Below are 72,089 nucleotides of genomic sequence, written 5' to 3'. Positions count from 1 at the left end.
ATAGATATATTATAAGACATAGCTACATTGGTGGATCCAAAGGGGGGCCCAGGCCCCCCCAATGTTCCTGAGTGATACAGGAAAACTAGCTCAAAAGCGCGCTGCGGCTAAAACAATGCTTTGGCACAAAGTCCAGGCCGTTATACCCACTGATTTAGGTCACTCCACCAGTTTTTCAAGACCAGGACTGCCTAGAATGGCTAATCGGTAATGCTCCTTCCACCCGCAAAAAGTCTGACGTCCTCCCAAAAACTCATTTCCTGGATCTGCACCCAAGGACATATCGTAACATGGTTCAATGATCATGGACAAAAAAAAATGTTAAGACAATCAATATCCAATCATTTCAGGATACATAAATCAGCATCCATATGAAAGAATTCTACAACTTAAAAGTGATGTTGAGCAGGGCATGTGTTAAGTGACTTGCACAGTCTATTTTGTGAAGTCATAATTAGATTAATAACACAACAATCAACAAACACTAGATGAAGTATTCATACCAAAATCAGTACATGGAGCTGGTGCACTGCAATGGGGAGCACATTCCTGCAGCTCACCAAGAAGGTTGAATGCTGCCATGTACTTCAGGGGGGGTGGCTAAATGTCTTCACCCTTGGCCTCTTTCTTGGCCTCTCCCCCTTCAGCTGCCACATTCTCTTGGATGATATCGGACGTGTTCGGATCTGTTGGGATGTGGTTGTGTTAGATGTGGAATAACATACGACAGTGGAACATGGAAGGAAAGAGTATGTCCACACGGTAAAATACAGAGATGAGGATTGCACTGCATTAGTTGAGTGATTACAAGATGTAAATTGAAATTCTTTGGATACTGAAAGGATGTACGGGGACAACTGGGTGAGAAGGGAGATATATGCAGATTTTTATGTTATATAGCTAGTTACACCAATGAAGACTTAAGGCATTCACATTCAGAAAGACCACAATTTTGGTTACTAGACGGAAAAGCACTAGATGTCAAAGTGCCAGGACATTGAAGGAAGTAATAATAAGAAAAGCAATAATAATTAATGAGTATGAATATACTTCTGATATTTTTGTTTATCTTAATACTAGTTTTGGAATTTTCAAACACTAAGAATATAATAAATAAATATTGATAAAATAATTAAAATAAATACATTAACTGTACTAATACTACCACTAACAATATTAACAGCACTGCATCTAATAGACTGAGCAATAAACTGAGTCTGATATGTAACCATAATTAAACTGTCTCTGTCTGAGTGTTATGTGAAGCTTGCTCCATGCACCATGATAGGAATGGCATAGATGCATGCAGGTTGCTGAGATACTTACAGTCACCAGCCACTTGTAGATATGGCACCAAAATGTGTTGGAAGCATTGGCGGCCAACTTCCATTTATTTAATTATTATTTTCTTTAAACAAAGGAGACAGCTCAAGGGCAACAAAGCGTACTAGAAAAAAGCCCTACTCGCCACTCCCAAACAGACAAAAGTAGAGTCTTGATACACTCTTCTTGAAGGTCAAATTATAGGCAGGAGGAAATGCAGACAATGGAAGGCTGTTCCAGTTTATCAGTGTAAGGGATGAAAGAGTGAAGATGCTGGCTAACTTTTGCATAAGATGTTTGGCAAGATAGAACATGCAGTAATTGACTTAAATTAGAAAAGTATAGATTTAGGAGGGAAATGGGCAGGCATTGGCTTAGTAATAGGGTGGTGGGGGAATGGAATAGACTCAGCAATCACATAGTGAGTGCAGGGACGATAGCTTGTTTTAAGAGTAGACTGGATAGCTACATGGACGAGGCTGACAGGTGGTAATGGGAAGGAATCTGGAGCTGTCGTGTGTAGGCCATTCGGCCTCTTGCCGCGGGAGGAGGGGAGGCATGCAGTTAGCAAATTCAGAACAGCTGTCAGCGTGAAAATGATTAGAATTTCCACATTATCATTATTTATATATATCACTTACCCCGGCTGGCATCCTTCCGTAATAAATGTAGCTTCACACCAGGCTGTGTCCTCTTTATCACCACAAAGGGACATGATTTGAGGCTCCGGCTGGTAAACGTGGCGGCCGCGGCGGTGTTATGATTTTTGAACGAGGCAGCGTTGCAATCAGAGCAGAGAAAGATATTCCTGCGAATAGCGGTATAATAAACAGTATAAGTTAGACCAAGATAATTATATTCACCCACTCTTTCCCCCTATAAACCAATGACTCAATGTATATATATCATCATTACTGATGGAAGTCAGCGTGCGTGCTAAAACAATGAGTTTGGAAGAAAAACATGATCACATAGTTTTAAAGAACGGCAGTAGGGCTACAATTCCTTCGGTTCGGTACGGTAGGGATTTACCCCCTAAAAAGGGGGAACGGGCCTTTGTCCATAGACGGCCCGTCGCAGGGGGTACCCGCCGCTGGCGTGCGGCGGGTGTGGGGAAGCCTCCGCCGCCGCCACAGCCACGGGAAGAAGCCGGCGAGCAGCGACGGAGGCACGGGCCCTCCGAGCAGGCGCTCAGGAGCAGCCCGTAGCTGAGCCGAGCGAGCAACTCAGCAGTCTATAGGTGGCCCAGAGGCCGGGAGAGTTGCTCGCTCGACGAGTGCTGGCGGTCCACTGTTCATTCCAGTATGTATACAGAAAGGTTAAACACATAAGACACATCTAACCACACATGCAGAGAAAGTAATATAATTGCGGTATAATAATATAACAATAATAGCATTACTTATGACATGCAGTCAGGCTATATCTACCTAGTAAATATATACAGTACATATAGTTCCTACTGTTCATTTTAATATTTATCTACCTTTATTTTTTTATTTAAAATGGGAAATAACCAGACTGAAGAAAAAAAGTAGCAACATATGCTGCTTGATCCCATGTAGCAACACTTCTGATTGGTTCTGGGGGTTGGGGATGGGTCTGGAGGGGGGGAGGCGCCTGGATGTAAACAAAGCTGCTCCTGCGCCATCTGTTGCAACCGACATACACCAACACCCGCCCACGGTCTCCCATAGAGGCCCCCTCTCGTGTTCTATAGTCTCTTGGTCTGCAACGAGACGGTGCTGGGCGCACAACCCTGTCCTGCACGACAGGTTCCCCTCTATAATTGTCAACAACTGTAAACCTGGCTGAATTCTTTAGTATGGGCATCACTCTATAACATTTTGGTGCTAATTTGATATTTAAAGATGTCAAATTCTCACTGTTACTCTTATTTAACCCAGTGGCGTGCACAGATAGACACCAGGTGGTGCTAAAGCACCTGCCTTTGCCGTCTGGACCAAGTAAGTTCCCTTTTGAAAGTTTTTTTTTCAAGACAGAATACTTGCACACAATGAGAAGGCCCTCTATGTGCACTGCAAAGCACAGTCTCAATCTGGTCCTAGTGGAAGCGTCAAAGTCCAACAAGCATTTTGTGACATTTTTCAACCTTGTGGAGAAATTGTATGCCTTTTGCACAGGCTCCCCAAAGCGCCATGCTGCCTTGGTGAAATGGCAGGAGTCTCTTTATCCTGGACAACGTGTTATGGAGCTCCAGCAGCTGTCAGATATCCGATGGGCTTGCAGGGAGAAAGCACTGAAGGCCCTTCAGAGAAATCTGAAAGCTATTTTGAATCTCTTTGATGACATCAGTGACAGCGATCCACCTAACCTGGCCCGAGGTGATGCTCAGATGTACAGAAATGCCATCAATTTCATGTTTATTCTCTGCCTGTAAATCACCACCCCAGTGCCTACAAGGTAATTGATAGTGTGCTTCACACATTGCAAACCATGAGGTCTGAGGAGAAGTTTGGGAAAATATTTGGATGTGCATCAGAGAAGGCAGAGAGTCTCAACATTCCAGTACCTACTGTAGTGCCTGGTCAGGAGAGGAAACGGAAAGTGTCCGTGCGTCTCCAACACAGCCCAACAGTGTCTCAAGTAGGTGCTCAGTTTGAGTCTGTGGAGGCATATTTCAGAAGTAGTGTGTATTTCAACTTTCTAGATACTATGATTCAGGAGCTAAACAGAAGATTCAAGGGGTACAACACTGGAAGTCCCACTGCCAGAATCATTCAGTCCTTCCTCCCCTTAACTGTAAATGCCAACTGGATAAGCACGCCAAACGCTGAAGCCAAGGAAGCTGTTAACATTCTCTGTGACTTCTATGGAGAGAAGACGAGGACCAGCTGAAGACAGAACTAAAGGTCTTCCACTCCAGGTTTCCTGCAAAAGACCTCAAAGAAAGCTTTTCCATCTTGAGGGAAAACAGCGGCCACTCATCTTTCCTGCCTTTGTGAAGATAATTCAAATCTATGGGACATTGCCAGTGACAACTGCTTCTGTGGAGAGATCATTTTCAAAGCTGAAAACTATCATTAACAAACTTAGAAGTCTGTGTGGAGAAGAACAGCTCTCTGACCTTCTCCTGCTTGCCATAGAGAAAGACATCCAGATAAATCATAGTGAGGTCATTAGAATCTTTAAAGACATGTCACTGAGGAGGAGGAGGTTTTAGAGAATGGTCATTGAAGCCCAATTGACATATTGAACATATTGACATAAATAAATATGCAATTATATTCAACATGTGTCTGTATTTTTTTTTTTTTTGTTTTTTTTTTTTTTTAATCTCACACTGCTATAATAAGGCAGTTCCACATGTCGCACAAAGTGCCTTTATTTTTCACTGAGCACCTACCCCCCAAATGTCTCTGCACGCCACTAAGTTAACGTGACACTCACTTACATATCGTACTCCATGTTATTAGCCTATCACTGTGCATCAACTTCACAAGTTGTGATGTAGTCACATAAATGATATATAATTATTTCACTAACAGCATATAAACAGGAAAGTCTATAATAAACATAATAAACATTCTGACATGAAAATAGAAGTTTTATTTCATTACTGAATTTTTTTTAACTAAGTAAACTATAAGACAAGAAGAATGGAGATTTTTTTTTTATCTTACTACTTATATGATTTTTTGTTAAATAACAATGGTATACTTACGTTTATGTGCGGCCAGCTACCCATCTTTGCTGTTGCCGAAGCTTATGTGCGGCCAGCTACGCATATTTGCTGTCGCCTACGTTTATGGGCGGCCGGCTACTATTTTTCCTATCGCCTATACGTTTATGTGCGGCCAGGTATACGTATTTTTCCTGTCGCCTATGTTAACGTGCGGCCAGGTACGTATTTTTGCTGTCGTCTGTGCATATTTGCGGTCACCTACGCATTTGTGGCTAGTTATGTATATTTGTTGTCGCCTACGTGTTTTTGCGGCCAGGTACGTATTTTTGCAGCGGCTCACCATTATTTGCGGTTGCTAACATTTTTGTTTTTCAATAGCATAGTCCATTTGCGGCCGTCGTATTTGCGGAGGCCTACATATATTTTGTGGCCAGCTATGTACATTTGCGGCAGCCTACGAAACAGAGAACTCGTTGGGCCAAGTACTTTGATTTACATAGATAATAAGACCACACAGACCATATGGTCAAGACTGGGTGGTCTGTCCTTAAACTTAACAAACGAGTTGAAGGCAGGAGTTGGCGGCTAGTAACAGAGGCCTTCAACCATAATTCTTTCAACTTGCGGACATGTTCCAGTCCTTCCTAAAGTCTTTCGGCCGTCTGGAGACACAACTCCCTGTGTCATCCCTTTACAGCCCGTCTCCAGATCCTTCCAAGGAGTACTTAGAGCGTCCGCCGACGCTGCTCTAGGAGTCCATACCTATCGACGCCCCACTTTAAAGGCGAGGGGAGTGTCGGAGCCCTTTGCCTCTCACGTTCCTCTTTCTGTCACAACTGTCGCACGCTACCCTTTCTGAGGCTCTGGCTGCTACAGAGAAAGGGTTTGGTCTCTCTCTTCTTCTGTCGGCACGCAAGGCTCTGGCCGACTCAGTGGGGGAGCGCCGCAACTAGCGCCGTGAGGCGGTTCGCTACCGCCCCAAACCTTTTCCCCACTCTCAGGACCCTGTGGAAAGATGCCTGGCAGCTGATACACCACCGGTCAAGATACTGGTACCCCAAGCGTCAGCCCCTTTCCGGCAGCGGTCAGCCAAGCCACAATAAGACGTACAAACAAGCCGCCTATCTTAGGGGAGGGGGTCAACAGCCCCCGTTTGCGTCTCTCGCAGGAAGCAGGATTTCATGCAAGAGCACTACCACAGGAGGAAATCCAGAATGGAGGAGACAACTCGGTAACTCTTCGTTCCCAGGCAGGACGCATGGCCAGGGAAAGGATGGACACCCACGGTCGTCAGACAAGGACTGACCTGGCCCTGAACCTTTGATCCCGAGGCGAGTTTCCTCCGAAGTTTACGAAGGTTCCCATGAACGTTTGCCTTACAAATGGGCGTAAAGAGAACGGTTGGGAAAGTTTTTCTCTCCTGTGTTTTCACTGTGCCAAAGAAAGACCTAAGCTAATCGAAGTCATATATCAAAACCTTCAAATTTCGTCTGCTATTGTTTCAACAAGTGAGGTTGCGGCATCGACAACATTACTGGTTGGCAGCACTTGATCCGCAGGATACTTACTGGCACAGTCCCATCCACCCTCGTTCCGTTGGTTCCTCGCTTTCCAGGTTGGAGAGGTAACTTTCACTTTACCAGGTTTCCACTGGGACTCGAGGTTAGCCACGGTAAGGCTATCTGAGGTTATGTGAAAAAACTTGGCCTCAAACTCTTTAGTGCTTCAGTTTCCCTCACCATATCTCGCAGACAATGGGAATCCCTGCTGGGTTTCTTCAATTCCGGGTACCCTAACCTGGAGGACAAGACTATCTGCTTCGACAGCTATAACATGACGGCAGTCCACTGCCGCGCCAGGCATGGCACCTCCTGTCACTGTCGGAACAAATTTTTACCCTGGCGGGATCACGTCGCATTTCACTGTCAACCCAACAGCTCCCAGGGGAAAACAACGAGTGGACAGATGCTCTCATCCGCTTCAAGAGGTCCTCAGTGTTACGGGCCTTAAAAATGGGAGTACTTGGAGAAACTATACATTAGGTGGGGGACACCGCAGACCGATCTCTTTGCCTGCAAGACGTTGTCCAGGGTTCCCAAGTTCCTCGTCAAAGGTGTTCGGAAAACGGAGGGTGGTCCAGATGCTTTCACCGAACAATGGAACAAGTGGGACTTAATTTATTTGTCCCCTCCCCCATGCACCAGCATTAAATGGAAAGTGTTGCATAGCCAAAAATCCTTCAGGGGCGGGGTAGCTGTTATTGATAGAATCGTGGTGGCCAGCACAAGTATGATTCGCGAAACTTAACCAGTGATGTCCTTCCCCTCCCCCTCCAGAAACTCGTGCTCTCGAAGGGAATCGCCTCGGCAGACTTTTCCACGCTGGCACTTCACGCATAGAGTTTCTCAGGCCTGTCTAGCACGCCTCGTTCCCTCAAGGGCCGTATAAGACATGCTTTCCGCTTTTCGTCCTTTCTCCTCGCTTAAACATTACGAATCTCATTGGAAGGGTTTCCGATCCTTCGTGAGGGTATGACATACAGAAAGAATCACAGAGGCCACAATCTTGGAATATCTTTCTTGTTTTTCCCACATTAAAGGAAGACGTCATCTACAATTGCAACTCACCTTGCCGCCCTGGCTGACCCCCTTAAGCATGGCTGGGGACTTGTCCGAGACCCTCACTCGGGTCAGCTTCTTAAGCGTGGTCCTTTCATCAAAATCCTTCTCCTAGAAGAAACAGCACCTTTTGGTCCCTGGAAAAGATTAAAACGTCCCTCTCTTCCTCCAAGTACCACGACGAACCTTCAGTAATGGACCTTTTTAAAGCCCACTCTGTTCCTCATAGCACTCACCTCCGGCTTCAGGTCCTCGCAGCTCAGAGCGCTAATACATTTGCCGGGTACACTGCATCCACGGCAGATGGTTCCGCAGTTTCCTTAGCTAAAAATCAGCGCCTCGTTCACCGTCCCCAAAACATTGGTCTTACCAGCTTGGTACTTACAAAGGGAGGCTTGTCCACTCTACCCTGTGGCGGCCTTGAGGATACGCATGGCATCAGTAGTAACAAATGTACGGAAGTGGGGTAATTGGAAGTGGGGGGGGCACGGAAGTGGGAGGCAGGGGGGTCAGCGGGGGGGTGACGGAAGAGGGGGTAGCTGGACCCCCCCACCCCCCCAATCCTACCAACCCCCCACCCCTCCATCACCACCCCACCCACCCACCCCCCTTCTCGGGCTAGCGTACTGAAGTGGGGGTACTGGACCGGGGGGTGACGGGAGTGGGAGTAGGACGGTCAGCGGGAGGGTGACGGGAGAGGGTGCCCAGCGGAGTGTGAGATAAGATCGCGGGAAAAAGGGCTCGAATGACCCCAAGATTATAATCACGGAAAAGGGTAAAGACATTAACTTCCTTCCCTTCCTTCGTTCCTTCCTATCTTCCTTCCTTCCTTCCTTCCCTTCCTCCCTTTTTTCCTTCCTTATTTTCTTCCTGCCTTCTTCATTTCCCATGTTAGTTTTTGCTAGGTGTATTGTAGCATTATCTTCTTATTTCTCATTTCTTAACTTGTTTCTTCTTATTTGTTTCCTCAACTTATATATATATATATATATATATATATATATATATATATATATATATATATATATATATATATATATATATATATATATATATATATTTGGTGCCATCTGACCCTAAATACTGCAGCACCAAGTCTTTTTTTCTGATTTTGCATTAAGTAATCTCTTATATCTCATTTCTTAACTTCTTTCTTCTTATTTCTTTTCTCAACTTACATTTCTTTATATTTTCTCCTGCTCTTCGGTGCCATATGACCTTAGACGTTGCCGCACCGAGTTTACCTTTTTCCCAAGATCAAGATAGCGCTCAAAACGAAGGTAACCCAGAAATACCTCAGTGAGCCAGTGAAGGGAAGGGAGAGACAGCAGTGTGAGAGGGAAAGTGGTACGGAAGAGACGAGGGAAAAGGCATAAAGTGAAATAGGATCATGCGCGTGTGTGTGTGTGTGTGTGTGTGTGTGTGTGTGTGTGTGTGTGTGTGTGTTCCATTCCCCTCTGATTCTTGAGAAATCTGCGGTGAGCTCTGGAAATAAAAGACAGGACCAAGGAGGTTTTGAGAAAGACGAGGACAGAGAGAGAGAGTGTGTTCTTTTATCTCTTCCTTTCTTTTCTTCTTTTCCTCTTCCTTCTTTCTTTATTTTTCCTTTTCCATCATTCCTTTCCTTCCCTCCCTTCCTTCATACTTACTTTCCTCCCTTCCTTTCTCTCCTTTTATTCTTCCATCTCTTTCTCTCCTCCTCTTTCTCTCTCTTCATACCTTTCCTTTTCCTCCCTCCCTTCTCTCTCTCCCTCCATATCTTCTTTTTCCCTCCTTTCCCTCTACCTTTCATTCCTCCCTTCTCCTCCTCTTCCTCCTCTTCTCTCCCTTCCATCATACCTTTCTCCCTCCCTCTTCTCTCTCCTCCCCCTCCATCCCTCCCTCCCCTTCCCTTTCCTTCCCTCGTGTTATTAAATAAGTCAGATTTATCTCAAATTCACTGTCTGGGCAGACAAATATTCGGAAAAGAGAAGGCAAACCAGTTTGTAGATATATATATGAATATGCTGTATATTCACGTCCTTATGGATATCTTCTTGTTGATTTGGGTATAAATACTCCTGAATCCCTACAGTTTCGCTCAAACATTGTTGGAGAGCCCCCAGGTGAACGCGTATTCCAATGGTGAACTCCAGGAAGAAGGAACTCCTACACGTTCTATACTCCCAACATAACGACCTACGGCACCGAAGAGCAAGAGAAAATATAAAGAAATGTAAGTTGAGAAAAGAAATAAGAAGAAAAGTTAAGAAATGAGATATAAGAGATTACTTAATGCAAAATCAGAAAAAAAGACTTGGTGCTGCAGTATTTAGGGTCAGATGGTACCAAATAACCTGAGTAAAAAAAAAATATATATATATATATATATATATATATATATATATATATATATATATATATATATATATATATATCTATATATATATATATATAAAGTTGAGGAAAGAAATAAGAAGAAACAAGTTAAGAAATGAGAAATAAGAAGATAATGCTACAATACACCTAGCAAAAACTTACATAATTTATCGAGTCTTACGTTCAATGGCGATTTTTTATTTTATTTTCGGTATCATAATAATTCTTCAGTGATTTTGTTTCCTTTGATTTCTCGACATTCTTCTTTTTTCGTGGCTATGGCATAAGTATCCCTTTTCCCTGGTGGTGTGTGTGTGTGTGTGGGTTGGCTGCAGGGCGATTTCCACGAACCTTAGCTGTTTTAGGAACGGCCGAGGAAATGTGTTTGCCGGTGCATTTAAGGGATATACGTACGCAAGTGGTGGTCAGTCGATATTCGGGAGGCATTAAAGGAGATAAGGAGAGAAGGAAGGAAATGAAGAAGGCAGGAAGAAAGGAAGGAAGGAAGGAAGAAAGGAAGGAAGGAAAAAAGGGAGGAAGGGAAGGAAGGAAGGAAGGAAGGAAGGAAGGAACGAAGGAAGGGAGGAAGGGAAGGAAGGAAGTTAATGTCTTTACCCTTTTCCGTGATTATAATCTTGCGGTCATTCGAGCCCTTTTTCCCGCGATCTTATCTCACACTCCGCTGGGCACCCTCTCCCGTCACCCCCCCCACTGACCACCCCGCCTCCCACTTCCGTGCCCCCGCCACTCCCAATTACCCCCACTTCCGTACATTTGTTACTACTGCATCCTCTACGGTTCGCGATCAGCATCGCTTATTGTGTGACCCCGCATCTGACCTACCTTTGTCCACCAGGAGGACTGCAGACCTTCTGTGGATAGTGACTGCGGAATGATATCCGGGCCACGCACCCCGTGCTCACGATGTCCGGGGTGCCGCTGCATCCCTGGCCTTCGTTCGGACCCATTCTCTGTACCGCGTCAAGGAGAGCGGCCAGTAGAGCACGGCTTTCTGTTTTATGGCCAGCTATCTCTCCCTCTCCGCGGACAACACCCCCCTGCGTTGCACTGGGACTTCCTGCGTCGAGGAAGATACATCAGGAAAGCGTGTTGACATTACATCAGCCGGGAAAGCAGGTGAAGGGGGCCAGGGGCATTCCAACCTCTTTCCTCTGTTTAGATTTTTCTTCTCTTGCCCCATAAAAGGAATACCTGTGCTTGAAGTATGCTTCCTTATCGGTCGTGGTCCTTTACTATTGTGATTACATTTTGCCTTAAATGAATTGGCCCAGTGCTCCTTTGGATTTGTTGTGATGGTTTTCCTCCTCTCGTGTAACGGAGAGGATTCTTCAAGATTGTACACTATGCTAAGTTCGGGTGACTCGGGCCATCTCTATGCATACCGAATTGGACGCAGAAGTAGACTCAGGTTTGTGGCACTTCGATGGAGTCGCCTTCTTCCCTGCTCCAAGGGGGAGTTAGCATTTGTGCGCTAGTCATGGAGGGTTCCCAAAATGACGGTTTTAATCTCTGAAAAACCTATTTTTGGGAACCTGGAATGACTAGTGCACATTCCTTATTTCCCCCCCTCCTACCCCACAGAAGGTTCCTCCAGTCTCCGTCGAAGCACCTTGAAAGAATTATGTATGCGGCACCTCTCTCTACCTGTGTCCAGGTGGCGCTGCCAGCACCCTCCTTGATTGCTTCACTCTACTGTTTCACACGTTATTATTTGTTTTTTCTAGTGCACCCTAGACTCATTATAGTCTAGAAGTTGGGATATTTGCCGGTCTTTTGGGGGGGCTTTATCGCGAGAGCGAGTATCCCTCTCACGGTAAAGCTATCGTGCACTAGTCATTCCGGGTTCCCAAAAATAGGTTTTTCAGAAATCAAAACCGTCAATTTAGATTAGTAGTTGTGGAAAGACGTTTGTAGATTATGACAATATTAACAATAATAATAATTATAATAATAATAATAATAATAATAATAATAATAATAATAATAATAATAATAATAATAATAATAATAATAATAGCAATAACAACAGCAAAAACAACAACAGCAAAAACAACAACAGCAACAAGAATAACAACGAAAACGACGACAACAACAGCAGCAACAAGAATAACAACAACAAACAACAACGACAAAAACAATAACGACAACAACAAGAACAACAGCAACAAGAACAACAGCAACAAGAATAACATCAACGACAACGACAGCAACAACAGCCAGCAACAACAACAACAACAGCAACAACAGCCAGCAACAACAACAGCAGCAACAACAACAACAACAACAACAACAACAACAACAACAACAACAACAGCAACTGCAACAGCAACGACAACAGCAACAACAGCAACAACAACAACAACAACAACAACAACAACAACAACAACAACAGGATATTGATCAACAAGCGCTATGGGACCCCAAACAACAGAAATTCTAGTATCGCCAATATAATGCCAGGGAATGCCTCACACTTGCTCATTTTGATATATATTATTGACGTTGGCCAAAATCATCTTTTTATAGCAGCTTGGCAATTTTTTGCTCATTTGAAAAAGAGATACTGAACAATAAGGGCAAGATTTGGGTTCCAAAGCGCCTAAGTTGTTGTTCAGTAGTCTCTATGATAAATCAATGTTGTTCACGGCGTGGGTGAACAGATATTCACCCTAAATCAACAACAAAATACGATAACTCTTAGATATGAACAGGAAAGAACAACAAATTTGGACCAAAAAATTGGACCAAAAACTGCAGTGACTTTGCTATGACCTTCTTAGACTAGTGTTCTTACTCTTCGCACAAACTTCCTATGTTTTTTGAAACGCGAATAACTTTAATACTGCAAAACCAAATGAGCTGATTTTTCACCACAACAAGGATAATGTAAAATTATTTAATATTCTAAAGTTTTGGCTCGGTAGTTACAATGGTTTTTTAGTTAAAATCGGATAGTAGTTTTATGGTGCGCTTCTGTAACACAACAAAAACCATCAAAACATACATTCATCGCTGGTGAAAAAACTACTTCACTTTGGACTGCTGTGTAAAGTTATTTTATAGCATACGTGGCAACTACTAAAAAGAGACAAGTCTCGTGTCTTTAAATGCACTACTAATTATTTTAAAGGAATAAATCGCCTGAAACACGAGAAATTGCTGCGCTTTGGAACCGTTTTTTTCAACTTTGACTGGCCATATAAAAAAAAGTATTATAGATACCGCCTTTAAACTTTCAAATCACAGATATATTTTCATACTGAAGCTTTTTAAACAATCTTCTCATTTTCCAAATTTTAGCCATATTTGATGAAAAATACTTAACAAAAATCATGAATTATATTTAGAAGCATAGAAAAATGTTATTTTGATAAAAAAAAACTAACCTAACCTAACTTAACAGTTTATAACATACTGTAAAGAAAAAAAAAACATGATTAATGTTTTGCCTTTGTCCTACTTAAAAACCCGTTTTCTATAAGCACTGGTAATTAAAAAACAGCCTGTGTGTTACGTAACCTTACCATCTGCTGACTTCAGGAGGAAAATAATGGCTCTCCATATTACTTACTGCCACAGGGATTTGAGTGGGATTCTTTACTTTGTTTCTCTCTCTCTCTTTAAAAATAAGCTTGACCGTCACTTCCTTGAACTTAATATTAATTAGAGTAGAACTGATATGTTTTGGAGCCATCTGATTAACTTAGAATCACTTAGGTTTAATGACAGGCCACCTAGTCTGGACCATGGGGTCTGTGTGGTCTGGTTTTCTATGTAAATCTATGTAAATCTCTCTCTCTCTCTCTCTCTCTCTCTCTCTCTCTCTCTCTACGCATATATATAAATAAATATATATATATATATATATATATATATATATATATATATATATATATATATATATATATATATATATATATATATATATATATATATATATATATATATATATATATGGTAAATCTTCGTTGCAGTACTGCGGACGTTTTTCTTGACATACCATGATTAATTTTTTTTTAAAAATGTGGTTGTCATTTTGGACTTTTTCTTGGGCAAACCATTAAAAAGCATGTTTTCGATATTGGAAAAAAATCGAAAACACGTTTTAATGATTTTACAACGAAAACCAGTCTCCAAATGAAAATAAAAAACTAATCTAACCAAATCAAACCTAATCTAACCCTGCGGGGCTGACTAATCTAACCAAACCAAACCTAACCGAAGCTAACCTAACCCTGCGGGGCTGACTAACATAAACAAAACCAAGACTAAGATCAAGACTGCTCACGCACGGAATTACCCGGGTTACGTTAGGTTAGGTTAGGTTAGGTTAGATTGGTCATCCCCGCAGGGTTAGGTTAGGTTAGATTAGTCAGCCCCGCAGGGTTAGGTTAGCTTTAGTTTTATTAGTTTTTCATTTTGGAGACTTTAGTCGAATCATTAAAAATGTTTTTTCTATTTTTTTTTTCAAGTATCCAAAACATATTTTTTAATGATTTGCCCAGGTTTTCATTATTCATAGCAAGGTAGTGTGAGGATTGTGAGTGATATTATGTACAATGCAAGTTGCTATGAGACTGCAGTACTGCAACGACGCTTAACCATATATATATATATATATATATATATATATATATATATATATATATATATATATATATATATATATATATATATATATATATATATATATATATATATATATATATATATATATATATATATATATATATATATATATATATATATATATATATATATATATATATATATATATATATATATATATATATAGGCATATACACACACCTTTTGGATGGTTGTGTTTCATGGAAACTGTATTCATCAGTCTCAAACTTTATTTCATGGCTTTTAGTAAACTAGTTTCTCAGGTAATATACTACCGTATTTTTTTTTTTCTGGTATTCCTGTAGGATTTAATGATGAGGGGCTCAAATGTTGGGTGCTTATAACAAACAAGTTATGGAAAAAAATATAGGTGATGACAAAAGTGAATAATCCAATTTTTTTATTTTTTTATTTATTTATGATTTTTTTTATAAGTAATTGAGAATCCACTTAAGTTTGAAAAATAACTTACATAAAGTTACTTGAAACTTCTTTTCCGGCAATTTGCAACACATGAAGATTATTCAACACATGAGAATCTCTCACACATACTCACAATGAAAAACATTTAAATTTGTAATATACCCCCTACTTTTGGTAAATTATAACATTTTAACTTCTGTTTTCCTGTGTACATGAGAAATTTCCTTATTCAAAAAATACTTATATAGAATTCTCTTAAACTGAAATGCCCCATTATTACATTATGGAAATCTTTACAAGAGGAAACAAAAAAGCTATTTTGGGAAATACCCTTTAACAAATTTGACTGACATATAATTCAAAATAAAAGATACAATAGGATTTTCCCTTTAAAGAAACTATTCTCAATAGACTAAGTTTCATTTCAATTAAATACATCACCCTCTTAAGCTAAATGAAATTTTATTTTAATTGGATAGTAATTTTTCATCATATGAAATGCAATCCTCTGACTCTGAATGATACCATATAAAACATATAATGTACCTTTACCTATGCAAAATAATTACATACTTTTGATTCCTCCATTTCCCTATTTACTTATGCAGAAATACATAAAAGGTTCCTTTAAACTGTAATGCCACAGATTAAGATCTTTACAAAAGTAACAAAAAAGCTATTATTGTGTATCACTTCCAACTTAAATTTGACTTAAACCTCAATTTTAAAAAAAGTATATATTTCCTTTTAACATTTTTTATAGAACAAAAAAACTATTCTCAATAGACTAAATTTGCTCTCAATCTTATTTCATTATCATAAGAAAATATATGCAAATAAAAGACAAAAGCCTTTAATATACATTACTAGTTGAACATAAATCTATATTTGAAAATAAAAATAATACAGTTCAGGTGTGGAATGCTAAAGACAACATATATCTTGAGAAATAAAGACAGTGTTAACTAATTAAGCATTTCCTTTCAAATGAAAACATAGATATTCAGTACTTGGTTTAGGTTTGGGTTAGGTTAGGTTAGGTGCAATAATGAGAGCTGTTGTTTATCGTGACCTGTACCCTCCCAAAAATTTTAACAAAATTTAGCAAATTAGTAGAAACTACTCTAATAGTACTATTATTTCCCAGCTGAGTTAACATAAAATGAATGGTGGCAAATTGGAGCAGAAGAGCTTAGGAATGTGATGATGCAATATTTTACCGGGTCCAAACAAATATAACCATTCATCGAAATTAGTATTTTTAAACCATATATATTCTACCTTGCCTCACCCAACCTAAACTTTTGACAAGTACTATGTATGAATTCACACTTGAAAAATTTTAATGATGATTAACAACATTCAAAATCACAAATTTGCAGTATTCTATTTTCAATTTACTTTTCCTAACTTTATATCTATATTTCAGCCACCTCACTTTAGCCAGTATTTTTTTTTCTCCATACTCATTTAGGAGTTTTGGGGTTTTTGTGTCAAGTATATTTCGCACTTTCTTCGATGATAAATTCTCGCCTTTCTTTATTTTATCCATGAATATTTTTTCAATTAATCTGTTTTCATAAGGAGAAAATTTTCTATTTAATGAATTTGTGCTTGAATGACTATTCATTTCTGAAGTTTCACTCTCTGAATCACTACATTCATCACTGATATTTTCATTTTTACTCCCTTCATAATTATGCTTTTCTTCATCTATCTTCTCTATGCGAATGCCAGAATAACTCGGTCGGTCACAATAGTTTGCTGCCTCAATAGCTTTAGAGGATGGAACAGCATCTCTTTTTTTATTGAGCAATCTGTATGTCTTTTTTGCGGTATTAAACTCATGGTCCATATGAGTTGCCACATTTTCTGCCATTTCAGGGCAATGATAGAATATGTTGGTGGCAGCTGATTTTCTAAAAATATTTGGAAATAATGCCCCTATTCCACTTGCTATCCCTAATTTCTTAATGCCATTACTTACATTGCTGGCTGTGGTTGGAGTCCCTCCCCATGACAAAAAAGTAATCCCCACTTTCCTCAGTTTCAATCTTTGATCTCATGAATTTCAAATACTTCTGATAATAGGAATTTTCAGTTTCAGTGAGGACCAGGTTTGCTTCATCATGAGTGAAACTTGTTTTATGTTTTCAATGCTGATGACCACGCGGTCTTCAATGCGTTCTCTTTGGAGAAATTCACTGACCCGTAGCTCTGCAAAAACACCTCCTCTTTTTGCATTTTTTATTAGTCCCATAAATATCAAAATATTCCTTACCAATGAAATGTCATTTCTTTTTGGTACATATTTGTCATCAAGTTGTTCTATTATTTTCACTGCTCCTTTATATTCTTCTGATGAATAGAATTTATCTAATTTATCACTATTTAACAACAACTGCTCTTGTTCTTTTCTCTTACACCTTTTTCCTCTCCACACATTTTGTAATAGCTACGGGACCACCCAGGCATAATGTTGCATAGGTGTTCTGCATCTGTGACCTCAGATTCAGAAAGGGTTTCCTTTCTCTTCTTTGAAACGTATGCAAAGAACTTTTCAGACTAGCGAGGTATGTTATTATTGTTTGTGATTTCCAGTCTTTTCAGTTTTTTCTTACCAAAGTACTTCCAAAGTTTTTCTTCCACCAGCAGTTCTTGTACATTATTTGCCTCTAGATCTGCTATCACTATTTTCAACCTGCCTATGTTATATGATATTGTTTTCATTTCTAGTGACCCTCCAGCAGGACCTTTCAAAAAAATTTCATAGTTAAGGAGTATTTCTTTCCAATATGTACTAACAACATCACTATTGTCTGTGTAGTCTATCTCTTCTTCATCTGTACTGCCTGTACCAGAACTCAATCTTTGCTTTACTTTATCTTGTAACTCAAATTCGGTATTTTCTAGTGGGGTGTTCTCAGATGAGGCTTGGGAATAGAATGCTTCAGGTTGGAGGCATATCCCATGCACCCTCTTCATGTGCTGACCCAATCGAGTAACCTGTGCATAGCAGTTCTTGACTGTACACGTTTTCCTAACTTTTCTTGTAAAGAGCCCTCTGTATTTTCTTGTTCCCATGATGCATGATATTTTTTTAGCTCTATCTGTGGACCATCCATGTACTCTCACTAGGTGGCGAGGCAGGTGAACTAGTTTTTTTTTGCATGCTGGGCAATTAGATTTTTCCCTCTGCTTTTTTACTGTTAGGAAAGTACATCTACTAATCCATCACAAGGCAAGACCTCTGCCGAGTTCTCAACATTTAGAATAATCTCCTGGGGCTTCGGGTCTTCAATTGGGAGAAAAGTTTCTTCAGGTTGATAGACTGTTTCAAGGGTAGCAGCAGAGGCCTCAGGTGGAGCTAGCTCTTCAACATTTACCTCCACCTGCGGCATAATTCTGATTAGTCATGTAAAGTCACATTTGAATCAGGGTATGAAATAGGACATACTGAAAGAGCAAAACCTGTCCAGTGATTGGTGTGATGGTTGGGTATATTATTTCAAAAACTTAATAAAATCAAGTATAATTACACATAGGAGCATAATTATAAATAATTCAAGTATAATTATGGAACTATAATTATACTTACATTGTAAAATTGTAAATGAGGTGCAATATATTAGAAGGCTATTGTTTAAATGAAGCTTTGGTAACTATGGTAACAGTAGCTATCAAGTGCTAACTACTAAGCAAGATTGATTATAAAGTGATTTTATTTTCAAATTATATATTGATTCCCTGTTTTAATGCATGAAAATTAAATTACGTTAAAGGAGTTTAAGCCCTCAAGTTTTACTTTTTAAGTGTGAGTAATAAAGGGAAATCTAGAGATGGTATAAATTAGTCAAATAACCATAAAATATTATGTGATTCGCATAGTTGGTTTTGGCAGCAATGGGAAAGAGTCACATTCATTAAGCTCAAGGAACTCCAGGAAGTTGCAAGTGTAGATAGCTGAAGAGTGGTCATCTGCATACTTGAGCATTGTGCCTTAATGAGAATGAACCCACTAACAAATCTGGGACTTGAACCTGCACTCATGGCTTAGTAACTATGAAGTGCTAACCACTAAGCAAGCTTGATTATAAAGTAATTTTATTTTCAAATTATATATTGATTCCCTGTCAGTGAGGGGCCTGGACTCAGCAACATCTAATTATTCATTTACCTCCACATGCTGGCTTGGGAGATATGTCCTGTGGTCATTTATTTTGTCACTGTGTGGCTCGCAGGAATGGGATCTTGACTTCATTGATACCTGCAAATTTTATTTAGGTTAGTTTCATGGTTTTTCTGGATAAGATTGCATTTAATTGTGTGGTAAAAACAATGCACATCCTTTGAAACTATTAAAAAAATAATACATCCATATGAAAATTTTACCATATATATATATATATATATATATATATATATATATATATATATATATATATATATATATATATATATATATATATATATATATATATATATATATATATATATATATATATATATGCAGAAAATTTTAAACCCAAGAACTTAAAGTATGGGAGGAAATATTTGTAAATTAAGAGAAATTATGCTATAATAACTCAAGAGTTCAATTGTGTTAATGAAAGGATAAATTCTAAGTGTTAACAGCTAACAGAGTCAGGCATAATAAATTTATAAAATGTTATGTTGTGTTTAAATGCTAGAAGCTGTACTGTATTAATAATATTTTTTTCATTATCATTACTAACTATGATAATAATGGGAATAAATATTTCTGACTGCAACAAAATAAGTAATACAAATACAGAAAAAGATAATTTAAAATTGACTATGGTCAGTTTGGCTTTAGGTTGGAGACCTACAACTTCAGCAATTTACAGTTAATATGGAAAAAGATTGTATCATGCTTAGGGTAGGTATATGTCAGAGTACTATGTGATGCTGTAAGATGGGCTTTTGAAGGCAAAGAGAACCAGAAAGATTAGTGAAAATGGTTGAGAAAATTTGTGCTGTCTGAGTAGCAGGAAACTCAGCTGAAACAGGAGTGTGCCACTGTGTCACTTCTACGAAAGGATAAGGAGAGAGGTATACCAGGAACTTTGCTGAGGATGTTGAGAGTAGTCTAAAGGCTAACAACCTTCAGCCTGCCTACTATGTCTTTAAGAGGTTTTGCTCTAAATCCACAACATGGAAGAGGCCTGTCCAAAAGAGTATTAATAAAATTTTGCTTGTTAAAAATGGAGGTGTACAACGCTTTGTCTTTTAGTAGCAATAAAATTATAATACACAGTAGTAAAGATAAGCATTTCCAGAGCCTTGGGCTTAGGGCTACCCTCTGGGTTGACTCTAGAGTGCTCACCTCCCATTCCTGCACACCAAGTTTGAGTTCCAGCAGGTTCATTGACAAAATTTGAATATTACAAAAGATAAAACCCATGTGTTTACAAGTATCTATCAGGACAAGGCATCAGAGAGGTGGCAGCGTAGACCTACACTTAGACCTGCAGGTCCAGGAAGGGACAAGGAGTTGCCCCGAGACTGTAGGATACCTCATGTTCTCTCAGAGAGTGGTGAGCTTATCAAGGAAGAAAATAAATTTTAGACTATCATAAATACATGTAAATTGCTCTTAGGAGGAGGAAAGCAATGTAATGCACAGGAGTAGTAGAGGTAAGCATTTTCAGAGTTTTGGGTCTTGGGATACCCTTTGGGTCAACACTAGAGTGCTCATCTCCTATTTATTTCTGTAGTTTTCCTGGCAGGAGCTCCATTGAGAAAATTTAATTCTTATGAGTATCTTCTGAGGCATCAGATAGTTTGAGTGGAAATAGACTTTTAGTATAAAAAATATTTGTGTAGAATGTACTAAGACAATAATGCAAATCATACTCACCTTTATAACAGTCTTCGGCATGTTATAAGGTGCACTTTAAACAGCTTCATGGCTAAACCTGAAAGAGGTTTAGTTGAAAGATCCAGGGGACATAGTTGTTCAGCCATCCTTTGTTTATGGTTGAACAAAGCCCAAACTACAAACAGTCTTGGTCAACAAATCAGTCAAGCTGTTTGTCCCAGTAACCTGTAAATAAAGAAGGAATTAATTTGACATAAAACACAACACAAATGATGAAACCAAACCTGAACTATAATTAATTGTAGAATAGCACAACCCCTATAAAATTTGTTATCCATCTACAGTAAAATGAGCTATTACATACAAGGGAGGGCTCCTTCCCTTGACCCACTACTTCATAACTGTTTCCTCTCTATCACTAAGAAGCTCCCTGTTGGATAAGTGGGGTTTTAGGGTGAGGGAACATAAGTGAACGAACTTATCTATCTATACCTTTTAAACTGTTTATAAAGGCTGTCTTCACACTGTGGGACATAGAGCTAGATGGGCAGTGGCATTGGTTATAATAAAGGGACACCATGGAGAGGACAGTTGTTTATTTATTTAATTTTTATTTGTGTGGGCACCAGGCATAGTAAAATTATAGGGGGCCATGAAACACTGAACACAGGTACAAGGTTGCTCAAACTCACTTAGGTCTATCAGTCTGGAGAATTCCCTGCCTGATCAGGTTGTTGCTATGGAGTTTATCTCATTCTTCAAATCAGCTCTATATTCCTTTACCATTTCCAAGACTAACCCCTAACACATCTTCCCTCCCTGCCTTCCTTCCTTGTTATCAATTTAACAATTTCCTTTTAATCACTACAGTGACTACACACTTCAAGTATTACTCCTAGCACCAATAAACTCAGGCCATATATAATTATTTCTGCATAAGGTACATAGTTCAGTCATATATCCCTTAACGCTACTAATTGACCCTACTAATAATGGACTGGCATACCTGCAGATTGGTGCTACCCTATTTTAAAACATTTAACTTCTTCATACTTGCTTGAAAGGCCTTAACAAGGTGGGGGAGCTACCTCCACGCCCATAGAGCTAGGAAACTAAGGTAGAATGCTGTGATACTTGAGTGGCGTGGACGGTACAAATGACTGTCATGGGAACCAACATTTATATTCTCTACATGTCCATCTCCTGTGTGGTTGCGTTGGTTTTACTATTATGAAAGCATGCCTGCAGGGAAGCGTGACATGCGGTGGCTTATTCAGTACAATGACGGTCATGGGAGCTAACCGACAATCTAAATCCTGAATTATCGTCATGTTCATCTCCTCCAAGCGCCTCCGTGGTGCAGTGGTCAGCATGTCTGGCTACGAATATGCGGGCCAGGTTCGAATCCCGGCCTGGGCAGTCGGCGCACAGCCCACCCAGCTGTTCATCATCCCTTTCGGGTTGGTCGATAAATGGGTACCTGGGGAAACCTGGGGAAGGTAAACTGTGGATATCCCGGATGTCATACCAGCCCTGTGTCCCGGGATAGCGGGTTCTTACCCACCACAGGCTCCAAGGGCTAATGGGACGGAGATGGGCACCGCAGCTATGCGCAGCCACTGCGTATGCACCCACTTTACCTTTACCATCTCCTATGAGTTCATCTTCATTCTATCACTACGAATACACAGTAATTATGGGTGACTTACCATAGTTTTTACTGCTGAAGATATGCATGAAGAAGGCGTAATGGCGGCCACCGCGTGGCAGGAACAGCGCTGCAACAATTTCTCGGCTTGTGATTGGCTCGCTGAAAATAGTAGCTGGAACCTCGACAAAACGATACTGAAGTGCAGGTCGCAACACATCAAATCTGAGGGTGGGTGCGAAAGCGCAACGCGGTACTAAAGCGCAGTGTTGCGATACTAAAGCGCGAGGGGGTGGTTCCAAAGCGCAGACACCCCATAAAAAGTCACGAAAGCGCATTTTTCCTCCAACCAAAGCGCATAATGAAATCTACAGCAACAGCAACAACAACAGCAACAGCAACAACAACAGCAACAACAACAGCAACAGCAACAACAACAGCAACAACAACAACAACAACAACAACAACAACAACAGCAACAACAACAGCAACAACAACAGCAACAGCAACAACAACAACAACAACAACAACAACAGCAACAACAACAGCAACAACAACAACAACAACAGCAACAACAACAGCATCAACAACAACAACAACAACAGCAACAGCAACAGCAACAACAACAGCAACAACAACAGCAACAGCAACAACAACAGCAACAACAACAACAACAACAGCAGCAACAACAACAGCAACAACAACAGCAACAACAACAGCAACAGCAACAACAACAACAACAACAACAGCAACAACAACAGCAACAGCAACAACAACAGCAACAACAACAACAACAACAGCAACAACAACAACAACAACAACAACAACAACAGCAACAACAACAGCAACAGCAACAGCAACAACAGTAACAACAACAGCAACAACAACAACAGGATATTGATCAACAAGCGCTATGGGACCCCAAACAACAGAAATTCTAGTATCGCCAATATAATGCCAGGGAATGCCTCACACTTGCTCATTTTGATATATATTATTGACGTTGGCCAAAATCATCTTTTTATAGCAGCTTGGCAATTTTTTGCTCATTTGAAAAAGAGATACTGAACAATAAGGGCAAGATTTGGGTTCCAAAGCGCCTAAGTTGTTGTTCAGTAGTCTCTATGATAAATCAATGTTGTTCACGGCGTGGGTGAACAGATATTCACCCTAAATCAACAACAAAATACGATAACTCTTAGATATGAACAGGAAAGAACAACAAATTTGGACCAAAAAATTGGACCAAAAACTGCAGTGACTTTGCTATGACCTTCTTAGACTAGTGTTCTTACTCTTCGCACAAACTTCCTATGTTTTTTGAAACGCGAATAACTTTAATACTGCAAAACCAAATGAGCTGATTTTTCACCACAACAAGGATAATGTAAAATTATTTAATATTCTAAAGTTTTGGCTCGGTAGTTACAATGGTTTTTTAGTTAAAAATCGGATAGTAGTTTTATGGTGCGCTTCTGTAACACAACAAAAACCATCAAAACATACATTCATCGCTGGTGAAAAAACTACTTCACTTTGGACTGCTGTGTAAAGTTATTTTATAGCATACGTGGCAACTACTAAAAAGAGACAAGTCTCGTGTCTTTAAATGCACTACTAATTATTTTAAAGGAATAAATCGCCTGAAACACGAGAAATTGCTGCGCTTTGGAACCGTTTTTTTCAACTTTGACTGGCCATATAAAAAAAAGTATTATAGATACCGCCTTTAAACTTTCAAATCACAGATATATTTTCATACTGAAGCTTTTTAAACAATCTTCTCATTTTCCAAATTTTAGCCATATTTGATGAAAAATACTTAACAAAAATCATGAATTATATTTAGAAGCATAGAAAAATGTTATTTTGATAAAAAAACTAACCTAACCTAACTTAACAGTTTATAAAATACTGTAAAGAATATAAAAAACATGATTAATGTTTTGCCTTTGTCCTACTTAAAATCCCTTTTTCTATAAGCACTGGTAATTAAAAAACAGCCTGTGTGTTACGTAACCTTACCATCTGCTGACTTCAGGAGGAAAATAATGGCTCTCCATATTACTTACTGCCACAGGGATTTGAGTGGGATTCTTTACTTTGTTTCTCTCGCTCTCTTTAAAAATAAGCTTGACCGTCACTTCCTTGAACTTAATATTAATTAGAGTAGAACTGCAATGTTTTGGAGCCATCTGATTAACGTAGAATCACTTAGGTTTAAGGACAGGCCACCTAGTCTGGACCATGGGGTCTGTGTGGTCTGGTTTTCTATGTAAATCTATGTAAATCTCTCTCTCTCTCTCTCTCTCTCTCTCTCTCTCTCTCTCTCTCTCTCTCTCTCTCTCTCTACATATATATAAATAAATAAATATATATATATATATATATATATATATATATATATATATATATATATATATATATATATATATATATATATATATATATATATATATATATATATATATATGGTAAAACTTCGTTGCAGTACTGCGGACGTTTTCTTGACAGACCATGATTAATTTTGTTTTAAAAATGTGGTTGTCATTTTGGACTTTTTCTTGGGCAAACCATTAAAAAGCATGTTTTCGATATTGGAAAAAAATCGAAAACACGTTTTTAATGATTTTACAACGAAAACCAGTCTCCAAATGAAAATAAAAACTAATCTAACCAAATCAAACCTAATCTAACCCTGCGGGGCTAATCTAACCAAACCAAACCTAACCGAAGCTAACCTAACCCTGCGGGGCTGACTAACATAAACAAAACCAAGACTAAGATCAAGACTGCTCACGCACGGAATTACCCGGGTTACGTTAGGTTAGGTTAGGTTAGGTTAGATTGGTCATCCACAGGGTTAGGTTAGATTAAATCAGCCCCAAGGTTAGGTTAACTTTAGTTTTATTAGTTTTCATTTTGGAGACTTTAGTCGAATCATTAAAAATGTTTTTCTATTTTTTTTCAAGTATCCAAAACATATTTTTAATGATTTGCCCAGGTTTTCATTATTCATAGCAAGGTAGTGTGAGGATTGTGAGTGATATTATGTACAATGCAAGTTGCTATGAGACTGCAGTACTGCAACGACGCTTATATATATATATATATATATATATATATATATATATATATATATATATATATATATATATATATATATATATATATATATATATATATATATATATATATATATATATATATATATATATATATATATATATATATATATATATATATATATATATATATATATATATATATATATATATATTCATAGTATCAAAGTCTCAAACTTATTTCATGGCTTTTAGTAAACTAGTTTCTCAGGTAATATACTACCGTTTTTTTTTCTGGTATTCTGTAGGATTTAAATGATGAGGGGCTCAAATGTTGGGTGCTTATAACAAACAAGTTATGGAAAAAATATAGGTGATGACAAAAGTGAATAATCCAATTTTTTATTTTTTATTTATTTATGATTTTTTATAAGTAATTGAGAATCCACTTAAGTTTGAAAAATAACTTACATAAAGTTACTTGAAACTTCTTTTCCGGCAATTTGCAACACATGAAGATTATTCAACACATGAGAATCTCTCACACATACTCACAATGAAAAACATTTAAATTTGTAATATACCCCCTACTTTTGGTAAATTATAACATTTTAACTTCTGTTTTCCTGTGTACATGAGAAATTTCCTTATTCAAAAAATACTTATATAGAATTCTCTTAAACTGAAATGCCCCATTATTACATTATGGAAATCTTTACAAGAGGAAACAAAAAAGCTATTTTGGGAAATACCCTTTAACAAATTTGACTGACATATAATTCAAAATAAAAGATACAATAGGATTTTCCCTTTAAAGAAACTATTCTCAATAGACTAAGTTTCATTTCAATTAAATACATCACCCTCTTAAGCTAAATGAAATTTTATTTTAATTGGATAGTAATTTTCATCATATGAAATGCAATCCTCTGACTCTGAATGATACCATATAAAACATATAATGTACCTTTACCTATGCAAAATAATTACATACTTTTGATTCCTCCATTTCCCTATTTACTTATGCAGAAATACATAAAGGTTCCTTTAAACTGTAATGCCACAGATTAAGATCTTTACAAAAGTAACAAAAAAAGCTATTATTGTGTATCACTTCCAACTTAAATTTGACTTAAACCTCAATTTTAAAAAAAGTATATATTTCCTTTTAACATTTTTTATAGAACAAAATCACTATTCTCAATAGACTAAAGTTGCTCTCAATCTTATTTCATTATCATAAGAAAATATATGCAAATAAAAGACAAAAGCCTTTAATATACATTACTAGTTGAACATAAATCTATATTTGAAAATAAAAATAATACAGTTCAGGTGTGGAATGCTAAAGACAACATATATCTTGAGAAATAAAGACAGTGTTAACTAATTAAGCATTTCCTTTCAAATGAAAAACATAGATATTCAGTACTTGGTTTAGGTTTGGGTTAGGTTAGGTTAGGTGCAATAATGAGAGCTGTTGTTTATCGTGACCTGTACCCTCCCAAAAATTTTAACAAAATTTAGCAAATTAGTAGAAACTACTCTAATAGTACTATTATTTCCCAGCTGAGTTAACATAAAATGAATGGTGGCAAATTGGAGCAGAAGAGCTTAGGAATGTGATGATGCAATATTTTACCTGGTCCAAACAAATATAACCATTCATCGAAATTAGTATTTTTAAACCATATATATTCTACCTTGCCTCACCCAACCTAAACTTTTGACAAGTACTATGTATGAATTCACACTTGAAAAATTTTAATGATGATTAACAACATTCAAAATCACAAATTTGCAGTATTCTATTTTTCATTTACTTTTCCTAACTTTATATCTATATTTCAGCCACCTCACTTTAGCCAGTATTTTTTTCTCCATACTCATTTAGGAGTTTTGGGGTTTTGTGTCAAGTATATTTCGCACTTTCTTCGATGATAAATTCTCGCCTTTCTTTATTTTATCCATTAATATTATTTCAATTAATCTGTTTTCATAAGGAGAAAATTTTCTATTTAATGAATTTGTGCTTGAATGACTATTCATTTCTGAAGTTTCACTCTCTGAATCACTACATTCATCACTGATATTTTCATTTTTACTCCCTTCATAATTATGCTTTTCTTCATCTATCTTCTCTATGCGAATGCCAGAATAACTCGGTCGGTCACAATAGTTTGCTGCCTCAATAGCTTTAGAGGATGGAACAGCATCTCTTTTTTTATTGAGCAATCTGTATGTCTTTTTGCGGTATTAAACTCATGGTCCATATGAGTTGCCACATTTTCTGCCATTTCAGGGCAATGATAGAATATGTTGGTGGCAGCTGATTTTCTAAAAATATTTGGAAATAATGCCCTATTCCACTTGCTATCCCTAATTTCTTAATGCCATTACTTACATTGCTGGCTGTGGTTGGAGTCCCTCCCATGACAAAAAAAGTAATCCCCACTTTCCTCAGTTTCAATCTTTGATCTCATGAATTTCAAATACTTCTGATAATAGGAATTTTCAGTTTCAGTGAGGACCAGGTTTGCTTCATCATGAGTGAAACTTGTTTTATGTTTTCCAATGCTGATGACCACGCGGTCTTCAATGCGTTCTCTTTGGAGAAATTCACTGACCCGTTGCTCTGCAAAACACCTCCTCTTTTGCATTTTTATTAGTCCCATAAATATCAAAATATTCCTTACCAATGAAATGTCATTTCTTTTTGGTACATATTTGTCATCAAGTTGTTCTATTATTTTCACTGCTCCTTTATATTCTTCTGATGAATAGAATTTATCTAATTTATCACTATTTAACAACAACTGCTCTTGTTCTTTTCTCTTACACCTTTTTCCTCTCCACACATTTTGTAATAGCTACGGGACCACCCAGGCATAATGTTGCATAGGTGTTCTGCATCTGTGACCTCAGATTCAGAGAAAGGGTTTCCTTTCTCTTCTTTGAAACGTATGCAAAGAACTTTTCAGACTAGCGAGGTATGTTATTATTGTTTGTGATTTCCAGTCTTTTCAGTTTTTCTTACCAAAGTACTTCCAAAGTTTTTCTTCCACCAGCAGTTCTTGTACATTATTTGCCTCTAGATCTGCTATCACTATTTTCAACCTGCCTATGTTATATGATATTGTTTTCATTTCTAGTGACCCTCAGCAGGACCTTTCAAAAAATTTCATAGTTAAGGAGTATTTCTTTCCAATATGTACTAACAACATCACTATTGTCTGTGTAGTCTATCTCTTCTTCATCTGTACTGCCTGTACCAGAACTCAATCTTTGCTTTACTTTATCTTGTAACTCAAATTCGGTATTTTCTAGTGGGGTGTTCTCAGATGAGGCTTGGGAATAGAATGCTTCAGGTTGGAGGCATATCCCATGCACCCTCTTCATGTGCTGACCCAATCGAGTAACCTGTGCATAGCAGTTCTTGACTGTACACGTTTTCCTAACTTTTCTTGTAAAGAGCCCTCTGTATTTTCTTGTTCCCATGATGCATGATATTTTTTTAGCTCTATCTGTGGACCATCCATGTACTCTCACTAGGTGGCGAGGCAGGTGAACTAGTTTTTTGCATGCTGGGCAATTAGATTTTTCCTCTGCTTTTTTACTGTTAGGAAAGTACATCTACTAATCCATCACATGTCAAGAACTCTTCCGAGTTCTAAAAATTTATAATAATCTCCTTGTTCTTCTGGTCTTCAATTGGGAGAAAAGTTTCTTCAGGTTGATAGACTGTTTCAAGGGTAGCAGCAGAGGCCTCAGGTGGAGCTAGCTCTTCAACATTTACCTCCACCTGCGGCATAATTCTGATTAGTCATGTAAAGTCACATTTGAATCAGGGTATGAAATAGGACATACTGAAAGAGCAAAACCTGTCCAGTGATTGGTGTGATGGTTGGGTATATTATTTCAAAAACTTAATAAAATCAAGTATAATTACACATAGGAGCATAATTATAAATAATTCAAGTATAATTATGGAACTATAATTATACTTACATTGTAAAATTGTAAATGAGGTGCAATATATTAGAAGGCTATTGTTTAAATGAAGCTTTGGTAACTATGGTAACAGTAGCTATCAAGTGCTAACTACTAAGCAAGATTGATTATAAAGTGATTTTATTTTCAAATTATATATTGATTCCCTGTTTTAATGCATGAAAATTAAATTACGTTAAAGGAGTTTAAGCCCTCAAGTTTTACTTTTTAAGTGTGAGTAATAAAGGGAAATCTAGAGATGGTATAAATTAGTCAAATAACCATAAAATATTATGTGATTCGCATAGTTGGTTTTGGCAGCAATGGGAAAGAGTCACATTCATTAAGCTCAAGGAACTCCAGGAAGTTGCAAGTGTAGATAGCTGAAGAGTGGTCATCTGCATACTTGAGCATTGTGCCTTAATGAGAATGAACCCACTAACAAATCTGGGACTTGAACCTGCACTCATGGCTTAGTAACTATGAAGTGCTAACCACTAAGCAAGCTTGATTATAAAGTAATTTTATTTTCAAATTATATATTGATTCCCTGTCAGTGAGGGGCCTGGACTCAGCAACATCTAATTATTCATTTACCTCCACATGCTGGCTTGGGAGATATGTCCTGTGGTCATTTATTTTGTCACTGTGTGGCTCGCAGGAATGGGATCTTGACTTCATTGATACCTGCAAATTTTATTTAGGTTAGTTTCATGGTTTTCTGGATAAGATTGCATTTAATTGTGTGGTAAAAACAATGCACATCCTTTGAAACTATTAAAAAATAATACATCCATATGAAAATTTTACCATATATATATATATATATATATATATATATATATATATATATATATATATATATATATATATATATATATATATATATATATATATATATATATATATATATATATATATATATATATATAGAAAATTTTAAACCCAAGAACTTAAAGTATGGGAGGAAATATTTGTAAATTAAGAGAAATTATGCTATAATAACTCAAGAGTTCAATTGTGTTAATGAAAGGATAAATTCTAAGTGTTAACAGCTAACAGAGTCAGGCATAATAAATTTATAAAAATGTTATGTTGTGTTTAAATGCTAGAAGCTGTACGGTATTAATAATATTTTTTTCATTATCATTACTAACTATGATAATAATGGGAATAAATATTTCTGACTGCAACAAAATAAGTAATACAAATACAGAAAAAGATAATTTAAAATTGACTATGGTCAGTTTGGCTTTAGGTTGGGGAGACCTACAACTTCAGCAATTTACAGTTAATATGGAAAAAGATTGTATCATGCTTAGGGTAGGTATATGTCAGAGTACTATGTGATGCTGTAAGATGGGCTTTTGAAGGCAAAGAGAACCAGAAAGATTAGTGAAAATGGTTGAGAAAATTTGTGCTGTCTGAGTAGCAGGGAAACTCAGCTGAAACAGGAGTGTGCCACTGTGTCACTTCTACGAAAGGATAAGGAGAGGTATACCAGGAACTTTTGCTGAGGATGTTGAGAGTAGTCTAAGGCTAACAACCTTCAGCCTGCCTACTATGTCTTTAAGAGGTTTTGCTCTAAATCCACAACATGGAAGAGGCCTGTCCAAAAGAGTATTAATAAAATTTTGCTTGTTAAAAAATGGAGGTGTACAACGCTTTGTCTTTTAGTAGCAATAAAATTATAATACACAGTAGTAAAGATAAGCATTTCCAGAGCCTTGGGCTTAGGGCTACCCTCTGGGTTGACTCTAGAGTGCTCACCTCCCATTCCTGCACACCAAGTTTGAGTTCCAGCAGGTTCATTGACAAAATTTGAATATTACAAAAGATAAAACCCATGTGTTTACAAGTATCTATCAGGACAAGGCATCAGAGAGGTGGCAGCGTAGACCTACACTTAGACCTGCAGGTCCAGGAAGGGAAAAGGAGTTGCCCCGAGACTGTAGGATACCTCATGTTCTCTCAGAGAGTGGTGAGCTTATCAAGGAAGAAAATAAATTTTAGACTATCATAAATACATGTAAATTGCTCTTAGGAGGAGGGGAAAGCAATGTAATGCACAGGAGTAGTAGAGGTAAGCATTTTCAGAGTTTTGGGTCTTGGGATACCCTTTGGGTAACCGACAATCTAAATCCTGAATTATCGTCATGTTCATCTCCTCCAAGCGCCTCCGTGGTGCAGTGGTCAGCATGTCTGGCTACGAATATGCGGGCCCGGGTTCGAATCCCGGCCTGGGCAGTCGGCGCACAGCCCACCCAGCTGTTCATCATCCCTTTCGGGTTGGTCGATAAATGGGTACCTGGGGAAACCTGGGGAAGGTAAACTGTGGATATCCCGGATGTCATACCAGCCCTGTGTCCCGGGATAGCGGGTTCTTACCCACCACAGGCTCCAAGGGCTAATGGGACGGAGATGGGCACCGCAGCTATGCGCAGCCACTGCGTATGCACCCACTTTACCTTTACCATCTCCTATGAGTTCATCTTCATTCTATCACTACGAATACACAGTAATTATGGGTGACTTACCATAGTTTTTACTGCTGAAGATATGCATGAAGAAGGCGTAATGGCGGCCACCGCGTGGCAGGAACAGCGCTGCAACAATTTCTCGGCTTGTGATTGGCTCGCTGAAAATAGTAGCTGGAACCTCGACAAAACGATACTGAAGTGCAGGTCGCAACACATCAAATCTGAGGGTGGGTGCGAAAGCGCAACGCGGTACTAAAGCGCAGTGTTGCGATACTAAAGCGCGAGGGGGTGGTTCCAAAGCGCAGACACCCCATAAAAAGTCACGAAAGCGCATTTTTCCTCCAACCAAAGCGCATAATGAAATCTACAGCAACAACAACAGCAACAGCAACAACAACAGCAACAGCAACAACAACAGCAACAACAACAGCAACAACAACAGCAACAGCAACAAGAGCAATAAGAGCAACAACAACAAGAGCAACAACAACAAGAGCAACAACAGCAAGAGCAACAACAACAACAACAACAACAACAGCAACAAGAACAACAACAGCAACAAGAACAACAACAGCAACAAGAACAACAACAGCAACAAGAACAACAACAGCAACAAGAATAACAACAGCAACAAGAACAGCAACAGCAACAAGAACAGCAACAGCAACAAGAACAGCAACAGCAACAAGAACAGCAACAGCAACAAGAACAGCAACAGCAACAAGAACAGCAACAGCAACAGCAACAAGAACAGCAACAGCAACAAGAACAGCAACAGCAACAAGAACAGCAACAGCAACAACAGCAGCAGCAGCAACAACAACAACGACAGAAACAACAACAACAGCAGCAGCAACAACAACGAAAGAAACAGCAACAACGACAGAAACGGCAACAACGACAGAAACAACAACAACGACAGAAACAGCAACAACGACAGAAACGGCAACAACGACAGAAACAACAACAACGACAGAAACGGCAACAACGACAGAAACAACAACAACGACAGAAACAGCAACAACGACAGAAACAACAACGACAGAAACAGCAACAACGACAGAAACAACAACAACGACAGAAACAGCAACAACGACAGAAACAACAACGACAGAAACAGCAACAACGACAGAAACAACAACAACGACAGAAACAACAACGACAGAAACAGCAACAACGACAGAAACAACAACAACGACAGAAACAACAACGACAGAAACAGCAACAACGACAGAAACAACAACAACGACAGAAACAACAACAACGACAGAAACGGCAACAACGACAGAAACAACAACAACGACAGAAACAACAACAACGACAGAAACGGCAACAACGACAGAAACGGCAACAACGACAGAAACAACAACAACGACAGAAACAACAACAACGACAGAAACGGCAACAACGACAGAAACAACAACAACGACAGAAACGGCAACAACGACAGAAACAACAACAACGACAGAAACAACAACGACAGAAACAGCAACAACGACAGAAACAACAACAACGACAGAAACAACAACAACGACAGAAACGGCAACAACGACAGAAACAACAACAACGACAGAAACAACAACAACGACAGAAACAGCAACAACGACAGAAACGGCAACAACGACAGAAACAGCAACAACGACAGAAACAGCAGCAACAACAACAACAAAAACGACAGAAACAGCAGGAACAACAACAACAACAGAAACAACAACAACGACAGAAACAGCAACAACGACAGAAACGGCAACAACGACAGAAACAACAACAACGACAGAAACGGCAACAACGACCGAAACAACAACAACGACAGAAACAACAACAACGACAGAAACGGCAACAACGACAGAAACAACAACAACGACAGAAACAACAACGACAGAAACGGCAACAACGACAGAAACAACAACAACGACAGAAACAACAACGACAGAAACAGCAACAACGACAGAAACAGTAACAACGACAGAAACAGCAACAACGACAGAAACAGCAACAACGACAGAAACAGTAACAACGACAGAAACAGCAACAACGACAGAAACAGCAACAACGACAGAAACAGCAACAACAACAACAACAAAAACGACAGAAACAGCAGGAACAACAACAACAACAGAAACAGCAACAACGACAGAAACAGCAACAACGACAGAAACAGCAGCAACAACAACAACAAAAACGACAGAAACAGCAGGAACAACAACAACAACAGAAACAGCAACAACGACAGAAACAGCAACAACGACAGAAACAGCAACAACGACAGAAACAGCAACAACGACAGAAACAGCAGCAACAACAACAACAAAAACGACAGAAACAGCAGGAACAACAACAACAACAGAAACAGCAACAACGACAGAAACAGCAACGACAGAAACAGCAGCAACAACAACAACAAAAACGACAGAAACAGCAGGAACAACAACAACAACAGAAACAGCAACAACGACAGAAACAGCAACAACGACAGAAACAGCAACAACGACAGAAACAGCAACAACGACAGAAACAGCAACAACGACAGAAACAGCAACAACGACAGAAACAACAACGACAGAAACAGCAACAACGACAGAAACAGCAACAACGACAGAAACAGCAACAACGACAGAAACAACAACAACGACAGAAACAGCAACAACGACAGAAACAGCAACAACGACAGAAACAGCAACAACGACAGAAACAGCAACAACGACAGAAACAGCAGCAACAACAACAACAACAGAAACAGCAACAACGACAGAAACAGCAACAACGACAGAAACAGCAACAACGACAGAAACAGCAACAACAACAGAAACAGCAACAACGACAGAAACAGCAACAACGACAGAAACAGCAACAACAACAGAAACAGCAACAACAACAGAAACAGCAACAACGACAGAAACAGCAACAACGACAGAAACAGCAACAACAACAGAAACAGCAACAACGACAGAAACAGCAACAACGACAGAAACAGCAGCAACAACAACAACAACAGAAACAGCAACAACGACAGAAACAGCAACAACGACAGAAACAGCAACAACGACAGAAACAGCAACAACGACAGAAACAACAACAACGACAGAAACAACAACAACGACAGAAACAGCAACAACGACAAACAGCAACAACGACAGAAACAGCAACAACGACAGAAACAACAACAACGACAGAAACAACAACAACGACAGAAACAACAACAACGACAGAAACAACAGCAACAAGCCAGCCACATTTTCAAGGTAACAGGTAAACACAACGCCCCGGCATGACAGCCACGCACCCTGACAACAATCTAAGAGAACAGACAGACACAGGACCGCACAGGACGCAGCCGGCGGGGGAGGAGAGCAACGACTTTCAATTGGAGAACCTTGGACTGGAGTAAGCCTAACAACCCCTCCCATTCATCCTTTATCCCCGCGTACTGTGCATGGCTGACGGGCCGACCAGCTCACGAGGCCGCAGTCACCCTTCCTCTCTTCCTTCCTCGCATGACCTAGGAGCATGTGACGGGGAGGAGCTATACAACAAAGAGGAATACACGGAAAATTAACTCTCGTGTGTGTGTGTGTGTGTGTGTGTGTGTGTGTGTGTGTGTGTGAGTCGCCTATAAGACGTCGAGGCACGCACAGGTGGCCACAGTACCTTCCTTCACCTGCCGGACCTAACGCAGGTGAAATCCGTGTCCTCATATAACCCTTGTACCAACCGAGGCACAGGTAGATATGTGCCTTCCATTATATTGTTATCATCATTAATAATATTATTACTATTATTATCATCATTCTTATTATTATTAATATCACTGTCATAATTTTTCTCATTCAGCCATGCCATCTCCTTACGCGGTGTCCAGCCTCCTCCTGGGCCTGCCCCTTCTTGCTCTCTCCTACCCTGACCAAGTGCCCGACTCCGCCTGTGCCTGGTTGGCCCCCTGGCACAAGCCGTACACGGAGCCTGCCCAGGGACCCGCGCCCTTCAAGCTCAGGACCTACCATGACCGAGCGGTTGCCGGCGTCCCAATGCCTGGTGGGTACGGAGCGTGCGCACACACACACACTCTCTCTCTCTCTCTCTCTCTCTCTCTCTCTCTCTCTCTCTCTCTCTCTCTCTCTCTCTCTCTGTATATATATATATATATATATATATATATATATATATATATATATATATATATATATATATATATATATATATATATATTACGTTTTCGCCTATGGCGCCGGTTGGCTTTGATGGCAGGGCCTGACGGTCGGCCCCAGCCCGTTGTGGCGCAGGCAAGTGTTTATAGTGGCGCCATCTTGCATTGGCTCATGCTGCCCCCCCCGAAGCTCATCTTTGATCCTAGAATCTTGAGTTCGGGTTGATACGTGGTCTTCCGGACAGCATGTGGGTAGTCTTAGGCCACTCAGCGGTGACAGAATAATCCCAGCTTGTGGCACCGGGCGGGGCGCGAACCCGCGCCGTCCTGGACGCGGGGCCGTCACGCTATCCACTCAGTCACCGCCTATCCAATCTATCTATCCATCTTTGTATATACTGGTCAATCTTGCATAATAAAAAAAGTATTAACAGTGATAAAAGTAACGGAATAATGCCTTTCGCTCAATTAATTAAGAGTTCAGCAAATTAACTTCCACTAAATCAAGAGTTAATTATTGTAGAAATAATGAAGCCGATTGTGATAATTGTGTGTGTGTGTGTGTGTGTGTGTGTGTGTGTGTGTGTGTTTCCCAATCAGTGGTATCCTCGCAGTGTGCCTGGTGGGTGCGCGGCCGTTCCTCGGCTTCATGCTGCAGGCACAGGACGAGGCCAGCGGTGAGACCCTCGGCGCCTGGGAGGTGCCCGCAGCCTCCCCCGCCGCCACCATGACGTGCTCCAAAACGGTACGTGTGTGTATTTACCTATTTGTATTTACATATTTGAGGTTTACAGGGCCTGAACTAAGCTCTGATGGTCCTGTTTCCTTGTCTCTATTTGTGTGCTCATCCCTATTCTGTCGGAATTCCTTATGCAAGAATTAACCAGCACCTTCATTCTTTTATCCCTTCCGCTGGCAAACTCTGGAACAAGTTCCATAGCTGGGCGTTATTGCGATAGGTATCGCGATACTTTATCGCTGATAACAAAATCGGGTTATCGGCCATCCGCTACTTATTTAAATATATATCGGTATCTTCGTTACTTTTGTAACCAAACTAGCGATAATCGCTACTTTTTTCTGCCTCAGAAAAAAAAACGTTGTCTCCTCCCTACTGCGCATGCGTGGCCCGGGCGCCCGGTATTGTATGAAAAAACCTCGGGGTATGAAATATCTTCGGTGAAGAGATTTCATACTTAGATCATCAACATTAAAATACTAGTTTATTTTTTCATGTTAGACTCAAAAATCAATATATCAAAGAGAAAAATCATTTAACTGCCCCCAGAATGATTATTCACTGCCTCAAATTTGATATTCCATATTCGTTTGTGAGCATGCCATGGTATTGAAGCCACCCGGTGTTGTGTTATTTGGTGTCCCATTTTCAAAAGCTGGCGCTTTTGTTTACAAACACTGGTCTCTCGTGAACTGCGCATGTTCAGACCAGTAAGCGTAGCCTTGTACAGTCTCACTGTTATAGTAGGATATCAATGTATTATTATTATTATTTAATATCACCACGAATTAGGCATACAATTGTCAATGGAAAAAACCCACGACAGATAGATCACGCCACCTTATAGGAATGTCGTCCGTCAGTGTTTACCATCTCAGTTATGTATACTTCTCATTTCGATGGTGCGCAGAGGTCACCTTGAAGTACGTGACCAATTGTAACAATTATTTTCCAACCTGTAACTCGTCACTCCTTCACGAGAGTCCGACTGACACACAACGACAGTCGCTCTCGCTCCGACGCTCCTGTACATAGGCTATGAATATATTCGCCTTAAGGAAGCTGAAGTCTTAATCAACGCCCTTTAAACGCCCCCCGACAAGCCCGTTACATCACAAAGCTTTTTAACACATTAAGAGTTAGTTGCTGGAAGGCTGAATCAGACATACAGTACCACCATCCTCGCTGTTTCTAGAACGACACTCTGTACATATAAATACAACTCGTACAGAGTGTCGGTCTAGAAACAGCGGGGATGGTGGTAGTGGTACTGTATGTCTGATTCAGCCTTCCAGCAACTCTATTACGTTTAAAAAGCTTTGTGAGACGGTACAGGTATACGTTTGCTGGTCTGAGCATGCGCAGTTCACGAGAGACCAGTGTTTGTAAACAAAAGCGCCAGCTTTTGACGGTGGGGACGCCAAATAATACAACACCGGTTCAGGCGTTTTTTGAAATACCGTCCATAGGTACGTGTCAACGTGTGGTTTTCAGATTTTTGTAAGTTTTCTAAAATACAGATAATGAAAATTTGAATTCATTTATGTTTTTTATTTGAAATATCAATATAGTATCGTTTTCGCCTATCGGACTTATCGCTAGCTAGTATCGGAATTGTGGATTTATATCGGTTATCGGATGTCGCCTATATTTGTGTCTCCAGTTAACGAAAATCGGTTATCACCGATAAGGTTTTCCATTATCAGTTATCGGTTATCGGGAATAAGGCTTCCTGTTATCGTGCCCAGCTATGGGAACAACCTTCTTTCGTTCTGTATTTTCCTCTGCCTCCGACTTGACCTCATTTAAGAGAAGAGTATCATGGCACTTCTCCTCCCGAAATTGACCTCTTCTTAAGCGTCTTATTCTGTTTTATATATATATATATATATATATATATATATATATATATATATATATATATATATATATATATATATATATATATATATATATATATAATTCATTCATTACTTTCTACAATCATTTCCTTTCCCCCTCAGAACGACACAGTGACACACTCTAGCGGCGAGCACAAGCAGGTCGTCGCGTTGTCGTTTCTGCCTCCCGACGACTACAATGGCACGGTCGTCTTCAAGTGAGTGTTTCTACTTCAGGCGAACGTTTCAACTTCAGTTTTCGCTCAAGGGCCAAAGGTTTCAGTGACCTTAAGCGGATAGCTTTTGACGGACTGTGCAACTTGCGTGATTCTGTGTATACATGTATGTATGTATGTATGTATGTGTGTATGTATGAATGAATGTATGTATGTATGTAATGCGTGAATGTAATGTATTTGTATGTGTATAGCGATTATTAGGTCTCGTATTTGACACTTGTTAGAACTGAATATTCTTAACACACACACACACACACACACACACACACAGCAGCAGCAGCAGCGGCAGCGGGACGGTCCCGGGCGAACGACGATATTTTTGGGAGGAAACGTGAAAGGAGGAGGCCAGCCTTATTGTGATAAAGGGAGGTGAGTGCGTGAATGTGGTCCTGTTCTATTGGAACAAAAACCGAGTCAATAAAGTCACTATACACAAAAGGTCAAAATTAGAGAAGTTAAGTGGGCACGATGCCGGGAGAAAATGTTTTGGTCGACGGAGAGTGTATTGTGGCAAATTTCAGCGGGTTCACCAAACAAGACCGTCGCCAAGGCTTGAACGCAAAAAGACTTGCCAGTCTTGAAAATGTAGTAAAAATCCTAGGCAATGTAGCAGAAAGTAAGTCTCAGAAGTGAGTCAAGAACAAAGAACGCAGAACAGGAGCTAATAATAGCCGACCTGAGACAAAACGTCAGTGAACAAGGTGCCCAGATCAGAATCCTGGAATCAAACAAAGCGGCAGCCATGGGTGAAATAAGCCAAATTAAGGAGAACAGACTACTGAAAGTAGAACGGGATCAGAAAAAAGGGCAAGTACAGGGAAACATCACCAATTTAGAAGAAAAATTAACAAGGATGGAAAGAAAAAATCGCAGAAGAAAGAGACAAATCTAAGGGAAATCCTAGAGCAGCAGAGGATAAGGAAAAACTTAGAGCAGCAGAGGAAGGAGAACATGGGGAATGTGGAGAGGGAGGTCATCAAGGTCATTAAGTCAAAAGAGACACTGGTCAGAGATACCGTAGACAAAAAGAAACGTTTTGTTGTCACAGGACTAAGAGAAGAGCAAATGCCAAGAAAAATAGTGAGAAAGAGAGAGAGAGGAATTGAGACTGGCCAAAGACATTGTATCTACAGTCCTGGAGGGCAATCACGAAGCCCAAAAACGGGTTGAAGAAGTGATTAGGTTGGGAAGATACCTGGAAGGCAACACAAGACCCATGTAAATCAAGTTAAGAACACAAACCATGGTCAACGATATAATGGTCAGAACTTGGAAACTAGCAGGATGGGAGACTTATAGGAATGAATGGGTAAAAAGGGATACTTACGAGGAAGAGAGAGCGAAAGTAAGAGAACTAGTGCAAGAAGCCAAGGCAAAAAACGATCAAAGGACGGAGCTGGAACAGATGTTCCACTGGAAAGTGCAGGACCAGAAACGGAAGAAGTGGTATCTAATGAGAGAGGAAGTGAGAAAGTGGAACTAAATAACAGCGTCAAAGGTTTGAATTGACATATGCCAATGTAGAAGGTTTAATCTCGAAAAGGCTAAAGATAAATGACTACCTAAGAGATAAAGAGTTAGACATCATGTACATGGTGGAGACTAAGTTAAGTGAGGATATCAATGTCCAAATGGGTGATGGCAAATATAGACTGTGGAGAAGAGACAGAAAGGATAAATAAGGAGGAGGTTTAAAGATGGCAGTAAGGAATAACATTAATGTGAAGAATGTAGAGCTAGGGGAGGGGAGGGCAGAGGCAGGGCCAAAGGAGTACGGGGTCTACTCCCGGCACAGCCAAAATGTGTAGGTTCTGCGCAGCCGTGACGTCAGCCAGAGCCCGGAGGGTTCAAGCCGCGAACCTAGGTCAGTCTGTGAGGAGCACCTCAGGTGATCGTTTCACATCAGCTCCCGCCGCTCGCTACCCACGACCTGAATTTTTCCCTTTTAAAATGCGTCACTGCGCTGTGGTTGGCTGCAATGACAAGTATCATTCACGACGGTCAAACTACAGTTTTTGTAATTTACCAAATGACAGAGAAATTTAACACGTAAAAAATGGCTTTATTTGTGTGGAAGAGACGATATAACCACTTAAAAGGTCAGAATATGCAACCATAATAATTATCTGACAGAAACTTGACACTTCCCTTCAACAAAGGAATTTGGTGAGTATTTGGGGAGGAGCAAACAATGTGGTGTACGGCTAGACAACTAGGAAATAAATGTAGGAAAATTTTGTTAGATACACGTCAGAGGAGTGTTGCCACCTGTACAAATTCATATTTTCTTCGATTGCTCTTCGAATTTTTGCAATCATTGCATTCATTTATCTACGAAAAAGTGCCTAAAGTAAGCACCAAGCACTTTATGGTTTCTTAGAACCGTGACAAAGTTTTCAGGTGTTTTAATAATTAATTGTCGCCCTTTTTGTAAAAAGCTGTTTGCAACCCACTGACAGAACACCAGGAGACAGTAGCGTTGAACATTTGTGCGTTCGAGTAAACATTGCAAAGGTCAATTTAAATATATCTGTCACCTACAGGCCTCCGGGGCAATCACTCGATGCCGATCTTGAAATGTACAGCGTTTTAAGGCAGTCACAGCAGCTCACTGATATTAGGAGACTTTAACCTCCCCCATATCGACTGGGCAACACTGTCAGGTACAGAAGGCGAGTCACATAGAATGATCGAATTTTTAGAAGTAAATTATCTAAGTCAAATGGTTTCTGAACCAACTCGAGAAAATAACATACTAGACCTTGTTATAACGACCCAAGATAACCTAGTCAGTAATGTCACGGTAGGAGAACACCTCGGTTCTTGCGATCATAAATTAGTGCGCGTCAACATTAGAGCTCAAACATCAGTGACTTAAAATAAAATAAAGGTGCCCATTTCAAAATCCGACGAAAACTAATAGAAATGCAACTATCAGATGGTAATGTAGAGGACGCCTGGCTAAGCTTTAAAAATCATTTACTCACTCAGCAGAACACATTCGTCCCTTTGTGTGAGAAGCGAAATAACACTAATAAAAGCCCACCTTGGTTTAATAGCGACATTAAACACTCAGTCAAGGAGAGAAAATTGTTTTACAGGCTAAAGAAAGAGCAAAGCACGCCCGAAAACATTAGACTTTATCATGATGCCAGGCGACAAGTAAAAAGATTAGTATCTCAGGCAAAGCGTAGATATGAAGAAACTATTGCGGCCAACTGTAAAAATAATCCGAAATCCTTCTTCAGTTACATAAACAAAGGCGATCAGAAGTGAAATTGGACCCTTAACAAACAGCGACGGTGCACCAGTGACTGACAGCCAACACGTTGCAAACCTATTAAACAATTACTTTTCCTCGGTGTTTAATACTAACAGTCCTCCCACCACTACCACCAACACCAGTACTAATGTAAATCCCGAGCATGCATTGCCTAACTTTGAAATAACAACCGATGAAGTCCTTAAAGCCCTCAAATCACTTAAAACAAATAAAAGTCCTGGTCCTGACAAAGTATATCCTACACTGCTCAAAGAAACAAAAAGAGCGAAATACTCTCCTCCCTCACAACCGTATTCAATGGCCTTGCGACAAGGAATCGTCCCTTCGGATTAGAAAAAGGCTAACGTGACACCGATTTTTAAGAAAGGAGACAAAAAATTAACAGGTAATTACAGGCCCATTAGTCTAACTTTGGTTGTAGATAAGCTACTTGAGAGCATAATTAGAGACAAAATTGTGAGATACCTTGAAAGCCACTCATTAATTGGGGACTCACAACATGGATTCCGTAACAAAAGATCCTGCCTATCAAACCTATTGACCTTTTATAACGACCTCTTCACAGTTTATGACGTTACCAAATCACTGGACGTAGTCTATCTTGATTTCCAGAAAGCGTTTGATAAAGTCCCACATCATAAATTACTTTACAAATTAAAGCAAATTGGTATTGACACCAATGGATCGCGAATTGGTTGAGCAACAGACAACAACGAGTGGTGATTGACGGATTTAACTCAGAGTGGGTGCCGGTCACTAATGGCGTCCCTCAGGGCTCGGTTCTTGGCCCAGTGCTCTTCATTATTTACATCAACAATGTGGATGTTGGACTCAATAATCGCATTAGTAAATTTGCAGACGACACAAAGATTGGTAACTCGGTTCACACTGACGAAGACAGGCAAAGCCTCCAAGAGGATTTGCACAAAATTTCAGCTTGATCTGATAGATGGGAGATGCCCTTTAACGTAGACAAGTGCCAGGTCCTTCAAGCTGGAACAAGGAATAAGAAGTTCGATTACGAAATGCGCGGCGTTAAACTCAAAAGCGTTCAATGCGTTAAGGACTTGGGGGTCAAAATCGCGTCAAACCTCAAATTCTCACAGCAATGCATCGATGCAGCAAATAAAGCGAACAGAATGTTGGGCTTCATTAAAAGAAACTTTTTATTCAAGAATAAAGATGTACTACTTCCAGTTTACAATAGTTTAGTCAGACCCCACTTGGAATATGCGGTACAGTTTTGGTCTCCCCACCATGCAAAGGAAATTGCTAAATTAGGTGTTCAGCGTCGGGCAACGAAAATGATCCCTTCCTTGCGCAACAAATCTTACGAAGAAAGGCTTTCCACCCTTAACATGTTCTCTCTTGAGAAACGTCGCCTCCGAGGAAAACTGATCGAATGTTTTAAAATACTTAATGGTTTCACGAATGTAGACAGATCAACATTGTTTATGATCGATGACACTTTGGGTATGAGGAACAATGGCGTAAAACTCATATGTAGACAAGTAAATTCGGACTGCACCAAATTTTTTTTCACCAACGTTGTGGTGCGAGAATGGAATAAGTTCCCACCCTCAGTGGACCAGTGTAACACGATTGACTCCTTCAAAAACAAGCTCGACCGTCACTTCCTTCAGCTTAATATTGGAGTTGAAATGCAACGTTTTGGAGCCCTCTGATTAATGTAGAGTCACTTAGATTTAAGGACAGACCACCTAGTCTGGACCATGGGGTCTGTGTGGTCTGATTTTCTATGTAAATCTATCTATGTAAATCTCTCTCTCTCTCTTGCGTTCTGAAAAAATAAAGTTTCCCACACCAAAGAAAAAATAAAGAAAACGTTTCTCTTTTTGGGTAAACTTTTATATGTACCACATATGGGGCTATCGCTGACGTCACGCTAGCTCCGCTCCATTCACAGAAACCTGCGCCTGACTGGACCCCGTTTTCCTTTGGCCCTGGGCAGAGGCAATAAACATGAAAATAACAGCAAAGGGAATAAGCACTAGAGATATCACAGTGGCGTATGTCCCCCAAAAGACGAGGGCATGGAAGCAAGACGAAGACCACGACATGCTGATACTGCCGAATACCTACAAACGGTGATCGACAAAAGAGACATAATGACACTAAGGGACTTTAAATGTAAAGAGGTGCACTGGGAAAATAGGACGCAGGGGAAAATGAAGACTCCTGAGGCAACAAACAATAAACATAGCAATGGACATTGTCATGACCCAGTGGGTCCAAGAAGAGACACGATACAAAGAGGAAGACACCCCAGCAAGGCTAGATCTGCTAATAACTAAAGAACCAGACGTATTCCTCGAGGTTGGGCGTTCTGTATCGTCTCCGCCAATTCTTCTCCTCCGCACAGTTGCTATCCATATACAGGGGCCTTGTCCGCCCTCGTATAGAGTATGCATCTCACGTGTGTGGGGGGGGCTCCACTCACACAGCTCTATTGGACAGAGTGGAGTCTAAGGCTCTTCGTCTCATCAGCTCTCCTCCTCTTACTGATAGTCTTCTACCTCTTAAATTCCGTCGCGATGTTGCCTCTCTTTCTATCTTCTATCGATATTTTCACGCTGACTGCTCTTCTAAACTTGCTAACTGCATGCCTCCCCCCTCCCGCAGCCTCGCCTCACACGACTTTCTAATCAAGCTCATCCATATACTGTCCAAACCCCTTATGCAAGAGTTAATCAGCATCTTCACTCTTTCATCCCTCACGCTGGTAAACTCTGGAACAATCTTCCTTCATCTGTATTTCCTCCTGCCTACGACTTGAACTCTTTCAAGAGGAGGGTATCTGGACACCTCTCCTCCCGAAATTGACCTCTCTTTTTGGCCACTCCTCTGTACTCTATTCAGGAGCAGTAAGTAGCGGGCTTTTTTTTTCATTATTGTTTTCTTTTTTTCACGCCCTTGAACTGTCGCCTTTTCTGTAAAAAAAAATCTAATCGTTGAAATATGTGTCCCATAGGGAAAACGATCATGTTAGAATTTCAAACAACAGAGGGTAGAGTGTTGCCGAGAGTAGAGTCCTACAGAGAAGGCAGATACAATTACAGAAAATAAAATTTTCCAGGATCGAAGAAATATTTTGAGGAAGCAAATTGGGGAGAATTCAAAGAAACTAAGGACACACAGAAGAAGTGGGAAATCCTTTTAAACGTTTGCAATTCGGGAATAGATAAACATGTGCCAAAAATAGAAAGTAAAGTGAGCTGGAGAAAGGACTGGTATAACAGGAGGTGCGAGATGGCAAAAAAGAACGGGATGCAGCTTGAACACAAATGAAGAAAGAGGATGAACAGAAGGACAAAAGAAGAGTACAAAAGAACTAGGAACGAATACGTCAGGATCCGGCAAGCGGAAGAAAGAAATTTTGAAAAAGGGATAGTAGACAAGTGTAAGGAGGAACCTAAACTGTTCTATGGGTATGTAATGGCAAACTAAAAAACAAGGAGGGAATCAACAAACTAAAAGTGGAGGGAAGGGTCTGTGAGGATGTAGCAATGCAGACTGAAATAATGAACGAGAGATTCCAATCGGTCTTCACAACAGAAAGTGACTTCACTGAACAAGAGGGAGTGCACAGAAACTCACTGCTGGAGGACATAGAAGTAGAAGTGCTTAAGCTACTAGAAGCCCTAAATGTAAGAAAAGCCACAGGACCAGACAATATATCTACCTGGATGATAAAGGAATGCAGAAATCAACTGGCAGAAAAGATCCAACGTGGTACCAATATTCAAAGGAAGGAATAAGGAAGAACCCCTCAGCTATAGACCAATGTCACTGACGAGTGTGGCCGCTAAACTGTGAGAGAGAATATTGAAAGACAGATGGAGACAATATCCGGAAGCGGTAGGTACTTTTAGTGATAGCCAGTTTGGATTCAGAGGTGGAAAGTCATGTGTCACTAATTTTCTGAGCTTCTACTCAAGGGTGATTGATGTGACACAAGACAGAGACGGCTGGGCAGACTGTGTATACCTATAGATCTAGAAAAAGACTTCGACAAGGTACCTCACAAGCGATTACTGTGGAAGCTAGAGCATAAAGGAGGCCTTAAAGGGAGACTCCTGGAGTGGGCGAGAGACTTACTAAAAGACCGCATGTCAGGGTGAGGGCGGTAACAAGTGGAGTTCTGCAGGGCTCAGTACTGGCTTCAGTAATGTTTCTGATTTACATCAACGACATGGTGGAGGAGACAAATAGTTATGCCAGCCTGTTTGCAGATGAAGCAAAAATCATGAAAGAAATAGAAACAGAGGAGGATTGCAAAGGGCCGCAGGAAGATCTTGACAGAATTTATGAATGGAGCCAAGAGAGGGAAATTAAATTTAATGCATGGAAATGAAAGGTTTTAGAAATGGGCACCAGTACGAAATAGGCAAAAGAGGAAAAAGACCTGGGAGTGTTGGTCCAGGACAATCTGTCACCAGAAAAACAAATTAACAAGATTGTTGGAGAAACGCACAAGCTGTTGGCGAATATAAGAGTGGCGTTTCACTACACAGACGAAGAGATGAAGAAACTGATAGTAGCTATGGTTCGTCCAAGATTAGAGTATGCAGCAGTAATATGGTCACCACACAAAAATGCACATACACAAGATCGAAAGAATTCAGAGAGCAGCCACCAAGGCAGTCCCTAACCTGGCAGACTTAATGTACCAAGAAAATTGGAAAAGTTGGGAAGAAGAGAGGTGATATAATTGCAGTTTTCAGGGTGGTGAAGGAAATAGATAAAATCGATAGAGAGAATCTGTTTGTATGGGATGGGAGATCAACTAAAGGACACGAAAGGAAGCTGAGAAAGACAAGTTGCTTGAAAGATGTAAAGAAATACAGCTTCCCTAATAGATGCATCGACCAGTAGAACAGCCTAGACAAAGATGTTGTTCAATCCAGAAACATAAACGAGTTTAAGCGAAGTTTGGCCAATTGAGACTCAGAGACGGGACCACACAAGCGTAGCTAACTTCCTGTATATCAAAACTAGGTAAACACACACACACACACACACACACACACACACACACTCCGGTATCTCAATCGGCTAGAGCGCCGCGCTGCAAGGCTTCACGGCCAAACAGGCGGCGGTTCGAGCCCCGCTCAGGCCGGATTCTCTCCGTTGACTAGGAGTGGTTACTGTCCCCCCCTGAGCAAGGGGGATGGGGTGTGTGGTGTGTGAGGTCCTGGCAGTACCCAGAGATCGACGATAATGAACATGCACTTGCTCTTGTCGGGAGGGTGTCTGCTGGCGAAAGCGAGTCCAACTCGTGATCAGGCCGTGACACACACACACACACACACACACACACACACACACACACACACACACACATACATTTCGTATATTTTCAGCCTTAGGGCTGTAATCCTTCCCCCTAATAAACCATTTATTATTATTATCATCATCATCATCATCATTATTATTATTATTATTATTATTATTATTATTATTATTACTACGTTAATCCGTGAAAAAAACCCACGCTAGTAAGGATCGTCAAGCTATTCCAAGTGGACCTATCACCTAGTCGTAATGTAAGGGGACTAAAGTGATGTTTTATTTAATTATATATTTTTGCAGTAAAGGAAACAGTTCAAGGGCATTAAACGAACAAAAAAAAGTCTGGTAATTCACTGCTCCTGAAAAAAAAAATAACTGAGTGACTGGAAGAGAGATGTCTTGACACTTCCCTCTTGAAAGAGTTCAAGTCGTAGGGAGGAGGAAATACAGAGGAAGGAAGGCTGTTCCAGAGTTTATATATGAAAGGGATGAAAGAATGAAGATGCTGGTCAACTATTGCATAAGGGACTTGGATACCATAGGGATGAGCTAGAGTAGAAAGTCGTGTGCAGCGGGGTCGCAGGAGGGATGGAGGCATGAATGGTTGACTGGTTTAATGTTCAACGTCATGTTCATCCTCAGGGCGACTGTGGTGACGTCTTATTCTACCTACTACGCGGACATCACCTCCAGACCCTTCAGTGTCGTCTCCGTGTAGCCGGTGTGGCGGACTGAACGGTCCCCCCTGGTCCCCCCCTCTACTGCGCATGCGCCGGCCCGTGTTGACACGCCTCAATTTTAGGGGGGACCAGCTGGCCCGCATCTACCGTAGACTGATTGGTTCCCCCACGAGACATCGGTCCGCCCTCCTTAGTCTGTCATTTGCATGACTCGGGAACTGGTGCCTGTTATTTTCCTTTGGTGTAACCAAGGGTGTAACGATTTTTTTTACTCATATCTGAACAAAATGTACAACTAAGAGCCTCCAGTAAACTGGTTTCCCTTCTTTCTGTATCACTTGTTGAGGTTATTAGATCCTAGGAGACTGCTGCCACATTAATAATTATGACCAGCAAACAATATCACGTTGCAGCAACGTTGTGAAAACGCTACGTAAAGGTTCCAGATACGTTGTGTTGGACTTTGTGAAAACGTTGTGGGAACAAAAATTTGTCCACTCCCAGAAAGGTTGTCACAACGTTGTGAAACTACGTACCTATGACATTCTGAAGACCTTCTTGCTACCTTATTACAACGTCCTTGCTTCCTTTGCAGGGCATTCTTTTTAAGGCTCTGTTTTCACTTCTCTGGGGTATTCCCAACACCTGATTAAGAAACTTAACATGTATTTACTGAATATTTCTTTACAATTTCATTAGGATATATTCAAATCTTCTAAATATGTACGTTTCTATTGGGCCTTACAACTAGATAAATGTAATATACACTGATAATGAAGACTGTTAGTCTGTTACTTAAGTATTTATATCGACATTGAATTATTAGGAAAAAATGAAATGCAGTCTTTTGTGTAAAGTAGGCTTCAGATTCAAAGGTTATAGTCCGTTTCATTCCGTGTGTATACTCGTGAACGTGGATGTGGTACTTGCGCATTGTTAGTTCTTAATTGCGTGAAGATCAACTTTATATTTTCAGTGATATATTTGAATGTTTGTGTATACAAAAAAAAATCATCTTTTTTTTTGTATGAACCACAAACGTGCCGCATCGAAAAAAAATAATCTACCATATAAACACACGATAAAACAATTTGTATATCAAACAGTAGGTATATAGTCTGATACCATACTGGAACGATCTCATTCAGGTACATAAAGTGACATCCGACTTTGCAAGTGTCTATAGTAGAGGGGTTGCACGTGACGTCATCAGCATCGATCAGCTGATCACTTCTCAGCTGCCCCGCAAAGGCCCGCCATTTTGGGAGGCACGTATTTACCGCAAGAGAGCTCCTCAGCTTTTCCCCGACATGTTACTGTGTTGGTGGGTGTGTTAGTGGCCCATCTATTACTGTGTTGGTGTGTGTGTTAGTGTCCATCTATTACTGTGTGGGTGTGGGTGTTAGTGTCCATCTGTTACTGTCTGGGTGTGGGTGTTATTGGCCCATCTATTACTATGTGGGTGTGGGTGTGTTAGTGTCCATCTGTTACTGTGTGGGTGTGGGTGTTAGTGGCCCATCTATTACTGTGTGGGTGGGTGTGTTAGTGGCCCATCTATTACTGTGTTGGTGTGGGCGTTAGTGTCCATCTATTACTGTGTGGGTGTGGGTGTTAGTGTCCATCTGTTACTGTGTGGGTGTGGGTGTTAGTGGCCCATCTATTACTGTGTGGGTGTGGGTGTGTTAGTGTCCATCTGTTACTGTGTGGGTGGGTGTGTTAGTGGTCCATCTATTACTGTGTGGGTGGGTGTGTTAGTGGCCCATCTATTACTGTGTGGGTGGGTGTGTTAGTGGCCCATCTATTACTGTGTGGATGTGGGTGTTAGTGACCCATCTATTACTGTGTGGGTGGGTGTGTTAGTGTCCATCTATTACTGTGTGGGTGGGTGTGTTAGTGTCCATCTATTACTGTGTGGGTGGGTGTGTTAGTGTCCATCTATTACTGTGTGGATGTGGGTGTTAGTGGACCATCTATTACTGTGTGGGTGTGTTAGTGTCCATCTATTACTGTGTGGATGTGGGTGTTAGTGGCCCATCTATTACTGTGTGGGTGTGGGTGTTAGTGTCCATCTATTACTGTGTGGATGTGGGTGTTAGTGTCCATCTATTACTGTGTGGGTGTGGGTGTTGGTGTCCATCTATTAATGTGTGGGTGTGGGTGTTAGTGTCCATCTATTACTGTGTGGGTGTGGGTGTTAGTGTCCATCAAATAATGTGTGGATGTGGGTGTTAGTGGCCCATCTATTACTGTGTGGGTGTGGGTGTTAGTGGCCCATCTATTACTGTGTGGGTGTGGGTGTTAGTGTCCATCTATTACTGTGTGGGTGTGGGTGTTAGTGGCCCATCTATTACTGTGTGGGTGGGTGTGTTAGTGGCCCATCTATTACTGTGTTGGTGTGTGCGTTAGTGTCCATCTATTACTGTGTGGGTATGGGTATTAGTGTCCATCTGTTACTGTGTGGGTGTGGGTGTTAGTGGCCCATCTATTACTGTGTGGGTGTGGGTGTTAGTGTCCATCTGTTACTGTGTGGGTGGGTGTGTTAGTGGCCCATCTATTACTGTGTGGGTGGGTGTGTTAGTGGCCCATCTATTACTGTGTGGATGTGGGTGTTAGTGGCCCATCTATTACTGTGTGGGTGGGTGTGTTAGTGTCCATCTATTACTGTGTGGGTGGGTGTGTTAGTGGCCCATCTATTACTGTGTGGATGTGGGTGTTAGTGGCCCATCTCTTACTGTGTGGGTGAGTGTTAGTGTCCATCTATTACTGTATGGGTGGGTGTGTTAGTGTCCATCTATTACTGTGTGGGTGGGTGTGTTAGTGTCCATCTGTTACTGTGTGGATGTGGGTGTTAGTGGCCCATCTATTACTGTGTGGATGTGGGTGTTAGTGGCCCATCTATTACTGTGTGGGTGGGTGTGTTAGTGTCCATCTGTTACTGTGTGAGTGGGTGTGTTAGTGGCCCATCTATTACTGTGTGGATGGGTGTGTTATTGGCCCATCTGTTACTGTGTGAGTGGGTGTGTTAGTGGCCCATCTATTACTGTGTGGATGGGTGTGTTATTGGCCCATCTGTTACTGTGTGAGTGGGTGTGTTAGTGGCCCATCTATTACTGTGTTGGTGTGTGTGTTAGTGTCCATTTATTACTGTGTGGGTGGGTGTGTTAGTGTCCATCTATTACTGTGTGGATGTGGGTGTTAGTGGCCCATCTATTACTGTGTGAGTGGGTGTGTTAGTGTCCATCTATTACTGTGTGGATGTGGGTGTTAGTGGCCCATCTATTACTGTGTGGGTGGGTGTGTTAGTGTCCATCTATTACTGTGTGGATGTGGGTGTTAGTGGCCCATCTATTACTGTGTGGGTGGGTGTGTTAGTGTCCATCTATTACTGTGTGGATGTGGGTGTTAGTGGCCCATCTATTACTGTGTGGGTGGGTGTGTTAGTGTCCATCTATTACTGTGTGGATGTGGGTGTTAGTGGCCCATCTATTACTGTGTGGGTGTGGGTGTTAGTGTCCATCTATTACTGTATGGGTGGGTGTGTTAGTGTCCATCTATTACTGTGTGGGTGTGGGTGTGTTAGTGTCCATCTATTACTGTGTGGATGTGGGTGTTAGTGTCCATCTATTACTGTGTGGGTGTGGGTGTTAGTGTCCATCTATTACTGTGTGGGTGTGGGTGTTAGTGTCCATCTATTACTGTGTGGGTGGGTGTTAGTGTCCATCTATTACTGTGTGGGTGTGGGTGTTAGTGTCCATCTATTACTGTGTGGGTGTGGGTGTTAGTGTCCATCTATTACTGTGTGGGTGTGGGTGTTAGTGTCCATCTATTACTGTGTGGGTGGGTGTGTTAGTGGCCCATCTATTACTGTGTGGGTGTGGGTGTTAGTGGCCCATCTATTACTGTGTGGGTGTGGGTGTTAGTGTCCATCTATTACTGTGTGGGTGTGGGTGTTAGTGGCCCATCTATTACTGTGTGGGTGTGGGTGTTAGTGGCCCATCTATTACTGTGTGGGTGGGTGTGTTAGTGGTCCATCTACTACTGTGTGGGTGTGGGTGTTAGTGTCCATCTATTATTGTGTGGGTGTGGGTGTTAGTGTCCATCTATTACTGTGTGGGTGTGGGTGTTAGTGGCCATCTATTACTGTGTGGGTGTGGGTGTTAGTGTCCATCTATTACTGTGTGGGTGGGTGTGTTAGTGGTCCATCTACTACTGTGTGGGTGTGGGTGTTAGTGGCCCATCTATTACTGTGTGGGTGTGGGTGTTAGTGTCCATCTATTACTGTGTGGGTGGGTGTGTTAGTGGTCCATCTACTACTGTGTGGGTGTGGGTGTTAGTGGCCCATCTATTACTGTGTGGGTGTGGGTGTTAGTGTCCATCTATTACTGTGTGGGTGGGTGTGTTAGTGGTCCATCTACTACTGTGTGGGTGTGGGTGTTAGTGTCCATCTATTACTGTGTGGGTGTGGGTGTTAGTGTCCATCTATTACTGTGTGGGTGTGGGTGTTAGTCTCCATCTATTACTGTGTGGGTGTGGGTGTTAGTGGCCCATCTATTACTGTGTGGGTGTGGGTGTTAGTCTCCATCTATTACTGTGTGGGTGGGTGTGTTAGTGGCCCATCTGTTACTGTGTGGGTGTGGGTGTTAGTCTCCATCTATTACTGTGTGGGTGGGTGTGTTAGTGGCCCATCTATTACCGTGTGGGTGGGTGTGTTAGTGGCCCATCTATTACCGTGTGGGTGGGTGTGTTAGTGGCCCATCTATTACTGTGTGGGTGTGGGTGTACTGTACAGTGTTAGTGTCCATCTGTTACTGTGTGGGTGGGTGTGTTAGTGGCCATCTATTACTGTGTGGGTGTGGGTGTTAGTGTCCATCTATTACCGTGTGAGTGTGCACGCCTGTGTTAGTGTCCATCTATTTTTTTTTTTTTTTTTTTTTTTTTTTTTACGTTGTTGCCTATTGCGCCGGTAGGCATCTTCCCGGTGGGGCCTGATGGTCGGCCCAAGGCTTCTTCCAGGTGGGGCCTGATGGTCGGCCCAGCCCGTTGTGGCGCAGGCGAGTGTTTATAGTGGCGCCATCTTGCATTGGCTCATGCTGCCCCCCGGAACTCGTTCTTGATTCGCTTGGACGGCTTCTTCTAGAGTCCGGGTTGATGGGTGGTCTTCAGGACAGCATGTGGGTAGTTTTAAGCCACTCGGCGGTGACTGAAAAATCCGAGTGGTAGCGTGAGGATTCGAACCCGCGTCGGCCATCACGCGGCGAATGTGGGTCCAGTACGCTACCAGTTCGGCCACCGCCTACCCTTACTGTGTGGGTGAGTGTTAGTGTTCATCTGTTACTGTGTAGGTGGGTGTGTTAGTGGCCCATCTATTACTGTGTGGGTGTGGGTGTTAATGTCCCGTCTATTACTGTTACTGATAGGTGCTACACTGCCACTCGCGGTAGGTAGACAGGGGCTGCCAAGTATAGTCAGTGGGCTTTTTGCGAACCCCTTTCGTTCTTACTAAACACTGCCCAGGGATGCCCGGGGTTAAATTAGTCATGTATTCATTGTTCTTATCATCAAATATATCTTGAAATTTGATAATAAATGTATGTACTGTATGTCCAGCCAATGTCTTATTAGATTATGTTATGTTGTTTGATGAGTTTGGATAGGCTGGCGCATTAGTTGGTGAGACCTTGCGGTTCTTTGCCTGACGGTTCACCCTTGCATGGCTCATATGGAAAGGTCATCCAGGTAAGAATCCATGATCATTTGGCAGCCTAATGGATAGTTATATAACGAAGCCTAGCCTCACTGTCCAGATTTTTTTGCATATTCACTTAGATTCTGTTATGAAGACGGGAGGCACGGGCCAGCCATCATCAGGGGGCAGGGGCTCAGCTGATCGCTCTTGCCTCCCAAAATGGCTGACAGTTGTTTTTCCTAAAACAAAAGCGAAGCGATGTGACGTCAGTGCATTCCCTCTATACATAAGGAATTTTCATGTGTTGCATGTAAACAGCATGGGTATTGGGTAGCCTAATAGTATACGAAATAGCCTAGCGCGTCACATTCAACAGTTATTATTTACTATTTCATGATATTTCGATTATTAATCATTATTTACATGCAGTAAATTATTAAGATATCCTTTATAAGCACTTGCAGAGCCAGATGTCTCTTAATATACCTGAAATGAGCTATCAATCAGTGAATTTGAAGAAAAAAAACATAGATCGTTCGAGCATGATGTGACTATGTTATTTGATGTAAGCTTATCTTTTCGTGTGCATGTGTGTTAGATTATCGATGCAAACGACTGAATTGTTTATTGTACACATACACATTCGAATATATTATTGAAAAATAAGCTTGAATGTCTATCACAAAAGTTGATTTTCACATATTCACAAACTGCAGGTGCCACATCCACAAAAATTCCCGCTTTGTTGGTGGACTGATGAAATGAAACAGACCATAGTGTACAGTAGCCACAAACACTGTAATGAATCTTAATAACTGAAAGAAAAATAAAGGCCAATTCCCTTAAATAGAGATCCATTGTATGAAGAGATAGCTAGGGTTCTTGCTTTTACTTAGTGGATGCTGTGACAGCAGGCACTTGCGACAAAAGGTTAAGGGTATGTGAAACCTAAAATTTAATTTTATTAGTATTTATCCAGGATAATCAGATCACTTAATATAATTATGTACGTAATTTTATATAATTCATTATTACAATTATATAATCATTCAAATTGGTAGGTTACCTAAATAACAAATAAAAATTATCTATTAATGCATGGTTCTCTCTCTCTCTCTCTCTCTCTCTCTCTCTCTCTCTCTCTCTCTCTCTCTCTCTCTCTAATGCAGTGGTTTTTAACTTTTTTCATCCTTTTACCCCGAGACTCTCCAGGGCATTACCATGACATCTATATATTAAATTTTGTAATGGTGAACTTTGCGTAAAGGTAAGGTAAAACAAAACCATATGAAGATCCTGATTTACTGAAAATGTTACAAATGAAATACCTTAAAAAATGCCACAAATCCCCTACAAGTGTCAAAACAGTACAGACCATCAAGCTTATTCCACTTTTAAACTAATAAATTGGGCCAGATGAAAGCCACAGTATCCATTAAAAACGCATTATAGATAAATAAAACTGTTCACATGAGGTATATTAATTTATCTTAAGAAAAAAAAGGTATTACAAAATAATAGTCTAGTTTTCTTAAATGCAAAATAATAGCATAGTTTTGCAAAATGCAAAATAATAGCTTAGTCTTCTTAAATGCAAAATAATAGCCTAGTTTCCAAAATGCAAAATAATAGTCTAGTTTCCTAAATGCAAAATAATAGCCTAGTTTTCTTAAATGCAAACTAATAGCTTATTATTATTGCTAAATGCAAAATTATAACTTATTATTCCTTAATGCAAAATAATAGCTTATTATTCCTAAATGCAAAATAATAGCCTACTATTCCTAAATGTTAAATAATAGCCTAATACTACTAAATGCAAATTAATAGCTAATATTCTTGAATCCAAAATAATAGGGTATTCCTAAATGCTAAATAATAGGGTATTCCTAAATGCAAAATAATAGCTTAGTATTCTTAAATGCAAAATAATAGGGTATTCCTAAATGCAAAATAATGGCTCAGTATTACTAAATGCAGAGTAATAGCCTAATATCCCTAAATGCGAAATAATAGCCTAAGTTTTCATAAATGCCTATTATTCATGGATGCAAAATAGTAATTGCATATTATTCTTAACTGCAAAATAATAGCCAAATATTCATGAATTCAAAATAATAGAATAGTAGTCGTAAATGCAAAATAATAGCCTGGTTTTATTAAATGCAAAATTAAAATTATAAGCTAGTGTACAAAGTAAAGTTATAATGTATTTCACTCGGCTACTTCATTGGCTTATTGGCAGGTTATTACAAATTGTAAAGCTCTTTCCACTTACAATGTATTACATAAGTTGTAGATAATGTATAACATGCAGAAAAACTTACATCATATGAATTAAATCCAATATTCCTCGAAACAACTTACCTCGTTTCATCCCTCGTTGTGTGCTGGAACGCAAAGCGCCTTGGGACTTTGGATGGAAGTCACAGCTAGAGCAGGGGCGGAATTCACAAACATAGTCATTAACTACGCACTAACATAACAACGCACTATTGATTTCGCGACCGACGTTAGCGTCAGGGGTGGAATTCACAAACATACTCAGTAACTACGAACTAACATAACTACGCACTATTGATTTAGCGACCGACGTTAGCGTCAGATTCACGAAGCAAACATTAGATGGTAGAGAGGCGCGCTAAGTCAACGAGGCCGCTGATTGGTTGATGACGTCATTGGCCTTGCAGCGAATCGCAAGCACGTTTACAGAACCGTCAGTCAATCTTAGGGAGCCCCCTCCAGCTGCTGGTTCAAGAAACCCATTCTCTTTTCCCATTTTTCTTCCTTTTAAGGCAAACTGTACTAAATAGTAATCTACGAATTCAATTATTTCGTTGTTTGCTGCACATTTACGTCAAGGTAACTTTGCCGTTCGATGTCTTGTTACCTACGAACATGCTTAAGATGAAGAAAAAGAAGATACGGAGGAGATTGAAGCAGGAAGAAAGCAAATAGAGATATGGGACAGATATCGAGGCAGACAGGAACGAAGGACGGAAGGAAGGAACGAGGGAAAATTAAGACTGTCTTGCCATATCTGCAGCCCAACTCATGGGCTAGCTGTCACCCGACAAAGGTCCATGGTCCCTCCACGGAGGGACAAATCTAAAGATGGATTTATGAATGGATGAGGAGGTAGGAAGATGAAGGAGGAGGGAGGTCTGGCAATCCCCCGGCCGGGCGTCGGTGTTGCCATACCGCCCACACTTATCTTTTTTTTTTTTTTTTTCTTTTTTTTACAACAAAGGAGGCAGCTCAAGGGCACACAAAAAAAAAACAATAATAAAAAAAGCCCGCTAATCGCTGCTCCCATAAAAGAATCAGAAGAGGTGGCCAAAAGCAAGGTCAAATTCGGGAGGAGAGGTGTCCTGATACCCTCCTCTTGAAAGAGTTCAAGTCGTAGGCAGGAGGAAATACAGATGAAGGAAGATTGTTCCAGAGTTTACCAGCGTGAGGGATGAAAGAGTGAAGATGCTGGTTAACTCTTGCATAAGGGGTTTGGACAGTATAGAGATGAGCATGAGTAGAAAGTCGTGTGTAGCGGGGCCGCGGGAGTGGGGGAGGCATGCAATTAGCAAGTTCAGAAGAGCAGTCAGCGTGGAAATATCGATAGAAGATAGAAAGAGAGGCAACATCGCGGCGGAATTTAAGAGGTAGAAGACTATCAGTAGGAGGAGGAGAGCTGATGAGACGAAGAGCCTTAGCCTCCACTCTGTCCAGAAGAGCTGTGTGGGTGGAGCCCCCCCACACGTGAGATGCATACTCCATACGAGGGCGGACAAGGCCCCTGTATATGGATAGCAACTGCGCGGGGGAGAAGAATTGGCGGAGACGATACAGAACGCCCAACCTCGAGGAAGCTGATTTAGCGAGAGAGGAGATATGAAGTTTCCAGTTGAGATTTTGAGTTAAGGATAGATCGAGGATGTTTAGTGTTGAAGAAGGTGACAGCTGAGTGTTGTCGAAGAATAGGGGATAGGTATATGGAAGATTGTGTCGAGTTGATAGGTGGAGAAATTGAGTTTTTGAGGCATTGAAGGACACAAGGCTCCTTCTGCCCCAATCGGAAATGATAGCAAGGTCTGAGGATAAGCGTTCTACAGCCTCCAGTCTGGAGTTGTGTACTTCCTGTTTTGATGGTCTTCTATTGAAAGAAGTTGAATAATGCAGAGTGGAGTCGTCGGCGTACGAGTGGACAGGACAGTTTGTTATGGAAAGAAGATCATTGATGAATAACAGGAAGAGAGTGGGTGATAGGACAGAGCCCTGTGGAGCGCCACTGTTGATAGGTTTAGGGGAAGAGCAGTGACCGTCTACCACCGCAGAGATAGAACGGCCGGAAAGGAAACTGAAGATAAAGGAACAGAGAGAGGGATAGAATCCGAAAGAGGGCAGTTTAGAAAGCAAAGACTGGTGCCAGACTCTATCGAAGGCTTTCGATATGTCTAGCGCAACAGAGAAAATTTCACCGAAACTGCTAAGAGAGGATGACCAAGAGTCAGTTAAGAGAGCAAGACGATCGCCAGTAGAACGCCCCTTGCGGAATCCATACTGGCGATCAGATAGAAGATTAGAAGTGGAAAGGTGCTTTTGAATCTTCCGGTTAAGGATTGATTCAAAAGCTTTAGATAGACATGAGAGTAAAGCTATTGGGATTGGAGCGATCACCCTTCTTAGGCACAGGCTGTACAAAGGCATACTTCCAGCAGGAAGGAAAGATAAATGTTGATAGGCAGAGACGAAAGAGTTTGACCAGGCAGGGTGTCAGCACAGAAGCACAGTTTTTAAGGACAATAGGAGGCACTCCATCAGGTCCATAAGCCTTCTGAGAGTTGAGGCCAAAGAGGGCATAGAAAACATCATTAGGGAGAATCTTAATAACTGGCATAAAGGAGTCAGAGGGGGGATGAGTAGGAGGAATATGCCCAGAATCGTCCAAGGTGGAGTTCTTACAGAAAGTTTGAGCGAAGAGTTCAGCCTTAGAGACAGATGAGACGGCAGTGCTGCCGTCAGGGTTAAGGAGAGGAGGGAAAGAGGAAGAAGTGAAATTTGAGGAGATATTTTTGGCTAGATGCCAGAAGTCACGGGAAGAACTAGAAAAAGCAAGGTGTTGACATTTTCTATTTATAAAAGAAGTTTTGGTAAGTCGGAGAATAGATTTGCCACGATTCCGGGCTGAAATGTATAGATCAAAGTTAGTGGGAGTTCGAAGGCTCTGGAACCTTTTGTGAGCTGCCTCTCTATCTTTAACAGCACGAGAACAAGCGTGATTAAACCAAGGCTTTTTACCATGAGGAGTAGAGAAAGTACGTGGAATATATGCCTCCATTCCAGAGACAATCACCTCTGTGATGCGCAGAGCACACACAGAGGGGTCTCTCTCCTGGAAGCAGTAATCATTCCACGGGAAATCGGAAAAGTACATCCTCAGGTCGTCCCACCGAGCTGAAGCAAAATGCCAGAAGCATCGCTTCCTTGGTGGGTCCAGAGGATGTGCAGGATACAGAAATACCTCTCAAAGGGTGTATATCTCATCATTTTATAAAGAAATGGGCTTCCTCTACTCGCAAAATTATATTTCAAGTTGAAAAACGCGATTTATGAGCATTTATACGTAAATATGATAATATTGTTAGCGTTTACTACACTCCCGAGGCAGTAGTTATTTAAGTACAAATTTAGCGTCACACAGAGCGCGGTAAAGCTTTGTAAATCCGCGCGCTAACCCGTGACGTCATTGATTAGTTCGTAGTTATTACCGGGCGAGCTTTGTGAATCTCAGTGTTCTCAAAACTACGAACTAAGCCTTTGTGAATTCGGGCCCAGATTCACAAAGCAAACCTTAGATAGTAGTTAGAGGCGCGCTAAGTCAGCGAGGCCGCTGTTTGGTTGATGACGTCATGGCCTTGCACCGAATCGCAAGCACGTTTACAGAACCGTCAGCCAATCCTAGGGAGCCCCCTCCATCTGCTGGTTCAAGAAACCCATTCTCTTTTCCCATTTTTTCTTCTTTTTAAGGTAAACTGTACTAAATCGTAATCTATGAATTTAATTATTTCGTTGTTTGCTGCGCATTTACGTCAAGGTAACTCTGCTGTTCGATGTCTTGTTACCTACGAACATGCTTAAGATGAAGTGAAGAAAAAGAAGATACGGAGGAGATTGAGGCAGGAAGAAAGTAAATAGAAATATGGGACAGATATCAAGGCAGACAGGAACGAAGGACGGAAGGAAGGAACGAGGGAAAATTAAGTCTGTCTTGCCATATCTGCAGCCCAACTCATGGCCTGTCACCAGACATAGGTCCATGGTCCCTCCACGGAGGGACAAATCTAGAGATGGATGGATGAATGGATGAGGAGGTAGGAAGATGAAGGAGGAGGGAGGTCTGGCAATCACCTAGCCGGGCGTCGGTGTTGCCATACCGCCCACACTTATCATATACCTCTCAAAGGGTGTATATCATCATTTTATAAAGAAATGGGCTTCCTCTACTCGCAAAGTTATATTTCAAGTTGAAAAACGCGATTTATAAGCATTTATACGTAAATATGATAATATTGTTAGCGTTTACTACACCCCCGAGGCAGTAGTTATTTAACAACATATTTAGAGTCACACAGAGCGCGGTAAAGCTTTGTAAATCCGCATGCTAACCCGTGACGTCATCGATTAGTTGGTAGTTATTACCGCGCGAGATTTGTGAATCTCAATGTTCTCAAAACTACGAACTAAGCTTTTGTGAATTCGGGCCCAGGAGCGAAGCAGTACATACAATCCCCCACCGTAGCTATGATATAAATTACTTTCTCCCAAACCCTCCGTGACCCCTCGAGAAACCTCAAACGACCCCCGAAGGGGTCACAACCCCAGGTTAAGAACCGCTCCTCTAGTGTGTGTCTGTGTGTAGTACGGCGACTATGGGCCGCTTTCACAATCGTTTTGTTTGTTTTCATCGTTACCAATGGCTGTTATCGCCGCTATAGTATTTCCATGTAAAACTGGCCTTTGGGGTAGTGGCGGCTGCGGGGTTAGCCTAGCCCCGCACCTTGCCACACACTCTCAACACCTCTCGCTTCTTCTGCAACCGCCACTACCCCATAGGCCAGTTTCACGTGGAAAACTATAGCGTCGATCGCCGCCATTGGTAACGATCAAAACAAACAAAGTGACTGTGAAAGCGGCCCCATGCCTGATGAACGAGCCTCCCATAACCCACCCAGCGGGGTACCTCTTTGGCCGACTCGGTAGGGAGTGGCTCTCTCGTCACGCTGGTCGTGGGTTCAATCCCAGCCCAGGCAGCCGGCGAATACCCTCTCCTAGTCTTGATTAATTTCTCGTGTGTTGTTTCGATACACGCAGAGGTTGTGTAGGAAAATAGAGAAAAAGAGAATATGAAGCTACGGGGCATGACATGTGTCCGTACATACTACCTCTCTCACTCTTAAACAATTACAACTGAGCTGTGGTGGCGATCTAGATCTCTATTTAATACTCACCGTGCTGAGTTTCCTCGAGGACAAGATGGTGTCCCGCACACGCCGCTTGCTACGCCACGACGACTGACTGCTTTATTTATTTATTTATTTATTTATTTATTTTTATTTTTTCAGCGTGACGGCGGCTGCGGCGGCTGGCAGGGCCGCTGTTGCCACGCGCGGAATTATTAAACATTCAAATTTTGAAGGGCACGAGATTTATCTCGTGCCCTTTTCGTCACCCTTTTCGTCACCATGAAAGAAAAAATATATTATATCACTGAATACTGTTAATCATGTACACCACTTTTGAGGCACTGCAAGTGAGTTAATTCATGCATTTAATGAATTTGTGTACCTACGTGTCTGAATGGGTACATAAATCATTATGAGTCCACTGAATCGATGGCTTATAATAGCAACATAATGTGTTTTCAACTAATATGTTTGAAATTGTTTTCTCTATTGGACCAAGCAGCTACCTGGAAATGACGTTGTGTAAACGTCACGCAAACGTCAGAGTTTGGTCAGAAAATCACAACGCAATTATTACGTGCTGATGACGTAACTTTTAGACGGACGAAGATACAACCTAAACACAACGTTGTGTAAACGTTTCCTGTTTGCTGGGTGGTCACCAATCCCTTACAAAACACCTTTATATGCTCTATATTAATATGAAGACTGAAACACACTCCCTTAGGTTAATATGTTTTGAGAGGCGCCCACCAGGTTAGGCTAGGATAGGTTTACTCACCTGGTGGGCTTCCCGACCCCACAATCCACATGATGAGGAGGGGGCTCTGCAGATGCGCCAGCTCTCAATATATAATTACTTATAAAAAAACAAGTACTAATGAAAGAGCTGGATAGTGCATCATATGCAGTCAACTTTATTAGATGAAGAGCTATAGTCCATTTAGTGATATTCTAAAAGCTTGTCCCCAAGATGATGAGCTAGTGCTGATTTAAATAGAGACAGAGACTGCCGCAGGATCACATACACATATAGGAGGGCAGGATTGCTAGCCTTCCGCTCCTGCTGGGAAGATGAGGCCGTTTTCCCCTAGGTTGCGACAGACTATCTGGTCGCCGTCCCTTACCAAGGGGCGCTGCTCCCCTTGGTTTTCCTGGTCCTCTCCTGGCAATGGAAGTGGGCTGGCAGGGAATTTTCCCCCTTCCCTTATCCTTCGCCATGATGCTGCCACCTAAACTATGTAAGAGGGTGTTCAGTTGGTTAGCATCGCTTACATTTTCAACTCGCCTCGTCGCTTTAGCTAGGACTGCCACAGTATCCTTGTTGCCATAGTTCTTGAGTGCTTTGTCTATAGCAGCCATAAATACTGCCGTGTCAAGGACCTGCTGTGGATCAGCACCACCACCATCATCATCATTCGTCACCCACTATATCCTCCCTTTCATCTCACATTTCCACTTCTAACAACAATAAAGTATTATTTAATTAGGAGTTCCTAATATGTAGAAGACAAGGGAAAAGGAATGAGAAGAGATAGGCAGATGGGGAAGTTATTATAATAGATACATGCTGAAAACTTGATTGATTGATTGTTTTATTAGAAATAATATTTATTATTTTATTAAGATATCCCTAATATGTAGAAAAAAGGGAAAAGGAAAAGAAACAAAGTCATTCTCCATTTCCATTTCTATGTATAGTATTAAATCTTAAAAATAGTAAGGATAATAGTAAAATAAAAGTCACGCACACAATGGCATTAAAAATGGTAAGGATAATAATAAAATGCAATGGCGTAGTTACCCATCAATTCTGGCCTGGCCAGACCTCCCCCAGCACATACGCGCTCACCGCGCGTGCTGATTGGTCCTAATTTCTCCTTATGCTGAACCATAAGAGACTTGGGAAATATGCCACCCGTCCGCCAGTTTCAAATAGATTGACTATACTACTACTACTACTACTACTACTACTACTACAGGTTCCGCTTTAGCGTGCGGTCTACCCGGCCATTCACACTTCAGCGTGCGGGCTACCACCATATTTATACAATTCATTGTGCAGTCTGCCTCAACCAAAGGAACTTTACACTGCACAATGATAATAAAGTAAGTTGAATAGTGCTGAATAATGTTTTATAATTATCCAGAAGACTGTTTACTCGTTAAAATGCAACTGTTGTTCCTTCGTCAAAATGACACGCCTTTAGAAATATTTTACCAGCATTGCAGTTATACTTATAGCAGAATGAGTTATGTCGATGTTTTCGGTGATGTAAGGAGGATAGTGATGTGGGTGTTCGTTGATTGTCCTTTTATATAGACCGGCCAGGAGCACTCGGTGACAAAACAACACAAGCTGAGGTCTCCGGAAACAGGTCAGGTCATTACATAGCTTCGACTACAGTGACTGAACAGGCCATTACTCAGGTCAGGAGCACTCAGGTAACAATGCAAAATATAAGGTCTCGGGAGGCAAGTCACGTCATTATGTAACTTAGGGCCGCTTTCACAGTCACTTAGTTTGTTTTGATCGTTACCAGTGGCGGCGATCGACGCTATAGTTTTCCACGTGAAACTGGCCTATGGGGTAGCGGCGGCTGCAGAGGAAGCGAAAGGTGTTGAGAGGGTGTGGCAAGGTGCGGTCCTAGGCTAACCCCGCAGCCGCCATTACCCCATCGGCCAGTTTTACGTGGAAATACTATGGCGGCGATGACAGCCATTGGTAACGATCAAAACAAACAAAACGACTGTGAAAGCGGCCCTTAGACTACAGATACTGGCCTACACTACATACGCTGCAGTAGAATGCACGCTGAAGTAGCATCCTTTTACTACCAGGGATTAAATGATCTTGATTGTTAAATGAGAGAGAGAGAGAGAGAGAGAGAGAGAGAGAGAGAGATTTACATAGAAAATCAGACCACACAGACCCAATGGTCAAGGCTACTAACGGTTTCAGGGGCCGTGTTCCCCTGTTTTTCGCAAATAAAACTTTAACAAAGCGTCGGACAAGGATGTTATTTTGGCAGTGGATGTTTGAGACCCTGACCTAATGGGCAAAAATATGATTTCGTGTCACATGTGGATAATGAAGCACTTATAAGGGTAAATTAAGGGAAAACTTGGTTAAAAATTAAAAGCACGTACTGTGAGCGAGGCTAGCCCCGCCCCGCTCATCTTCTCGTAACGTCGATGTGACGTTTAGCTCTGACGTATGAGTAAAGATGGCGTCACACTGGACCCAAATCTGGCGAGCACGAGCTCTTGCTGGCAGCTTTTGCTCGCGAGCAAGTCATTGTTGTCGTCACACTGACGAGGGGCGAGCGACGAGCAACATTGTAAACAAAGCCTCAACCATGGTGCCTATTACACCTACGCTTCGCATTACGGCTAAGTGTGCAGCTGTGACGGCATTACTTGCTGTTATTCAACGAGCTCAGAAGAAGAAAAGACGAGTCTGGGTTCGGTCATGGCTGAAGGGAAGGGAGGGAGACCCATGATGTGTACATCATAACATCATAACTTTCTTCAGCGTAGACTTACAGAAATCTGGATGGCTGTGGTCCCATAACTCGGGATGGTCCCTGACTCTTGCTATCAAAGAGTGTACAATGAAGGAGGACAAATGAACTTTTGAACGAGGAGACGTGGCCATGGCGAGTGTTTATATCAGCTGGCCTGGGCGGTCTTGGTCTTGGTCTTGGAAATCAAAATAAAATCCAACACTACTTTTCTCAACATTATAAAATATTACAAACACCGTCAAACATAAAAGGAGTATGTGAATAAGTTTTCTAATATCATGGGTATATGGATTCAATACACTAGGTAATATATATTATTCACATATCGGTGCACGAAAGAGCTCATTTGACTGCCTGCTTGCGGCTCGCCGAGCTGCTCCCCGTCCAAGCGGCGAGTTAACGCAGGAGCAAAAGCTCGGGAGCAAGCCATCCCTCCAGCAAAAGCTGCCAGCAAAAGCTCGTGCTCGCCAGATCTGGTCCAGTGTGACGCCACCTTAATCATCCATCCAACCAGCAATTATGTCTTACTGCTTCACACACACACACACACACACACACACACACACATACACACACCGTAGCAATATTTAATCTACTGTAAATATAGATGTTCCTTATATGGACTATCAGTTGGGAAGAAACAGTTTAACTCGAAGGAAATTACTTATCCATTACATGGAAAATGTGACTATTGGTAGTACATGCTGCATGTATGTAGGCGAGCAGTAGTTTCTGGTTTCATCCCTTGTTGGTTCACCAACCTCCCCCATACCCAACCTTTCCTTCCTCATACAATCATCCCCACCCAACTACCCAACAACACCTTTGTCGTTGGCGGGGCTAGCCTCGCTCACAGTGCCTTTAACTTTTAGCCAAGTTTACCCTAAATTTACTCTTATAAGTGCTTCATTATCCACATGTCACACCAAATCATATTTTTGCCCATTAGGTCGGGGTCTCAAACATTCACTGCCAAAATAACATCCTTGTCCGACGCTTTGTTAAAGTTTTATTTGCGAAAAACAGGGGAACACGGCCCCTGAAACATTTAGTAGGTGTCCTTAAACCTAGGTGATTCTACATTAATCAGATGGCTCCAAAACGATGCATCTCTCTAGTGAATATTAAGTTGAAGGAAGTGACGGTCGAGCTTGTTTTTAAAGGAGTCAATCGTGTTACATTGGCCCACTGAAGGTGGGAGCTTATTCCATTCTCGCACTACAACGTTGGTGAAGAAAAATTTGGTGCAGTCTGAATTTACTTGGCTACATTTGAGATTTACGCCATTGTTCCTCGTACGCAAAGTGTCATCGATCATAAATAATGTTGATCTGTCTACATTCGTGAAACCATTAAGTATTTTAAAACATTCCATCAGTTTTCCTCGGAGGCGACGTTTCTCAAGAGAGAACATGTTACGGGTGGCTAGCCTTTCTTCGTAGGATTTGTTGCGCAAGGAAGGGATAATTTTTGTTGCCCGACGCTAAACACCTTCTAATTTAGCAATGCAATTTGCATGGTGGGGAGACCAAAACTGTACCGCATATTCCAAGTGAGGTCTGACTAAACTATTGAAGAGCGGAAGTATTACATCTTTATTCTTGAATAAAAAGTTTCTTTTAATGAAGCCCAACATTCTGTTCGCTTTATTTGCTGCATCGATGCATTGCTGTGAGAATTTGAGGTTTGACGCGATTTTGACACCCAAGTCCTTAACGCAGGGGGAAAGTCATTTTTATGGTCGTGTTCGGACATTTTGATCTCCTGTGGGCGTAATTTTTCGTCTAGACTAATGATTATTTTATAGTTTAAACACTAGAATGTGAGATACCCCTGATATAGTTTTCATAAAAATTGATTTTTTTTTTTTTTTTAAGTTTTACACATGCTCAAAAAATTCTTATTCATGGAAAACTATTCAAAGTAAAGGAATATCCTTTATATGAGATTTAAATGACACCCAAAGGAACAATACTATATATTATCATTTGTATATTGCAAATAAAAAGTGCACAAAACAAAATCAATTCAAGCGGTATTTTTTCTCTGTAAAAACTACCGAAAAAAAAATCACAGATCCTACAAACTTCGACATTAACGAATCTTAATATGTAGTTTTGTAGATAATTCTTTTCTGATTATTATGCTGCAAAAAAATTAAAAATTGTCCAAATACAAGTCGAGATAAATAATTATTTACATAAAAATTTTCATTTTGAGAAAAACGCACTTTTATGTTTAGGTGACAGTGATGTTTTCTAGCACAACACAACTATGTCTCTTTCCTTATCTTACTCTTCTGATAATGTTCAAGAGGCCAGATTTCCAAGGAAGCTCTTTCAGGTCATCTCAGGTCACTTCTATGGGGAGGGTGTGCTCACAATTGATTTTCCTTGAAGTAGTAGGTCCCCTTTTGTCTCTTATAATACATGTAGGAATGCACAATGTATTCTAAAAGACAAAATATTACTCCCTCAGAGAGGAGGGTATCACTGGGCGCCACCCAACTCATTCATTGTCGCCAGGTTTATGCATCAAAGCCACCTGGCTGATAATCTGCAGACTCGCGGCTTTTTCTTTCATTTCTCTTCTTTTTTTGGTTGGTGTGAAGAAATCCTGGCTTTATCCATTTGTTTTCTTGTTATTGTTGCCTCAGGAGTTGAAGGGAAGCCTATATAGGCAATGTATCTATTTGCCTCATATCCCAAGTTGTGCTCAAGTATTATAAGCTGAGACATAAATCTTACCCTTTTTAGGCCAGCAAACTTTGCTTTATTTTGATGTAGCCACAGCTTTCCGCTTCCCCATAATGTCTGAAAATCCACTGGAAGACGGTATAAGCAGGCCAAGGGGAAATGCACGTGTGAGGGTGGAGCGTGTGTACCCTCCCGTGCCACAAAATCAATACTCTGCCTTCCCGCTACTCACTCACTCTTCTCGCGTGGAGATGTGGAGAGACTATCATACAGTACCATAATTACATATAATCACGAAAAAAATTGGAAAAAGAGGATGCAAATAGAAGATACACAAAGAGAAGTGACAGTATATATGTTTAAATCCCCTGTGCGTAGGGTAGTAGGTATTTAATTAAAGGCCACCATGATGCTCTAACGCTTGGCAGTGCGGCGCAGTACCTCCACACGAGCCGTGCAAGTTCATATGGAAATTTTCAAAAAAAAAATTTTTTCAACCGTAAAAATGACTTTCCACCTTAACGCATTGAACGCTTTCGAGTTTAACGCCGCGCATTTCGTAATCGAACTTCTTATTCCATGTTCCAACTTGAAGGACCTGGCACTTGTCTACGTTAAAGGGCATCTCCCATCTATCCGACCAAGCTGAAATTTTGTGCAAATCCTCTTGGAGGCTTTGCCTGTCTTCATCAGTGTGAACCAAGTTGCCAATCTTTGTGTCGTCTGCAAATTTACTAATGCGATTATTGAGTCCAACATCCACATCGTTGATGTAAATAATGAAGAGCACTGGGCCAAGAACCGAGCCCTGAGGGACACCACTAGTGACCGGCGCCCACTCTGAGTTAAATCCGTCAATCACCACTCTTTGTTGTCTGTTGCTCAACCAATTCGCGATCCATTGGTGTACTTGACCGCCAATACCTATTTGCTTTAATTTGTAAAGTAATTTATGATGTGGGACTTTATCAAACGGTTTCTTGAAATCAAGATAGACTACGTCCAGGGATTTGGTTACGTCATAAACTGTGAAAAGGTCGTTATAAAAGGTCAATAGGTTTGATAGGCAGGATCTTTTGTTACGTAAGCCACGTTGTGAGTCCCCAATTAATGAGTGGCTTTCAAGATAACTCACAATTTTGTCTCTAATTATGCTCTCAAGTAGCTTACTTACAACCGAAGCTAGACTAATGGGCCTGTAATTACCTGGTAATTTTTTCTCCTTTCTTAAAAATCGGTGTCACGTTAGCCTTTTTCCAATCAGAAGGGACGATGCCTTGTCGCAAGGACATATTGAATACGGTTGTGATGGAGGAGAGTATTTCGCTCTTTGTTTCTTTGAGCAGTGTAGGATATACTTTGTCAGGTACAGGAATTTATTTTATTTTTTTTTTTTTTTTACAACAAAGGAGGCAGCTCAAGGGCACAAAAAAAAAAAAACAATAAAAAAAAATCCCGCTAATTGCTGCTCCCATAAAAGAATCAGAAGAGGCGGCCAGAAGCAAGGTCAAACTCGGGAGGAGAGGTGTCCTGATACCCTCCTCTTGAAAGAGTTCAAGTCGTAGGCAGGAGAAAATACAGATGAAGGAAGATTGTTCCAGAGTTTACCAGCGTGAGGGATGAAAGAGTGAAGATGCTGGTTAACTCTTGCATAAGGGGTTTGGACAGTATAGGGATGAGCATGAGTAGAAAGTCGTGTGCAGCGGGGCCGCGGGAGGGGGGGAGGCATGCAGTTAGCAAGTTCAGAAGAGCAGTCAGCGTGAAAATATTGATAGAAGATAGAGAGAGGCAACATCGCGGCGGAATTTAAGAGGTAGAAGACTATCAGTAGGAGGAGGAGAGCTGATGAGACGAAGAGCCTTAGCCTCCACTCTGTCCAGAAGAGCTGTGCGGGTGGAGCCCCCCCACACGTGAGATGCATACTCCATACGAGGACGGACAAGGCTCCTGTATATGGATAGCAACTGCGTGGGGGAGAAGAACTGGCGGAGACGATACAGAACGCCCAACCTCGAGGAAGCTGATTTAGCGAGAGAGGAGATATGAAGTTTCCAGTTGAGATTTTGAGTTAAAGATAGACCAAGGATGTTTAGTGTTGAAGGAGGTGACAGCTGAGTGTTGTCGAAGAATAGGGGATAGGTGTTTGGAAGATTGTGTCGAGTTGATAGGTGGAGAAATTAAGTTTTTGAGGCATTGAATGACACAAGGTTCCTTCTACCCCAATCGGAAATGATAGCAAGGTCTGAGGTTAAGCGTTCTGCAGCCTCCAGTCTGGAGTTGTGTACTTCTTGTTGAGAGGGTCTTCTACTGAAAGAAGTTGAATAATGCAGAGTGGAGTCGTCGGCGTATGAGTGGACAAGACAGTTTGTTATGGAAAGAAGATCATTGATGAATAACAGGAAGAGAGTGGGTGATAGGACAGAGCCCTGTGGAATGCCACTGTTGATAGGTTTAGGGGAAGAGCAGTGACTGTCTACCACCGCAGAGATAGAATGGCAATTAAGTGATTGGAGGGCTTTAAGGACTTCATCGGTTGTTATTTCAAAGTTAGGCAATGCATGCTCGGGATTTACATTAGTACTGGTGTTGGTGGTAGTGGTGGGAGGACTGTTAGTATTAAACACCGAGGAAAAGTAATTGTTTAAGAGGTTTGCAACGTGTTGGCTGTCAGTCACTAGTGCACCGTCGCTGTTTGTTAAGGGTCCAATTCCACTTCTGACCACCTTTCTTTTGTTTATGTAACTGAAGAAGGATTTCGGATTATTTTTACAGTTGGCCGCAATAGTTTCTTCATATCTACGCTTTGCCTGACATACTAATCTTTTTACTCGTCGCCTGGCATCATGATAAAGTCTAATGTTTTCGGGCGTGCTTTGTTCTTTCTTTAACTTGTAAAACAATTTTCTCTCCTTGTCTGTGTGTTTAATTTCGCTATTAAACCAAGGTGGGCTTTTATTAGTGTTACTTCGCTTCTCACACAAAGGGACGAATGTGTTCTGCTGAGTGAGTAAATGATTTTTAAAGCTTAGCCAGGCGTCCTCTACATTACCGTCATCTGATAGTTGCATTTCTATTAGTTTTCGTCGGATTTCTATGAAGTTAGCTCTTTTGAAATTGGGCACCCTTACCTTATTTTCAGTCACTGATGTTTGAGCTCTAATGTCGACGCACACTAATCTATGATCGCAAGAACCAAGGTGTTCCCCTACCGTGACATTACTGACTAGGTCATCTTGGGTCGTTATAACAAAGTCTAGCATGTTATTTTGTCTAGTTGGTTCAGAAACCATTTGGCTTAGATAATTTTCTTCTAAAAATTTGATCATTCTATGTGACTCGCCTTCTGTACCTGACAGTGTCACCCAGTCGATATGGGGGAGGTTGAAGTCTCCTAATATCAGTGAGTCGCTGTTATTAAGTGACTGCCTTAAAACGCTGTACATTTCAAAATCGGCATCGAGTGATTGCCCTGGAGGCCTGTAGGTGACAGATATATTTAAATTGACCTTTGCAATGTTTACTCGCATGCACAAATGTTCAACGTTACTGTCTCCTGGTGTTCTGTCAGTGGGTTGCAAATAGCTTTTGACAAAAAGGACGACACCACCACCTCTACAGTTTACACGATCTTTGTTGAAGAGTCTGTAGCCATCTATGTTGTATTCTGTACTTAAATCAATATTTGTGGTGTCGATAAATGTTTCTGTCATAGCAATTACGTCACAATTTTCTGTCAGAGCAAGACATCTCAGTTCATCAAACTTGTTTCTTAGGCTACACGCATTGAAACTAAGGACTCTTAGGTTATCTTGAGGCTTGGTAATAGAGGTGGTGGTACTTGTGGGTTCAAGGTTATGAGCTTGTTGTGATGCATGGTGTCTATTTACACGGGCGGGGTAGAGGAACGTGGCTGAGTCGTTTTTTGATCAGGTGTCATGTACTGCGTCGTTGAGGAGCCTTCTGAATCTGGCTGCCCCGACGGGGTCAGGTGTATTCCTTCCCTGTGGAAAAGTTTACTCTGGCCGTAGAAATTGTCCCAGGCATTAAAGAACTCAACGTCTGTAAGCAGTTGTTGAGGCTGAAGGCCTTGCTGAAGAAGTCGCTAGAAAGCCTACGTGGTAAACACGATGGTGCAGACTTGGGCGGTTAAGCTGCCACAAATATCTGGGCTTTTCTGGGTTGGGTCCAGGGCCCGCTGCTGTGATTGGCCAGGCAGGGGAATATTAGCTGCTGCCTGTGAACACAGGCCTAGGCACCCCAACAATGGGTTAGCGGCTGAGGCTGTCGCGCCTAATTGCCGAATCCCAAGTAACAGATCCCCCCAAGGTGCAGCAGGACTGCAATAAGCCAGGGAGAGATTGCCGCGAGTGCTAACAGTGACGATGCTGCTCGAACCCTTTTC

At 41.0% G+C, this 72,089-nt stretch overlaps 1 protein-coding gene and 2 long non-coding RNA genes across 4 annotated transcripts in view; 1 reads left to right on the top strand and 2 right to left on the bottom strand.

Annotated features, from left to right (window-relative positions):
• LOC126981645 (uncharacterized) overlaps positions 1-2,181 on the bottom strand; it is a 3,912-nt gene extending 1,731 nt beyond the window's left edge. The window contains exons 1-2 of the long non-coding RNA XR_007734006.1: positions 1,965-2,181; positions 504-686 (exon numbers count right to left, since the gene is read on the bottom strand). This is a non-coding gene — a long non-coding RNA (uncharacterized LOC126981645). The remainder of the gene's footprint in view (positions 1-503; positions 687-1,964) is intronic.
• A 16,055-nt stretch (positions 2,182-18,236) lies between these two features.
• On the bottom strand, positions 18,237-32,406 carry LOC126981687 (uncharacterized). Of its 2 annotated transcripts, none has more exons than XR_007734046.1 (3): positions 32,101-32,406; positions 20,900-21,085; positions 18,237-19,285 (listed from the first exon to the last, which is right to left on the bottom strand). It is a non-coding gene; the product is annotated as an uncharacterized LOC126981687 (long non-coding RNA). The 2 variants fall into 2 exon arrangements; XR_007734045.1 differs by lacking the exon at positions 32,101-32,406 and adding an exon at positions 22,570-22,875.
• A 3,250-nt stretch (positions 32,407-35,656) lies between these two features.
• On the top strand, positions 35,657-48,646 carry LOC126981644 (putative defense protein Hdd11). Its single transcript, XM_050833082.1, has 5 exons — positions 35,657-35,719; positions 35,875-36,075; positions 36,802-36,932; positions 38,930-39,024; positions 48,284-48,646. Exons 2-5 carry the CDS (start codon positions 35,877-35,879, stop codon positions 48,357-48,359), a joined length of 501 nt encoding a protein of 166 aa, XP_050689039.1. The 5' UTR covers positions 35,657-35,719; positions 35,875-35,876; the 3' UTR covers positions 48,360-48,646.
• The last annotated feature ends 23,443 nt before the right edge of the window (positions 48,647-72,089 follow it).

Source organism: Eriocheir sinensis, chromosome 49 (assembly GCF_024679095.1).
Source record: "Eriocheir sinensis breed Jianghai 21 chromosome 49, ASM2467909v1, whole genome shotgun sequence".
NCBI lineage: Eukaryota > Metazoa > Arthropoda > Malacostraca > Decapoda > Varunidae > Eriocheir > Eriocheir sinensis.
The sequence above is the reverse complement of the archived record's forward strand: the minus strand, read 5'-3'. Positions and strand labels throughout refer to the sequence as shown.

What these genes read in the sequence shown, in the direction of transcription:
- LOC126981644 (XM_050833082.1), top strand. Translation starts at nt 35,877, where the DNA reads ATGCCATCTCCTTACGCGGTGTCCAGCCTCCTCCTGGGCCTGCCCCTT. An exon ending in CCATGACGTGCTCCAAAACG is followed by an intron (nt 36,933 to 38,929) that starts GTACGTGTGTGT and finishes TTTCCCCCTCAG; the next exon opens with AACGACACAGTGACACACTC. An exon ending in AATGGCACGGTCGTCTTCAA is followed by an intron (nt 39,025 to 48,283) that starts GTGAGTGTTTCT and finishes GTTCATCCTCAG; the next exon opens with GGCGACTGTGGTGACGTCTT.